General features: G+C 38.9%; 1 long non-coding RNA gene across 2 annotated transcripts; it reads left to right on the forward strand.

The window, feature by feature from the left end:
* Window positions 1-1466: 1466 nt before the first annotated feature.
* LOC105463231 (uncharacterized) lies at window positions 1467-56912 on the forward strand. Of its 2 annotated transcripts, XR_011608098.1 has the most exons (6): window positions 1467-1668; window positions 1822-2009; window positions 8107-8176; window positions 26101-26136; window positions 53216-53378; window positions 54903-56912. It is a non-coding gene; the product is annotated as an uncharacterized lncRNA (long non-coding RNA). The 2 variants fall into 2 exon arrangements; XR_976210.3 differs by having other exon boundaries at window positions 1470-2009.
* Window positions 56913-72089: the final 15177 nt, after the last annotated feature.

The raw sequence follows: 72089 nt of genomic DNA on the forward strand, positions 1-72089 counted from the left end.
TGGCCTGCCGCCATGTAAGAAGTGCCTGCTTCCTTTTCCACTATGATTGTAAGTTTCCTGAGGCCTCCCCAGTCATGTGGAATGTGAGTCAATTAAACCTCTTTCCTTTATAAATTACTCAACCTCAGGTATTTCTTTATAGCAGTGTGAAAAATGGACCAATACACTTTCTGATAATCATGCTTGAGAAATTGGGGAATTCATACTACGAGGGATCAAACTGTGGCCCAAGCCTGAGCAGTTGTGTGACCTTCGGAGGATAACTTATCTTCTCCATTTCAATGTCTTCTGTAAAACCTGTAAGATGAGATTGTTTCTGAGGGTTAATTGAACATAGCACAGTTATAAAACTGTCAGGGACGTACTGATTACCAGATGTTGAGTACTCATCTTTATTGAATTAGGACTGTGGTACCCCACTTTATGGTTCTCTATTCTGTATGACAAAATCATGCTTAGTGCTTTGTTAGTAAAAGAGAGAAAATCTGAAAGTTTTTGCCATAGAAGAAGAAACAGAGGGGAGAAAAGAGAGTTGGTAAGTTTCAGCATTTCAGTGCTTGGAGGGACAAGGTAGGTTTCTATTTTATGGAGAAAGAAGTGGAGGCAGAATGGGTCCTAAGGTGTCATTCAAGACACACAGCCATAACTCTTTTTTTTTTTTTTTTTTTTTTCTTTTGAGACGGAGTCTCGCTCCGTCGCCCGGGCTGGAGTGCAGTGGCCGGATCTCCACTCACTGCAAGCCCCGCCTCCTGGGTTCACGCCATTCTCCTGCCTCAGCCTCCCAAGTAGCTGGGAGTACAGGCGCCCGCCACCTCGCCCGGCTAATTTTTTTTGTATTTTAGAGACGGGGTTTCACTGTGTTAGCCAGGATGGTCTCGATCTCCTGACCTCATGATCCGCCAGTCTCGGCCTCCCAAAGTGCTAGGATTACAGGCTTGAGCCACCGCGCCCGGCCAGCCATAACTCTTATTGAAAGTATAGCTAGGGCCCCAGGGACTGCTATGGTCAAGTTGCAGACAAAAATGACCACTCATTGGAAGACAGAAGAGGAGTATTTAGTTACAAAAGCAGTCAACAATTCAGGTGTATCTACATTCAGTCAGCAAACAAAAGTTGCTCAACTTGGTTGCTAATGGGACCCGCTCTACTAACTGAGGCTTTGTATAGAACTCATAGAGGAAGATGGCTTCAAATAAGGAACCACCTTGTGCTTTTCTTAGGACTAAAAAGCTCAGGAAGCTGGTGATGTATGAAAACCTTAGTCCAACTGGCACTGCACAAGGGGCCAGGAGAGCAGCAGCATCAAAAGCCTCAGGGTGAGGCAGCCCAGGCAGGGGCATTCTGAGCTGTGGGGGAGGTGGGGCAGCCAGGGTGGGGCATTGTGAGCTGTCGGGGAGGGCATTGTGAAGTGTGGGGTGGGGCATTGTGAGCCACAAGCCTGGGCTCCCACCTGGGCCAATGGGCTTCTGTCTGTAGGTGACTGCAGAAGGAGGAGGAGCTCCATCTGTACTCTCTTCAGGCAGTTGTGTCTCTCAGTGCTTTTTGGGTTCACAACCTATAAAATAAACCAGCTGGTCTTCACCCTCCCAGACAAGTCAACTCATGGGAGGCGGCAGGGTATGGGCATTGGCCCAAGCCCTGGCTGGAGCCGAGCTGTAGTGTCAGCAGGTGAGCAGCAGACAAGACCATCTCTGCAAGTGCAGCATAGTCTTGGCCTAGGGCAATGGGAGTGTGTTGCCAAAGCTGTGAGCAGAAGCACAGGTGGTGACAGGAGTAGAGGCACCCCATGGGAAACATACCGACCTGTTGTTTGTGTCCCAGGACCAGCCCTGAGTTGGACCAGCACTAGGGCTCAGTGTGTCCCTGTGGGTCTGCGATCTATGAGGCAGCAGCTAGCGACATGACAGCAGGAGTGCCTGTGGCTGCTGCTGTAGAGCCTGGTGAGGTGACTTTTGAAGCTGGTGAGGGCCTCCAAGTGCACCACATCTGTGAACGGAAGATGCCTGAAGGTAAGGAGGTGATGGGTGCCATCTGCCCTTGGCACACTTCTGGCTGCTGCTGTCACCAGAGTCCTCTGGGAGGCATCTCCAACCTCAGGCTCCTTTCTGCCTGTAGCCAGCTTTCCCAGGGCTGGCCAGGAACAAAAGCTGGCTTTGCCTTGTGTTCCCACCCCTTAGTCTTTCCCCACAGAATCCAGTCAGTTTCTTTTCTCCTTCCCTCCCAAACTCCCAGTTCTTTCTCCCTCGTCTCATTCTCCCAGGCTGGCATGGGACCATTTATTTATGGCTGTTCTTGCCTGTAGCTCTATTTAGTACCTGTGGGACTTTGTTGAGGCTTCTTTGGAATATTCTCTTCCTTTTCTCAATAAAAACTCAAATATCCCAACTTTCCAGTACCCATCCCATTCTCTTTGTACCTATCCAAATGGTACCTAAGTGAAGGAACCAGGTAAGTGCCTAATTGTTTGCTTTGTTAAAGTAGCTAAATCTCAGGACAATTCATACTGAAATATTTGGGGATTTCTTATTTAAAATCAGAATGCAGGTTGCCATAGGAGAGACTGTATGGGTTGTTTTAAGTCACCTTGATAGAAGTTGCTTAGTTTCTTCTAACTAATTTGAACACGGAAGGAAAGAAAATGGAGGGTGCTTAAAATAATTGGGAAAGGTGTGAAATGTCATGGCCACGGCCACAGAAAAATGAGTGCGTGTGTGTGTGGGGGGGGTTCCCCCAAAAGAGTTTACCTCTGAGGCTCTGATTACTTTAAAATTCCTACTTTAACACAAAATGTGTCTGCAGATTTATTCTGGTGACTTAACAGACATTATTTACCTCCTTGTTCTAACGGGGGGGAGGGATGGTTTGTGGTCAAAACTTTCAAAAGACATAAAATGTAAATGTAGAGTTTGAATATATAATATAAAGATTGAAGGTTAAAATGTCAGAGCTTGCCTGTGTAAGAGTGTTTGTTGCCATATCTCCCCTTTTGTCCTTCCCCCTCCTGACAATAGCATCTTGTTCAAAGATAAGAAAGTTGGAGTTTTTCAGTCTCTACACTGCTGGGAGAGGCAGAGGGATGGGAGGGGGTAGAAAAGAGAAAAGAGTTGGTTTGCCTCTAAAATTTTGCAAAGATATGAATCTAAGTAAAAAGAATTCTGGGTAACAGTATGGTTCTTGAATAAAAACAAAATTTTTCAAAATAGAAAACATTGTATCATAAAGATATTAAATCCATTGGCTCTTTGATTTTCTTTAAATGCCAGAGATATTACTATAGAGGAAATGTCTTATAGCTCTTCTATTTAAACTTTGATTGGGCTCCTTGTAGCCAAGACAACCCTAAGCAAAAAGAACGAGAACACATGGACACAGGAAAAGAACATCACACACTGGGGCCCATTGTGGGGTGCAGGGAAAAGGGAGTGAGAGCATTAGGACAAATATCTGATGCATGTGAGGCTTAAAAACTCGATGATGGCTTGATCGGTGCATCAAACCACCATGGGACATGTATACTTATGTAACAAACCTGCACGTTCTGCACATGTATCCCAGAACTTAAAGTGAAAAACACACACACACACACAAAACTTTGGTTGGGCTATTTTTTTCAGAGGTAGGATGATTAAGACTTATGATGAATGTGACTTTGTAACTTGGAGTACTATACTCACTTTTCAAGATATTTAATAATCATAGAATAAACAAATATGTGAATTAATTCATTATACTTTTATACACAAAACATGTAAGTACTTGTGGAAACATACTCCACTTGGTGGTGTAAAGAAAGCCTCTGAGTGATTTTACACACCAGTTAATAGATGAGTAGTGTTGGATGAGAGCCCAAAAAAGGCTCTTTATTGTCATTCTTTAGGATTACAGCACAGTTTATGTATGTCTCATTTGGTCCTTTGCAACACAAATAAAGTCTATATACATATTCTCCATATGTTTTGCTAATGAAGAAATGAAGACTTAGAGATCTCACGTGACTATGGAAGAGAGCTACTCAACAGAACTAAGGTTCTAAGTCCTCACAATGACATGGAAGAGACAGATATGCTGAATTTACTTTTTAAAAAATTTAAAAACTCCAGAATACTTTTAAGTTATATTTTGCCTATAAAATAGACCTGTCTTTTAAAACATACTGCCATCTTGTTTTATTCTATGCAGTCGATTTTTACACAATGTAAAGGCAAATTTACGTGTTTTTTTTTTACAGTAAATTTTGTTAATTTATTTTTTTTTATTATTATACTTTAAGTTCTAGGGTACATGTGCATAACGTGCAGGTTTGTTACATATGTATACTTGTGCCATGTTGCTGTGCTGCACCCATCAACTTGTCAGCACCCATCAACTCGTCATTTACATCAGGTATAACTCCCAATGCAATCCCTCCCCCCTCCCCCATCCCCATGATAGGCCCCGGTGTATGATGTTCCCCTTCCCGAGTCCAAGTGATCTCATTGTTCAGTTCCCAACTATGAGTGAGAACATGCGGTGTTTGGTTTTCTGTTCTTGTGATAGTTTGCTGAGAATGATGGTTTCCAGCTGCATCCATGTCCCTACAAAGGACACAAACTCATCCTTTTTGATGGCTGCATAGTATTCCATGGTGTATATGTGCCACATTTTCTTAATCCAGTCTGTCACTGATGGACATTTGGGTTGATTCCAAGTCTTTGCCATTGTGAATAGTGCCGCAATAAACATACGTGTGCATGTGTCTTTATAGCAGCATGATTTAGAATCCTTTGGGTATATACCCAGTAATGGGGTGGCTGGGTCATATGGTACATCTAGTTCTAGATCCTTGAAGAATCGCCATACTGTTTTCCATAATGGTTGAACTAGTTTACAATCCCACCAACAGTGTAAAAGTGTTCCTATTTCTCCACATTCTCTCCAGCACCTGTTGTTTCCTGACTTTGTAATGATTGCCATTCTAACTGGTGTGAGATGGTATCTCATTGTGGGTTTGATTTGCATTTCTCTGATGGCCAGTGATGATGAACATTTTTTCATGTGTCTGTTAGCTGTATGAATGTCTTCTTTTGAGAACTGCCTGTTCATATTCTTTGCCCACTTTTTGATGGGGTTTTTTTTTTTTCTTGTAAATTTGTTTGAGTTCTTTGTAGGTTTTGGATATTAGCACTTTGTCAGATGAGTAGATTGCAAAAATTTTCTCCCATTCTGTAGGTTGTCTGTTCACTCTGATGGTAGTTTCTTTTGCTGTGCAGAAGCTCTTTAGTTTAATTAGATCCCATTTGTCAATTTTGGCTTTTGTTGCCATTGCTTTTGGTGGTTTAGACATGAAGTCCTTGCCCATGCTTATGTCCTGAATGGTATTACCTAGGTTTTTCCTCTAGGGTTTTTATGGTATTAGGTCTAACATTTAAGTCTCTAATCCATCTTGAATTAATTTTCATATAAGGAGTAAGGAAAGGATCCAGTTTGAGCTTTCTACTTATGGCTAGCCAATTTTCCCAGCACCATTTATTAAATAGGGAATCCTTTCCCCATTTCTTGTTTTTCTGAGGTTTGTCAAATATCAGATGGCTGTAGATGTGTAGTATTATTTCTGAGGACTCTGTTCTGTTCCATTGGTCTATATCTCTGTTTTGGTACCAGTACCATGCTGTTTTGGTTACTGTAGCCTTGTAGTATAGTTTGAAGTCAGGTAGCGTGATGCCTCCAGCTTTGTTCTTTTGACTTAGGATTATCTTGGGAATTCAGGCTCTTTTTTGGTTCCATATGAACTTTAAAGCAGTTTTTTCCAATTCTGTGAAGAAACTCATTGGTAGCTTGATGGGGATGGCATTAAATCTATAGATTACCTTGGGCAGTATGGCCATTTTCACGATATTGATTCTTCCTATCCATGAGCACGGTATGTTCTTCCATTTCTTTGTGTCCTTTTATTTCACTGAGCAGTGGTTTCTAGTTCTCCTTGAAGAGGTCCTTTACATCACTTGTAAGTTGGATTCCTAGGTATTTTATTCTCTTTGAAGCAATTGTGAATGGGAGTTCATTCATGATTTGGCTCTCTGTGTGTCTGTTACTGGTGTATAAGAATGCTTGTGATTTTTGCACATTAATTTTGTATCCTGAGACTTTGCTGAAGTTGCTTATCAGCTTAAGGAGATTTTGGGCTGAGACAACGGGGTTTTCTAAATATACAATCATGCCATCTGCAAACAGGGACAATTTGACTTCTTCTTTTCCTAACTGAATACCCTTTATTTCTTTCTCTTGCCTGATTGCCCTAACCAGAACTTCCAACACTATGTTGAATAGGAGTGGTGAGAGAGGGCATCCCTGTCTTGTGCCAGTTTTCAAAGGGAATTTTTGCAGTTTTTGCCCATTCGGTATGATATTGGCTGTGGGTTTGTCATAAATAGCTCTTATTATTTTGAGATATGTTCCATCAATACCAAATTTATTGAGAGTTTTTAGCATGAAAGGCTGTTGAATTTTGTCAAAGGCCTTTTCTGAATCTATGGAGATAATCATGTGGTTTTTGTCTTTGGTTCTGTTTATGCTGGGTTAAATTTATTGATTTGCATATGTTGAACCAGACTTGCATCTCAGGGATGAAGCCCACTTGATCATGGTGAATAAGCTTTCTGATGTGCTGCTGGATTCAGTTTGCCAGTATTTTACTGAGGATTTTTGCATCGATGTTCATCAAGGATATTGGTCTTATTTTTTGAATTTCCAGCTTTTCTGCCCTGCTTTTTCCCCATCTTTGTGGTTTTATCTGCCTCTGGTCTTTGATGATGGTGACGTAGTGATAGGGTTTTGGTGTGGGTGTTCTTCCTGTTTGTTAGTTTTCCTTCTAACAGTCAGGACCCTCAGCTGTAGTTCTGTTGGAGATCGCTTGAGGTCCACTCCAGACCCTGTTTGCCTGGGTATCAGCAGCAGAGGCTGCAGAAGATAGAATATTGCTGAACAGCGAGTGTACCTGTCTGATTCTTGCTTTGGAAGCTTCCTCTCAGGGGTATACTCCACCGTGTGAGGTGTGGGGTGTCGGTCTGCCCCTAGTGGGGTATGTCTCCCAGTTAGGCTACTCAGGGATCATGGACCCACTTGAGCAGGCAGTCTCTCCGTTCTCAGATCTCAACCTCCGTGTTGGGAGATCCATTGCTCTCTTCAAATCTGTCAGACAGAGTCATTTGCGTCTGCAGAGGTTTCAGCTGCTTTTTTTATTATTATTATTGTTGTTGTTTAGCTGTGCCCTGTCCCCAGAGGTGTAGTCTACAGAGACAGGCAGGACTCCTTGAGCTGCTGTGAGCTCCACCCAGTTGGAGCTTCCCAGCTGCTTTGTTTATCTACTTAAGCCTCAGCAATGGCGGGCGCCCCTCCCCTAGCCTTGCTGCTGCCTTGCTGCGAGATCGCAGACTGCTGTGCCAGCAATGAGGGAGGCTCCGTGGGCATGGGACCCTCCTGGCCAGGTGTGGGATATAATCTCCTAGTGTGCCCGTTTGCTAAGATCCTTGGTAGATCACAGTATTGGGGTGGGAGTTACCCGATTTTCCAGGTGTTGTGTGTCTCAGCTCCCCTGTCTAGGAAAAGGGATTCCCTTTCCCCTTGAGCTTCCCAGGTGAGGCAATGCCTCTCCCTGCTTCAGCTCTCGCTGGTCGGGCTGCAGCAGCTGACCAGCACCCACTGTCCTGCACTCCCTAGGGAGATGAACCCAGTACCTCAGTTGAAAATGCAGAAATCACCTGTCTTCTGTGTCACTCGCGCTGGGAGTTGGAGACTGGAACTTTTCCTATTCGGCCATCTTGATCCCCAAATTATTTGCTTTCTTTTTTTTTTTTTTTTTTTTTAAATAAAGACGGGTCTCACTATGTTACCCATGCTGGTCTCAAATTCCTGACCTGGGCTCAAGGGATTTTCCCATCTCAGCCTCCTGAGTAGCTGGGACCACAGGCATGTGCCATCTTGCCTGGCTTCATCTTATGTCTTTACATTCATTTCAATGGATGAGAATAAAAGTAGAGGTAGGTAAACAGCCTAAATGCAGCAGTCAAATAAATGAGTTGATATATTTTTATAAATGATCACATCTTTTTTTCTTCTCTCCCTCTATAGATATAGGAGTCCAACCCTTCTGACCATCCAGAGGCAAGCACAATATTCCTGAGAAAATCTCCAACAGATGGTGAGATAACATTGTCTTTTCTGCCAAGAAAAAGAGTGAAAACTCTTGTTGTTTGATCAGATGTATTATAGAAAGTATTTAGAAACTCGTATTGGTTTGATTTCTTCAACTTTTCACATATTTACTTGTCTTATTTTAATGTGTTATATACTTTTTCTTAATTGTTACTGTGTCAATGAAGTCATGTAAACTTTTTGTCTACACATTTTGCCATCTTTTTATCAACACAATTTGTCATGTGATGGAGGAGTCATAGATTTATCTTTATCCCTTGCTCCAAAGAGTACATTTTAAAGATAGAACTTAGGCTTCAGCTTGGTTTCCATTTAAACAAATAAAAAAACATAGTTACTCATCAACAGAGTTTGAATCTGTGATTTTGGCCTCCTCTTGCACAGTCTCCTGATCACATGAGTTTATCACATCCAAGTTTATGCTTCCCGAAACTTTTAAGTTATTAACCTTTTCATCTCATGTAATGTAATTTTAAACATGCCCTACTTCTGCTTATTTTCCTTAATGTTATGTTAAATCCTCATTTGTTTGCTAAAAAGCCATACACAGCCAAGTTTTCCATTTGATTTAAGCAGCAAGAATACAAGTGAGGATCTATAATAAAATGGGAAGTAATGCAGCACAGTAAAATAGAGGAATTTGTCATCTTTCTTTTTGTAGTTTGAGTAGACTTTGCCTGTCTGAGTCGGGTATTTCTGGTTAGAATTTGTGTTCATTTTTGCATTACTATAAAGAGGTACCTAAGGCTGGGTAATTTATAACAAAAATAGGTTTAATCGGCTCATAGATCTTCAGGCTGTACAAACATGGCTTCAACATCTGCTTCTGGTGAGGGCCTCAACAAGCTTACAATCATGATGGAAGGCAAAGGGGAAGGACGTGGTTCCACATGGTGAGAGAGGGAGGGAGAGGCTGGTAGAGGGAAGGTGTCACACTCTTTTTAACTACCAGAATGAGAATTTGCTTATTACCATGGGTATGGCACCAAGCCATTCATAAGGAATCCACCGCCATTACCCAAACACCTCCCATTAGGTCCTGTCTCCAATATTTAAGGGTCACATTTTAACATGAGATTTGGAGGGGGGGGGAATATCCAAACCATATCAGAGTTGTTTTTCCCAGTTCCTTCCAGAGCTGTAGGCTTCTCCCACATGGAGAGCATGGAAGAGGTAAAACAAAAGGTATTCCATGTCCCTCACTCTTCAGTGGTAGGAATGTTTGCCTGCAAGGCCTTTCCACCATCAAAGGTGGAGGCAGTGTAGGAAACAAACCATGACCCAATTCCTCTTAGAGCTTTTATTATGCTGGCCTGTTTTTTGTTTTTTGTTATTTTTTTAGAAAAAAAATGATTTTTTGTGCTGCAGACACCATGTCCAATTGGGGTTTGTATAGTCGTTTTAAAATTTAAATTTAAGATAGGTTACTTTCCAGTTGTTTTGTTTTTAGTGACATATTAGTAGATAACCACTAAGTGTGGTTCGAGATGCTTACAGGGATTTTGGTGCATCTAGAGATATGTGCCTGGCCAGAAAGTAGTTCTTAGAGCTGTTAACTCTTAGATTCTGGTAAATGAGAAAATACTCATGGCTCATATATGCAACAGTTAAACTGTTTTATTAGCTAACTTTTTTATCTGGCCTCATTTTCTTTGCCCTTTTCTTCTGTACACAAGGATTCTTTCATGTGTATGTAATAGAAACAAAAAGTAAACTAGGTCAAAAAGTAAAACTAAGTTTTTAGATTTTACTTTATGAGATTTATCGTGCCAGATAATTTAAATATAAATTGTTGAAAGTATTTTTAAATAGAATTTTTCCTCATTTAGGAGTATTTAGTAAGACATTACTACTCTTATTTTATGGTGTTTGTATCAGAAGTGACCATGTTTTTTCATTCTTAGTACAAGAGAAAAAAAGCAACTATACAAATCATGTACGTAAACAGTCAAAAAGTTAAGAAATTGATAGTTTGATATAAAAATATGTCTCTTGATTCCTTTAAATTATAATGGGGACTCAGTGGTAATAGCATGGACCTCTTTTTGTATTTTCCTAGGTATCAAATTTATTCAGAGAAAAATCTGCAGCTTAGTGTGTCCACCTTTTAAGAGTTTCTGACATTAAGTTAAATTTCAATAGTCTGGTTGTGGTATAAAGATCTGTCTTAAATATTTAATCATATTTTTAATCAAATAACAAAAATAGAATAGGTAAGAAATAACAAAGAACAAAATAACAAATACAGAATAATAAATAACAAAAATAGAATAGCTGTCAGCACTGTCTATTGACTTTGTCATTGCAGGTGAAAGCATACCTTCCTCACTACACCATGACCTTATTTTTCTCCCTCTGTTTCTTCCAACTGTAGCACACTTTTAAATTAAATCAGTAATATTTACATGATTATGACTATGCAAATTCTATTCACTGCTAAGTCATATGGTGTTTTCACTATGCCTCTGCATTATATGTCCTTCATTCTTTCTCTGAAAGAGTTCTGAAATCTGAGAATTTCTGCACTTTTTCTGGACCATCTCTTTCTTCCTAGCCTACGTTACTTTACTCAGCCAAATGCTGTAAGTAGCCCCTGGCTGGTCTGTTTGCTTTCACATCCATTATTTTTTAGCATGAAGCTAATTTTCTGACTATATTCTTTTGCCTGTTTTATGACAGCTGTTTTTCCCCCAGGTGTTGTAGCATTTATCCCATGCCTTTCAAAGATACTTTCCATCTGCTAAAACACATCTGTTCCATTTTTTTTTTTTTTTTTTTTTTTGCCGTGGGTGGGGGAGCAACTGTCTTTGACATTTTGTCATCCCAGTTCAATATGGAGTGGCTTTCCCTAGATATGCTCGATGTCTGCTTTTCTGTGCTAGTTCCTTAAAGTCTTTTGGGATCTCACATAGCTGCCATCTTGTGTGGGATCACCTGAGTCCTAGATTCTGTTTCCTGCTGTCCTGTTATCCTCTCTAGTTGTACTTAAGCACATTTTCCTGGCCAGAGATGTTTAGGGATCTGGCTAGTCTTAAAATCCCTCCTTTTTGATAGAGAGTAAACTTCTAGGTTGAATCTAAACTTTAGGATTCTGAAGATATTTCACAATTGTGCCCTCATTACAGTGTTGTTCTTGACTCTATTGCCATTGTGAGATATATTATTTATAACCAGGTTTTATGTACCTGTGGAAGCTTTTAGAAGCTTCTCGCTCACTGAGCTTCTGAAATTTCATAATAACAGCTTGGTGGGAATCTTTTCATTTTATTGAGGCTACTAAGTCTGAAGACTATCTCTTCTTGAGAATTTTTGTGTTTTCTCTATTCCTTTTTTTCTGACAGTCTTGTTATTCAGACACTCAGCTGCTTAGGTCAGTATACCTGCATTGGTTTTTAATTTTTCTCCTTCGATTTTTCAGTTTCCGTGACTTTGTACTCTAATATTGCTATTGAATTGTATATCTTTTTCAGTGTGTTTTTAGGTTTTCTTTTAAAGTTTTGCTCCTAATTTTGACTGGTCCATGAATTCCTTTTTTTCTGTTGTTTTGATCTCTCTTGTTGGAGGCTTCCCTCGAATGTGTGGTGTTCCCTGGTTTTATTTGGAAGCAGGACTTCTGTTAACTGGTGGCACTCAGTGTGTGGTTTTGGAAGCCAAACTAGCTTTTCATTTGCGGGACTTCAGTGTATTATCTGGGGATCTTTACTCGAGTCAGTTCAGTTTCTTCTGAGAAAGGATCTCCCAATTTTCCTGCCTGGGAAGTAAAAGAATGTCTACTTGCTTTCCAAAAGCAGAGTTAGGGAAGCAAGTTGGAGTTCTATTTTTGGTGCACAGTTTTCTTTATATCTCAGGTTTAAGTCTTGGTATTTCTGAACCTAGAAATTCTCAGGTTTGGTATATCCAGAAAACACACATCTAAGTTTCTTATCAGACGGGAGGACAGTTGGACTTGGGGCTCTAACCACAAATTTTCTGACATTGCTGGCTTTTGTTTTATATTTTACCCTACTTTCCAAAGTTCTATTTGACGGTAAGTTCACAGCCTGCCTTTAGTTCTACAAGACAAACTGGCTTGCTTCTCTTCCAGTCACTTTCTGTAGGGACCAAAGTTGTGCTTCTGTGTTATGTACCACTCCTTTATGTGCTTTTTATGTCCCAGCATTTATTAAAAATCATCTCTGTCAACCTTCTCTCCTGATCCTATTTGTAACCAGTATTTTACGTATGACTAACGAGACTTCCAGAGGCAGAGGAAATACATTTGTGGTCAATCTATCATATTTAATCCAAATTTAGGACCTATATTTACATGTGAATCAAAGTTTAATTTCAATATAATTAATGGTATTACCCCAGACATTTTTTTTTGTGATGTATCTATAATAAGCATATTATACTTTTCTCCTAAGGCCTTGTTTAATATGCTTATTCAAACTTACACTGCCATATTATAAAAATTACCTCACAACATAGATGGAGCTGTTTTCATGAATGCCCAATAGATGGAGCTGTATTCATGAATGCCCAAAATGTTAGAAATATTTAAATTAATTAAAATTTGTTTATTTTAAGCCTGGTCAACATAGCAAGAGCTCATCTCTACAGAAAGATTAAATAACAAATTAGCCAGGCATGGTGGCATGTGCCTTTAGTTTTACCTACTCATGGGGCTGAGACAGAGGATCACTTGAGCTCAGGAGTTTGAGGCTGTAGTTAACTGTAACTGCACCACTGCACTCCAGCTTGGGTAACAAAGGGAGATCGATCCTGTCTCAGAAAAAGAAAAAAGTTATTATTTTAAAACATATCTAAAATTTGTCCTGCCAAAAAGGAGAGAGGAAAATGTAAACTTGAGTTTTCATTTTATTTTATAGTTGCTGGGAAGAATGCCATAGTTTATTTATTTATTTACTTTTATTTCCATAGGTTTTGGGGAAAACAGGTTGTATTTGGTTACATGAGTAAATTTAGTGGTGATTTGTGAGATTTTAGTGTACCCGTCACTTGAGCAGTGTCCACTGAACCCAATTTGTAGTCTTTTATCCCTCACCCCCTTCCCACCCTTTTCCTTGTGTCCCCAAAGTCCATTGTATCATTCTTATGCCTTTGCATCCTCATAGCTTAGCTCCTACGTATGAATGAGAGCATATGATCTTTAGTTTTCCATTCCTGAGTTACTTCACTTAGAATAATAGTCTCTAATTCCATCTGGGTTGCTGGGAATGCCATTAATTTATTCCTTATTATGACTGAGTGGTATTTCTTAATTCACTTGTTGATTGATGGGCATTTGGGCTGGTTCCACATTTTTATAATTGCAAATTGTGCTGCTGCAAACATACATGTGCAAGTGTCTTTTTTGTATAATGTCTTCTTTTCTTCTGAGTAGATACCCAGTAGTGGGATTGCTGGATTGAGTGATGGTTCTACTTTTAGTTTTTTAAGGAATCTCCACACTGCTTTCCGTAGTGGTTGTACTAGTTTCCATTTTTACCAGCGTTGTAGAGAAGTGTTTTCACCCCATCCAAACCAACATCTATTATTTTTTGATTTTTTAATTATGGCCATTCTTGCAGGAGTAAGGTGGTATGGCATTGTGGTTTTGATTTTCATTTTCCTGATCATTAGTGATGTTGAGCATTTTTTCATATGTTTTTTGGCCAGTGGTATATCTTCTTTTAAGAATTGTGTATTTATATCCTTAGTCCACTTTTTTATGGGATTGTTTGTTTTTTCTCTTGCCCATCTGTTTGAATTCCTTGTAGATTCTATATATTAGTCCTTTGTCAGATGTATAGATTGTGAAGATTTTCTCCCATTCTGCAGGTTGTCTGTTTACTCTGATGATTGTTCCTTTTCCTGTGCAGAAGCTGTTTAGTTAAGTCTCACCTGTTTATCTTTGTTTTTGTTGCATTTGCTTTTGGGTTCTTGGTTATGAAGTCTTTGCCTAAGCCAATGTCTAGAAGGTTTTTCTCATATTATCTTCTACAATTTTTAAGGTTTCAGGTTGTAGTTTTATGTCCTTGATCCATCTTGAGTTGATTTTTGTGTAATGTGAGAGTTGAGGATCCAGTTTCATTCTCCTGCACGTGGCTTTGCCAATTATCCCAGCACCATTTGTTAAATAGGGTTTATGTTCTTCTCTTTTTGTTTTAGTTGGCATTGTTGAAGGTAAGTTGGCTGTAGGTATTTGGGTTTATTTCTGGGTTTGCTATTCAGTTCTATTGGTGTTCTATTCTGACTTTTTTTTTTTTTTTTGAGATGGAGTCTCACTGTGTCCCCCAGGCTGGAGTGCAGTGGCGCGATCTTGGCTCACTGCAAGCTCTGCCTCCGGGTTCACGCCATTCTTCTGCCTCAGCCTCCCGAGTAGCTGGGACTACAGGCGCCCGCAACAGCTCCCAGCTAATTTTTTGTATTTTTAGTAGAGACGTGGTTTCACCGTGGTCTCGATCTCCTGACCTTGTGATCCGCCCACCTTGGCCTCCCAAAGTGCTGGGATTACAGGCGTGAGCCACCACACCCGGCCTATTCTGACTATTTTTATACCAGTACCATGCTGTTTTGGTGACAATGGTCTTATTTTATAGTGTGAAGTCAGATAATGTGATGGCTCCAGATTTGTTGTTTTTGTTTAGTTTTGTTTCGGCTATGTGTCATCTTGTTTGGTACCGTATTTTAGGATTGCTTTTTCTAGTTCTGTGAAAAATGATGATGGTATTTTGATAGGAATTGCATTGAATTTGTAGGTTGCTTTTGGCAGTATGGTCATTTTCACAATAGTGATTCTACCCATTCATGAGCATGGGATGTCTTTCCATTTGTTTGTCATCCATGATTTCATGCAGCAATGTTTTGTAGTTCCCAATGGCATATCAAAAAGATAATGCACCATGACCAAGTGGGTTTCATACCAAGAATGCAGGGATGGTTTAACATATGCAAGTCAATAAATGTGATACACCACAGAAACAGAATTCAAAACAAAAATCACATGATCATCTCAATAGGTGCAGAAAAAGCATTTGACAAAATCCAGCATCCTTTTATGATTAAAACCCTCAGCAAAATTGTCATACATGGGACATACCTCAATGTAATAAAAGCCATTCATTACAAACCCACAGGCAACATAATATTGAGTGGCAAAAAGTTGAAAGCATTCCCCCTGAGAACTGGAACAAGACAAGGATACCCACTATCACCACTCCTATTCACTATAGTACTGTAAGACCTAGCCAGAGCAATCACACAAGAGAAAGAAATAAAGGCATGCAGATCAGTAAAGTCAAACTGTCACTGTTTGCTGATGATATGATCGTATACCTAGAAAACCCTAACGACTCTTCCAAAAAAAAAAAAAACTCCCAGAACTGACAAAATGAATTCAGAAAAGTTTCAGGATACAAAATTAATGTACACAAATCAGTAGTTCTGTTATTCCCCAACAGCGACCAAGCTGAGAATCAAACCAATAACTCAACCCCTTTACAATAGCTGCAAAACAACAACAGCGAAACCCTTAGAAATATATCTAAGCAAAGAGGTGAAAGACCTCTACAAGGAAAACAGCTTTAGTATTTTTAATGTGTTAAAATGAGAGGCAGCAGGTACAGTGGAATAAGTCAGTGGTTGGGCATTGGTGTCCAATGGGTACTGGACCTTTGATAGTAAGGCTTTGGTTTTGACTTACTAAAATAGGAGATATGATTGTTTTCTAGTTTTTGTCATTGAACTTTAAAAGAACTAAGTCATCCCTTCCATTTCTCATTAAAGACTATAAAATTTCATACTCAGATTTATGCTGACTGAAGTTAGATTTGTTTCTATTTTGTGGCTACCTTAAATAATACCTGTAAACAGTAACCTGTTAGTAGTGTTTTTGCTGTAATTAAATGTAATATAAGACTTACTTACCTTCCAAATTATAACTGAATTAATTTGTCAAATACTTGTTGAACTTTTTGATTTATTCAAAATTTTATGCTGAGCAGCTGGAGGTAGGAACAGTTAGGGCACTCCCTTACTCTTAGGGAGAGGCGTACTTTCTCATGAGGAGAATACTCTGCTAGAATTAGTATCTTGTAACTAGTTAGTGTAAAAAAAAAAATGTGTTTTGGTGAGGCTACTGGCAAAGAGATCCAAGAAGGTAGACACAGTCAAGCTCGCTGAAACAAGGAAGGAGAAAAGCATTATTCCAGTCAGAGAAAAGGGATAGAGCAGGAAAATGCCTAGGTGCAGGTCAAATGATTTATAGAATAAAATTAATCAAGTTTTGAAATGAATGGAAAGTATTCTCTGAGAGTCTCATTTGAGTCATGTCATGGCAGTCTTGTTTAAACATGAAGTGAAAGTTAAATTTTTTAAGTTGTCATCTGTTTTCAGGGTGTGAGAGAATATTTAAGTGTTACTCTTTTTATCCTCCACATAAGAAAACAGGACTAGAGAAACCTATGTCTTTCTCACTTTGAAATAATACATTTAGGATTAGTAACTTAGTAGATGCATTAGTCTTGTATTCATTGCAGTAAATGGTCTTGTACCAATATTATTTAATACATTACATTTTACTGTAGTAAATAAATAACAGAAATAGAAATTCTCAGCTGTTTTATGTCACTATAGAAAAAAACAATGAAATCTTATTTTAAACTTTTCTTATTATTTATAAAGGGAATTCATAAAATCCTTGTGAGGTCTGATGATAGGTACCATGTTAAAAGCAGCATTTTATAACCTGTATCTCAAACATCATCTGTGGAAGTTAAGAGCCTCCAATGAGTTTTTTATAGAGTGCATATGGTACCATACTCAGGCAGTTCATGGAGTGTAAGAAATATCATAGTGCTTTGAAAAATTTGACATTTTAACCAATGAAAAGGTACACTTTGATAAGTTTAACTTATACTTCCCTTCCCCGTCAGGTATCTACTGAGCATTTTACTCAACAATACAGTTCATATTTGACAATATTCCTTGATGACAACACAGCCAGTCAACCTCATCTTACAATGATACTAAAATCATGAGTACAACTATATTGCCAAGGGACAGACTCCTTTATTCAAAAATTATTTCAGCCATTTGGTTGTACTCTTCAGCAATCAGTTTAACAAATTGGAGTCAACTATATATTGATATCCAGATTCTAAATATTAAGTATCAATTTCTCTTTTAATCTTAGATGTTATGGTGGAAGGAAAAATCAGCAAGTAAGCAATCCCAGAAAAATGTAGCTATTTATTTGATGCCTTCATGCCTTAATACAATATTGAATGCAATGAGAAGGATAGATTCCTTTTATTGAATGATTTTTGTTAACTATTAGTTTTTCAGTGCATTGCAGGCCTAAATCAATGTGTACTACTTTGGACATTAGTCTTGGAAGAAGGCACAGCTTTTTCTCTTCTGGCACCACAGTGTATCTACATTTGATTTTTTCCCATTGTGCATGAGCACCTCATGGGCCACAAAAATGCATTTTGAGAGTATCCTGAGATGAACTTTATTTTAACAGGAACTACAACCAACACCACCACCAGCTCCATTGGGTTTGTCTAGTGTACATCATTATCACCTCCTTGGGTTATGAGTATTGATTTTTAGAACACAATTTGGAAAGTGCTAATTTAGAATATTAATGTCTTTAACTTTACTTTTCATTCTATAAACATAACTAGCTTATAAACAATTTTATTTCAAATGTTCTAGCATTTTTAGCTAATTCAATTGTCAGTAACTTTTACTTTAATTAAAAATGGCAGCTGGCTCCTGACTTGGAGACACCTCCCAGCAGGGTTAGATAGACACCTCATACAGGAGAGCTGGCATTTGGTGGGTGCCCCTCTGGGATGAAGCTTCCAGAGGAAAGAGCAGGCAGCAATCTTTGCTATTCTGGAGCCTCCGCTGGTGATACCCAGGCAGATGGTCTGGAGTGGACCTCCAGCAAACTCCAGCCAACCTACAGAAGAGGCCTCTGAGTGTTACAAGGAAAATTAGCAAACAGAAAGCGGTAACATCAACACCAACAAAAAGGACAACAATCCAAAAATCCCATCAACTTCAAAAGGTCATCAAAAACAAAGATCAAAGGTAGATAAATCCATGAAGATGAGAAAAAAAAACCAGCATAAGAATGCTGAAAATGCCCAAATCCGGAATGCCTCTTCTCCTCCAAAGGGTCACAACTCCTCACTAGCAAGGGAACAAAACTAGATGGAGAATGAGTTTGTCAAATTGACAGAAGTAGGCTTCAGAAGGTGGGTAATAACTAGCTCCTCCAAGCTAAAGGAGCATGTTCCTACCCAATGCAAGGATGCTAAGAATCTTGATAAAAGGTTACAGGAACTGCTAACTAGAATAAAGAGTTTAGAGAACATAAACGACCTGATGGAGCTGAAAAACACAGCATGAGAACTTCGTGAAGCATACACAAGTATCAATAGCCGAATTGATGAAGCAGAAGAAAGGATATCAGAGATTGAAAATCACCTTAATGGAATAAAGTGTGAAGACAAGATTAGAGAAAAAAAAGAATGAAAAGGAACAAAGCCTCCAAGAAATATGGGACTATGTGAAAAGATCAAACCTATGATTGATTGGTGTACCCGAAAGTGATGGGAAGAATGGAACCAAGTTGGAAAACACTCTTCAGGATATTATCCAGGAGAAGGTCCCCAACCTAGCAAGACAGGCCAACATTTAAATTCAAGAAATACAGAGAACATCACTAAGATACTCCTTGAGAAGAGCAATCCCAAGACACATAATCGTCAGATTCAGCAAGGTTGAAATGAAGGAAAAAATGTTAAGGACAGCCAGAGAGAAAGGTCAGGTTACCTACAAAGGGAAGCCCATCAGACCAACAGCAGATCTCTCTGCAGCAACCCTACAAGCCAGAAGAGAGTGGGGGCCAATATTCAACATTCTTAAAGAATTTTCCCAGAATTTCATATCCAGCCAAACTTAGCATCATAAGTGAAGGAGAAATAAAATCCTTTACAGACAAGCAAATGCTAAGGGATTTTATCACCACCAGACCTGCCTTACAAGAGTTCCTGAAGGAAGCACTAAATATTGAAAGGAAAAACTGGTACCAGCCACTGCAAAAACATGGCAAAATATAAAGATCAACCACGCTATGAAGAAACTGCATCAACTAATGTGCTAAATAACCAGGTAGCATCATGATGACAGGATCAAATCCACACATAATAATATTAACCTTAAATGTAAACAGGCTAAGTGCCCCAATTAAAAGACACAGACTGACAAATTGGAAAAAGAGTCAAGACCCATCGGTGTGCTATATTCAAGAGACCCATCTCATGTGCAGTGACACACATGGGCTCAAAATAAAGGGATAGAGGAATATTTACCAAACAAATGGAAATCAAAAGGAGGGGTTGCAATTTTACTCTCTGATAAAACAGACTTTACACCAACAAAGATCAAAAAAGACAAAGAAGGGTATTACATATGGCAAAGGGATCAATGCAATAAGAAGAGCTAACTACCCTAAATATATATGCACCCAATACAGGAGCACCCAGATTCATAAAACAAGTTCTTACAGACCTACAAAGAGACTTAGACTTCCACACAATAATAGTTGAAGACTTTAACACCCCTCTGTCAATATCAGACAGATCAGTGAGACAGAAAATTAACAAGGATATTCAGGACTTGAACTCAACTCTGGACCAAGCAGATCTAATAGACATCTACAGAACTCTCCACCCCAAATCAACAGAATATACATTCTTCTCAGCACTTATTCAAAAAAAATGGACCACTTAAATGGAAGTAAAACACTTCTCAGCAAATGCAAAAGAATGGAAATCATAACAGTTTCTCAGATTACAGTGCAATCAAATTAGAACTCAAGATTTAGAAACTCACTCAAAACCGCACAACTACATGGAATCTGAACAACCTGCTCCTGAATGACTATTAACAACAACCTGCTCCTGAATGACTACTGAGTAAATAATGAAATTAAGGTAGAAATAAAGAAGTTCTTTGAAACCAATGAGAACAAGGCACAACTTACCAGAATCTCTGGGACACACCTAAAGCAGTGTTTAGAGGGAAATTTGTAGCACTAAATGTCCAGATCAGAAAGTGGGAAAGATCTAAAATTGACACCCTAACATCACCGTTAAAAGAACTAGAGAAGCAAGAACAAACAAATTCAAAAGCTAGCAGAAGAAAAGAAATAACTAAGATCAGAGCAGAACTGAAGGACATAGATACCCAAAAATCCTCTCAAAAAAATCGATGAATCCAGGAGCTGATTTTCCAAAAAGATTAACAAAATAGACTGCTAACCAGATGAATAATGAAGAAAAGATAGAAGAATAAAATAGATGCAATAAAAAATGATAAAGGGGATATGACCACCAATTCCACAGAAATACAGACTACCATCAGAGAATACTATAAACACCTCTATGCAAATAAACTGGAAAATCTAGAAGAAATGGATAGATTCCTGGACACATACACCCTCCCAAGACTAAACCAGGAAGAAGTCGAATCCATGAATAGACCAATAACAAGTTCTGAAATTGAAGCAGTAATTAATACCCTAACAACTAAAAAAAGTCCAGGACCAGACAGATTCTCAGTTGATTTCTACCAGAGATACAAAGAGGAGCTAGTACCATTCTGAAACTATTCTAAACAATAGTAAAAGAGGGACTCCTCCCTAACTCATTTTATGAGGCCAGCATCATCCTGATACCAAAACCTGGCAGAGACACAGTAGGAAAAGAAAATCTCAGACCAATATCCCTGATGAACATCGACATGAAAATTCTCATTAAAATACTGGCAAACTGAATCCAGCAGCACATCACAAAGCTTACCCACCATGATCAAGATGGCTTCATCTTTGGGATGCAAGGCTGGTTCAACATATGCAAATCAATATATGTAATCCATCACATAAACAGAACCAATGATAAAAACCACATGATTATCTCAATAGATGCAGAAAAGGCCTTTGACAAAATTCAACAGCCCTTCATGCTAAAAACTCTCAATAAATTCGGTATTGGTGGAACGTATCTCAAGATAATAAGAGCTATTTATGGCAGACCCACAGTCAATATCATACTGAATGGGCAAAAGCTGGAAGCATTCCCTTTGAAAACCAGCACAAGGCAAGGATGCCCTCTCTCACCACTCCTTTTCAACATAGTATTGGAAATTCTGGCCAGGACAATCAGGCAAGAGAAAGAAATAAAGCGTATTTGAATAGGAAGAGAGGAAGTCAAATTGTCTCTATTTGCAGATGATATGATTATATATTTAGAAAACCCCAATGTCTCAGCTCAAAAACTTCTTAAGCTGATAAGAAACTTCAGTAAAGTCTCAGGATACAAAATTAATGTGCAAAAATCACAACAATTCCTATACACCAATAATAGACAGAGTCAATTCATGAGTGAACTCCCATTCACAGTTGTTACAAAGAGAATAAAATACCTAGGAATACAATTTAAAAGGGACACGAAGGACCTCTTCAAGGAGAACTACAAAACATGCTCAAGAAAATAAGAGAGGATATAAACAAATAGAAAAATATTCCATGCTTATGGATAGGAAGAATCACTATCATGAAAATGGCCACACTGGCAAAGTAATACATAGATTCAATGCTATTTCCATCAAGCTACCACTGACTTTCTTCACAGAATTAGAAATACTACTTTGAATTTCGTATGGGAGCTCGTATTAGCCAAGAAAATCCTAATCAAAAAAGAACAAAGCTGGAGGCATCACGCTACCTTACTTCAAACTATACCACAAGGCTACAGTAGCCAAACAGCATGGTACTGGTACCAAAACAGATGTATAGACCAATGGAACAGAACAGAGGCCTCAGAAATAATGACACACATCTACAACCATCTGATCTTTGACAAACCTGACAAAAACAAGCAATGAGGAAAGGACCCCCTATTTAATAAATGGTGTTAGGAAAACTCGCTAGCCATAAGCAGAAAACTGAAACTAGAGCCCTTCCTTACACCTTATACAAAAATTAACTCAAGATGGATTAAAAACTTAAACCTAAGACCTAGAACCATAAAATCCCTAGAAGAAAACCTAGGCAATACCATTCAGGACATAGGTGTGGGCAATGACTTCATGACTAAAACACCAAAAGCAATGGCAACAAAAGCCAAAATTGACAAGTGGGATCTAATTAAACTAAAGAGCTTCTGCACAGCAAAAGAAATTATCATCAGAGTGAACAGGCAACCCACAGAACGGGAGAAAATTTTTGCAATCTATCCATCTGACAAAGGCCTAGTATCCAGAGTCTACAAGGAACTTAAACAAATTTACAAGAAAAAAAACAACCCCATCAAAAAGTGAGTGAAGGATATGAACAGACACTTCTCAAAGGAAGACATTTATGCAGCCAACAAACTTATGAAGAAAAGCTCATCATCACTGGTCATTAGAGAAATGTAAATCAAAACCACAACGAGATACCATCTCTTGTCAGTTAGAATGGTGAGCGTTAAAAAGTCAGGAAACAACAGATGCTGGAGAGGAAGTGGAGAAATAGAAATGCTTTTACATTGCTGGTGGGAGTGAAAATTAGCTCAACCATTGTGGAGACAGTGTGGTGATTCCTCAAGAATCTAGAACCAGAAATACCATTTGACCCATCCATCCCATTATTGGGTTTATACCCAAAGGATTATAAATCATTCTACTATGAAGACACATGAACATGTATGTTTATTGTTGCACTATTTACAATAGCAAAGACTTGGAACCAACCTAAATGCTCATCAATGATAGACTGGATAAAGAAAATGTGCCACATATACACAGTGGAATACTATGCAGCTGTAAGAAAGAAAGTTCCTGTCCTTCGCAGGGACATGGATGAAGCTGGAAACCATCATTCTCAGCAAACTAACACAGGAACAGAAAACCAAACACCGCATGTTCTCACTCATGAGTGGATGTTGAACAATGAGAGCACGTGGACACAGGGAGGGGAATTTCAAACACCGGGGCCTGTCAGGGGGTCAGAGGCAAGGGGAGGAATAGCATTAGGAGAAATACCTAATGCACGTGGGGCTTAAAACCTAGATGATGGGTTGATGGGTGCAGCAAACCACCATGGCACGCATATACATATGTAACAAACCTGCACCTTCTGCACATGTATCCCAGAACTTAAAGTATAATTTAAAAAAATATCGTGGCCAGGCATGGTGGCTCACGCCTGTAATCCCAGCCGTTCAGGAGGCCAACGCAGGCCGATCACTTGAGTGCAGGAGTTCGAGACCAGCCTGGCTAACATGACAAAACTCCGTCTCTACTAAAAATACAAAAATTAGCTGCGCGTGATGGCGGCTGCCTATAATTCCACCTACTTGGGAGGCTGAGGCAGGAGGATCGCTTGAACCCAGGAGGCAGAGGTTGCAGTGAGCCGAGATCACACCATTGCACTCCATCCTGGGCAACAAGAGCGAAACTCTGTTTCTAAAATGAATGACAACAACAACAACATAGAGGCAAGTTTACACTCATAATAATGTCACTTTCCTCTCTCCCTTATCACAGTAGTAGTGATGAAATTGTGTTTCAGTAAAAATTGGTTTCAAATCCTATATCAAGTCCTAAGCTTTGGGACCTATTGAGTAATCACTAAATGTCTGTATTCAGCCAAGCCTCTAAATCCTTCAAAAAAAAAAAAAAAAAAAAAAGGCACTCTGGCTCATGTCCCTGGCTTCTTTTGAATTCAGAAGTTTTGATGTGTTAGCATACAATTTAAAAGGAGTTTTAAATATTAATCCATTAATCTTGCTCAAACAAATTTCATGCTTTTTTCCTCGTTATTCTAATATTTAGAAGTCTACTTCTGAAAGTAAAGTAAGTTTTAATTTCCCATCAAGTTTGAGAAATTATCATTTGATATATTCACTATCAGTGAAATAAAAGTTTATTGAGCAAATTAATAGGGCAAATTGGCTTCAAGAAAAGATTTTGAAAAAATGTTTATTATAGGTTAGTAGTGCACTGTTGTCAATGGGGTAGATGAAACTCATTGGGATCACTTTTGCAGGTTTATTTTTCAAAATACGTGTCTGCGAACATTTGTATCTTCCCACCTCAACACTCTATTTCTAGACACTATTTTTAGGAAAATAGGAATGGATGTGAGGCATCTTTATGTGAAGAAAAGCATCCCAGAAGATTCTGATTTTCACCCCAACTCAATCATTCCAAACTTTGCTGCACCTTGAAATCACCAGGGAAATTTTTAACAACAACCCTGATGGCCAAAGTCCTACTCAATGCTAATTAATTAAATCAAAAAGCCTCAAGTTGAAAATGAGGCAGTTATTAAAGCTCCTCAGTTGATTTTAAGGTGCAGTAAAGTTTGAGAGAAACTGCTCCTATTTGGTGGGACCTTGGGCAAGTCAGTTTTGGGGTTTGTTTTCCTGATCGGTAAAATGAATGTTGGATTAAATGTTGTGGTCCTTGGTCCTTTCCAACATGTAACTTCAAATTCTGTGATTTCAAAATGATTTTAGAGATGTAAACTACTTGAAGCACTATAGACATATCTACCTTAAATGCTAATGTTACAGGCTTTTTAAAAAGTGCTGATATTGTATAGACCTATTATTAAAATTCAGATTTGCCTTCCCTCAGTTATTCTGAGCCTCATTCTAGATGCCGAGGGCAAATGGAAGCACATAACTTAGGTAAGAGAACCTCTTGTTTTGTGATGCGCAGAATCTGTGAGTAACTTAGGAATACAGTTACATATATCTGAAGAGGTGTATCTGTTCATAAATATTTCAGTTAAAATAATTGAAGGTACCTACCATTCACATTAGACTGTGTCCTGTTACACTGCCTTGTCAGCATGGCTCATTTTAGGATCACTGCACCTATCATTGATTTCCTGTGTGCTTATGTTTACTAATATATTTTTAATAATTATGCAAAATTGATTTCAAATAATATTATAAAGCACTTTCATTATGTATTTTTAGGGAAATAATTAAAAATGGGTTATAGGAGATAGTGAACTAAACTAAAACGCAGGGCCTAACATCTTAAAAAAAGAAAACACTACTGTATGGCTTAAACATATGGACACGATTTATAGTCCTTTGGGGAGTTGATGGGTGCAGCACACCAACAAGGCACAAGTATACATATGTAACAAACCTGCACATTGTGCACATGTACCCTAGAACTTAAAGTATAATAAAAAAGAAAAGAAAACATATGGACACATAGATGTAAACTGCATGAGGCTGTGTGCGGTGGCTCATGCCTGTACTCCCAGCATTTTAGGAGTTCCGAGGCAGGCAGATCACTTGGGGCCAGGAGTTTGAGACCAACCTGGCCATCATGGTGAGACCCTGTCCCTACTAAAAATACAAAAATTAGCTGTGCATAGTGGCTCAAACCTGTAGTTCCAGCTACCTGGGGGGCTGAGGCATGAGAATTGCTTGTACTTGTGAGGTGGAAGTTTTGGTGAGCCAAGATCGCGCCACTGCACTCCAGTCTGGGTGACAGAGTGAGACTCTGGGTCAAAAAATTAATAAATGCATAAAATAAATTACAGGAGATGAAAGATTTTATGGGTAGAAGAGCACATAACAGGGAAATATGTTATTATTTATATATGATGATCATCAACAGAAACATGTCTTCTAAAACGTACTACCTTACATTTTGGTTCTCATATTTTTGCTAAAAGTCAAGAAATAAAAATAAGAAAGTGCCCTTATGGTACTGTTCTGAACTATAAGATTTGAATTTCAGAGCTGCTAGGAGTGTTTCCTCTATCCCTGTTTTAAAAAATGTCTTCAAACCTAACAAATAACATTTATTGTTATGAATTTTTTTTTCCTTCCACAGTGAGACCTTGGCGATATATTATCATATCAAGCAAAGGTGAGCATTTTTAAAATCTGTCTTGTTATTCTGGCTAATTACTTTGCATGATATCAAGCTCAGTGTTACGTCCTGGCTCTAGACATCATAAGCTGTACTGTGCCTACTAAAATATTGAAGCAAATTATTTGTGTTTTCTTTGGTCCTTGAGACTTTTTAAATTCTTAAATGATAGAGTATCCCAGTGAGTATGATTTTATATTGATTACATTGATATTTACTGTGATAGAAATATAAAATTGAGATTTTTGTCAAAATCTATTTTTAGTTTAGATTTCACAACCTTAACACTATTGGTATTATGAGCTAGATAACGCTTTGTGAGGACTGTCCTGTGCATTACAGGAAGTTTAGCAATATTGATGGCCTCCACCAACTAGATATCAGTAGTAACCCATGACCCATTTTGTGACAATAGAAAATATTCCTTGAGAACAATATTGTTAACATAAATTTTTAAATGAAAATATAACTTTTCTATGATAAAAGATGGAGTAAAAAAGTGTCATGTATTTATATTATTGAAAATCTGTAGTGTTGAACTTAATAGAAGGCAGCTGGATTCTCTATTTCTTTGCAATTTGCTTTAAGGAAGCAATAAGATGACCTAGCCTCATGCAAATATGTAGTTGGTAAAAGGTGTATTTTTAAAACTTTGAGACAATTGTGGGTATTCTTTAATACTAAATCAAAGCTTCATAAGTGCTAGTTTCTTAAATTAGTTACAGTGGCATTTTACATATTAGCAAATGTATTCCATCAGTACTCACCGATCTTTCTTGCACAATAAATGGTTTTTTCCCCACATACTTGCATTTATAATATGCATTAGTTATTTGGAAAATATTTATGTATGTTTTATTGTATCAAAAATCACTTGTTTAATTTAACCACCCATCTTATTTTACAACATCTTTAAGTACTGAGAAGCTGTCAAGCATACAGTAGCAGAAACAAGTTTTTCAAAGTTCTCAAGAAAGCTTAAATGCTATCTTTGGAAACAAATACTTATTTTCCTTGTGACATGAGTGACACATTTCCTTGTGAATGAGTGACAACTTCATTTATTTTTGAGAATGATAGTGGTACCTTTTTTTTAGACTGAGTTTCACTCTGTCACTTGGCTGGAGTTCATTGGTATGATCTCAGCTCAAGCAATTCTCTCACCTCAGGCTCTTGAGTAGCTGGGACCACAGATGTGTTTCAGCATGCCTGGATAATTTTTTTTTTTTTTTTTTTTTTTTTTTGTATTTTTGGTAGAGACAGGGTTTTGTCATGTTGCCCAGGCTGGTCTCGAACTCCTAAAGGAGCTCCAGTAATCTGCCTGTTTTGGCCTCCCAAAGTGCTGGGATTTTACAAGCATGAGCCACTGCACCAGGAGGTTGTATTTTTAAATGAAATTGATGTTTCTCTTTATTTCCCTGTAGTATATTCTCATGATGTATTTGTTATTTTCAGTAATTTAAATAAAGGAAGCTAGCAAATCTGAATCACATTTACATTCATTAAAGTTCTAAAGAGATTATTGCCCACCACTACTGCTTTGTAAAACGTTCTTGTGTTTCAGTGTGTGGTTAGAGGAGTGAAAATGTGTTTGGTTTATTGTCATTGCCTGTTAGGGAGGGTCAATACTTACAGGCAGTTCTGACTGGTTATGGTATAAAAGACTTCACAGTACAGGACAGGCTGCGCTGAGGAAGAGGAGGTCAGGAAACCCTCTGCAAGTCAGTATCAAGGAGAATTTGTAAAAACCGTTTGCTTGGGTGAAGTAAACACCAAAGCACATAGGCACATAGGAGGCATTATTTTACTAAACAGATATTATACTAAGATATTAACAGTTTTTGAAGTAATACACATTCTTATTTTATAGAGATGTAGATAGATCTTTGGACATTTTTTATGAACGGTTACACCCACTTACAATAAGTGTCACTTATTTATTTGTTTGTTTGTTTGTTTGTTTGTTTTTGAGATGGAGTTTCACTCTTGTTGCCCAGGATGGAGTGCAATAGTGCCATCTTGGCTCTCTGGAACCTCCACCTCCCAGGTTCAAGCGATTCTCCTGCCTCAGTCTCCCAAGTAGATGGGATTACAGGTGCCCACCACCACGCCTGGCTAATTTTGTATTTTTAGTAGAGATAGGGTTCCATCATGTTAGCCAAGCTGGTTTTCAGTGCCTGACCTCGTCCTCCCAAAGTGCTGGGATTACAGGCGTGAGCCACCGCACCTGGCCCAGGAAGTGTCACTTTTATTGAGTTCATATTTTCTTTCTTCTTCTTCTTCTTTTTTTTTTTTTTTTTGAGATGGAGTCTCGCTCTGTTTCCCAGACTGGAGTGCCATGGTGCGATCTCTGCTCACTGCAAGCTCCACCTCCTGGATTCATGCCATTCTCCTGCCTCAGCCTCCCAAGTAGCTGGGACTACAGGTGCCCACCACTACACCTGGCTAATATTTTGTGTTTTTAGTAGAGCTAATGGAGTTTCACCATGTTAACCAGGATGGTCTTGATCTCCTGACCTTGGGATCTGCCCGCCTCAGCCTCCCAAAATGCTAGGATTACAGGCATGAGCCACCATGCTCAGCCTGAGTTTGTATTTTCATCACAGATTTGTATCTGTTTCATGCCCGTAGTCAAAGGCATCTTTCTTTAAGTCTTGTTCCCCATTTCGTGTGGCATCTCGTCATCTTATTTTGAAAGTGTTGTAAAAAGAACATGCTGGAATAAGAACTGATCTGCAGGTATGTTTAATTAGTGAGCTAATATGAGTAAATATACTATCCAAATAACAGAAAATGTATCTTTTTAAAAGATGATTGTCAGTAGTATCAAGCAATATAAGTATATGTAAATACTTTTAACACAGAAGCATGATTTTTATGAAGAGGGATAAAAATAATTTAAGTTCACTGGGTGCAATGGCTCACACCTTTGTAATCACAGCACTTTGGGAGGCCAAGGTGGAGGGATCACTGGGGGTCAGGAGTTTGAGACCAGCCTGACCAATATGATGAAACCCTGTCTCTACTAAAAATACAAAAATTATCCGGGCATAGTGGCACGTGCCTGTAATCCCAGCTACTTGGAAGGCTGAGATAGAAGAATCGCTTGAACCCAGGAGGCAGAGCTTGCAGTGAGCCAAGATCACACCATTGCACTCCAGCCTGGGCAACAAGAGTGAAAATCCATCTCAAAAAAAAAAAAAAAAAAAAAAAAAGGAAAAAGAAAAATTTAAGTTTAAATCAACTTACATGGCATAAAAACGTAATATGCCAGGTACTATTCCTCAGGTACCTAATAGCCATATGTGGCTAGTGACTATTGTATTTATCAACACAGGCTTAGAGCCTCATGGTTACAGGAAACTATATTTTTTCAAAGTTTATTGCAGAGAAGAATGACATGCAGTCAGTAAGACATTAAACCCTACTAGTAGCTTACATTTGGATGGAATTATGTGGGGGAAAGGGTTAAAAAAGAACGTAAATATTTTCTGAGCTTAAGCTCATATTATTACCCTCTTTTTCTTATTCTTTTTTTTTAAATTATACTTTACGTTCCTGGGTACATGTGCACAACGTGCAGGTTTGTTACATATGTATACTTGTGCCATGTTGGTGTGCTGCACCCATCAACTAGTCAGCACCCATCAACTCGTCATTTACATCAGGTATAACTCACAATGCCATCCCTCTCCCTGCCCCATAATAGGCCTCGCATTTTTTCATGTGCCTGGTGGCTGTATGCATGTCTTCTTTTGAGAAATGTCTGTTCATATTCTTCGCCCAATTTTTGATGGGGTTGTTTGTTTTTTTCTTGTAAATTTGTTTGAGTACTTTGTAGGTTCTGGATATTAGCCCTTTGTCAGATGAATAGATTAAAAAAGTTTTCTCCCATTCTGTAGGTGACCTGTCCACTCTGATGGTAGTTTCCTTTGCTGTGCAGAAGCTCTTTAGTTTAATGAGATCCCATTTGTCAATTTTGGCTTTTGTTGCCATTGCTTTTGGTGTTTTAGACATGAAGTCCTTGCCCATGCCTATGTCCTGAATGGTATTACCTAGGTTTTCTTCTAGGGTTTTTATGATATTAGGTCTAACATTTAAGTCTCTAATCCATCTTGAATTAATTTTCATATAAGGAATAAGGAAAGGATTCAGTTTGAGCTTTCTACTTATGGCTAGCCAATTTTCCCAGGACCATTTATTAAATAGGAAATCCTTTACCCATTTCTTGTTTTTCTGAGGTTTGTCAAAGATCAGATGGTTGTAGATGTGTGGTATTATTTGAGGGCTCTGTTCTGTTCCATTGGCCTATATGTCTGTTTTGGTACCAGTACCATGCTGTTTTGGTTACTGTAGCCTTGTAGTATAGTTTGAGGTCAGGTAGCATGATGCCTCCAGCTTTGTTCTTTTGGCTTAGGATTGTCTTGGCAATTCGGGGTCTTTTTCAGTTACATATGAACTTTAAAGCAGTTTTTTCCAATTATGTGAAGAAAGTCATTGGTAGCTTGATGGGAATGGCATTGAATCTATAAATCACTTTGGGCAGTATGGCCATTTTCACGATATTGATTCTTCCTATATATGAGCATGGTATGTTCTTCCATTTGTTTGTGTCCTCTTTTATTTCACTGAGCAGTGGTTTGTACTTGTCCTTGAAGAGGTCCTTTACATCCCTTGTAAGTTGGATTCCTAGGTGTTTTATTCTCTTTGAAGCTATTGTGAATTGGAGTTCATTCATGATTTGGCTCTCTGTGTGTTACTGGTGTATAAGAATGCTTGTGATTTTTGCACATTGATTTTGCATCCTGAGACTTTGCTGAAGTTTCTTATCAGCTTAAGGAGATTTTGCGCTGAGACAATGGGGTTTTCAAAATATACAATCATATCATCTGCAAACAGAGACAATTTGACTTCTTCTTTTCCTAACTGAATGCCATTTATTTATTTCTCTTGCCTGATTGCCCTAACCAGAAATTCCCACACTATGTTGAATAGGAGTGGTGAGAGAGGGCATCCCTGTCTTGTGCCAGTTTTCAAAGGGAATGCCTCCAGTTTTTGCCCATTCAGTATGATATTGACTGTGGGTTTGTCATAAATAGCTCTTATTATTTTGAGATACGTTCCATCAATACCGAATTTATTGAGAGTTTTTAGCATGAAGGGCTGATGAATTTTGTCAAAGGCCTTTTCTGCATCTATTGAGATAGTCATGTTGTTTTTGTCTTTGGTTCTGTTTATATGCTGGATTACATTTATTGATTTGCGTATGTTGCATCGATGTTCATCAGGGATATTGGTCTAAAATTCTCTTTTTTTGTTGTGTCTCTGCCAGGCTTTGGTATCAGGATGATGTTGGCCTCATAAAATGAGTTAGGGAGGATTCTTTCTTTTTCTATTGATTGGAATAGTTTCAGAAGAAATGGTACCAGCTCCTCCTTGTACCTCTGCTAGAGATCAGCTGTGAATCTATCTGGTCTTGGACTTTTTTTGGTTGGTAGGCTATTAATGGTTGCCTCAATTTCAGAGACGGCTATTGGTCTACTCAGGGATTCAACTTCTTCCTGGTTTAGTCTTGGGAGAGTGTAAGTGTCCAGGAAATTATCCATTTCTTCTTGGTTTTCTAGTTTATTTGCATAGAGGTGTTTATAGTATTCTCTGATGGTAGTTTGTATTTCTGTGGGGTTGGTGGTGATATCCCCTTTATCATTTTTTATTGCATCTATTTGATTCTTCTCTCTTTTCTTCTTTATTAGTCTTGCTAGTGGTCTATCAATTTTGTCGATCTTTTCAAAAAACCAGCTCCTGGATTCATTGATTTTTTGGAGGGTTTTATGTGTCTCTATCTCCTTCAGTTCTGCTCTGATCTTAGTTATTTCTTGCCTTCTGCTAGCTTTTGAATGTGTTTGCTCTTGCTTCTCTAGTTCTTTTATTTGTGGTGTTAGGGTGTGAATTTTAGATCTTTCCAGCTTTCTCTTGTGGGCATTTAGTCCTATAAATTTCCCTCTACATAGTGCTCTAAATGTGTCCCAGAGATTCTGGTAAGTTATATCTTTGTTCTTGTTGGTTTCAAAGAACATTTTTATTTCTGCGTTCATTTCGTTATGTACCCAGTACTCATTCAGGAACAGGTTGTTCAGTTTCCATGTAGTTGAGCAGTTTTGATTGATTTTCTTACTCGTGAGTCCTACTTTGATTGCACTGTGGTCTGAGAGACAGTTTGTTATAATTTCTCTTCTTTTACATTTGCTGAGGAGTGCTTTCCTTCCAACTATGTAACCAATTTTGTAATAAGTGTGATGTGGTGCTGAGAAGAATGTATATTCTATTGATTTGGGGTGGAGAGTTCTTGTAGATGTCTATTAGGTCTGTTTGGTACAGAGTTGAGTTCAATTCCTGATATCCTTGTTAATATTCTGTCTCGATCTGTCTAATGTTGACAGTGGGGTGGTGAAATCTCCCATTATTAATGAATGGGTGTCTAAGTCTCTTTGTAAGTCTCTAAGGACTTGCTTTATGAATCTGGGTGCTCCTGTATTGGGTGCATATATATTTAGGATAGTTATCTCTTCCTGTTGAATTGATCCCTTTACCATTATGTAATGGCCTTCCTTGTCTCTTTTGATCTTCGATGGTTTAAGGTCTGTTTTATCAGAGACTAGGATTGCAACCCTGCCTTTTTTTTGTTCTCCATTTGCTTGGTAGATCTTCCTCCATCCCTTTATTTTGAGCCTATGTGTGTCTCTGCATGTTAGGTGGGTCTCCTGAATACAGCAAACAGATGGGTCTTGACTCTTTATCCAATTTGCCAGTCTGTGTCTTTTAATTGGACCATTTAGTCCATTTACATTTAAGGTTAATATTGTTATGTGTGGACTTGATCCTGTCATTGTGATATCAGCTGGTTATTTTGCTCATTAATTGATGCGATTTATTTCCTAGCATTGACGATCTTTACAGTTTGGCATGTTTTTGCAATGACTGGTACTGGTTGTTCCTTTCCATGTTTAGTGCTTCCTTCAGGATCTCTCGTAGGGCAGGCCTGGTGATGACAAAATCTCTAAGCATTTGCTTGACTGTAAAAGATTTTATTTCTCCTTCACTTATGAAACTTAGTTTGGCTGGATATGAAATTCTGGGTTGAAAATTCTTTTCTTTAAGAATGTTGAATATTAGCCCCCACTCTCTTCTGGCTTGTAGTGTTTCTGCCGAGAGGTCTGCTGTTAGTCTGATGGGCTTCCCTTTGTTTGTAACCTGACCTTTCTCTCTGGCTGCCCTTAACATTTTTTCCTTCATTTCATCTTTCATGAATCTGACAATTATGTGTCTTGGAGTTGCTCTTCTCGAGGAGTATCTTTGTGGTGTTCTCTGTATTTCCTGAATTTGAATGTTTGCCTGCCTTCCTAGGTTGGGGACGTTCTCCTGGATGATATCCTGAAGAGTGTTTTCCAACTTGGTTCCATTTTCCCCTCACTTTCAGGCACACCAGTCAGATGTAGATTTGGTCTTTTGACATAACCCCATATTTCTTGGAGGCTTTGTTCATTTCTTTTTCCTTTTCTTCTCTAGACTTCTCTTCTTGCTTCATTTCATTCATTTGATCTTTAATCATTGATACTCTCTCTTCCAGTTGATAGAGTCAGTTACTGAAGCTGGTGCATTTGTCACGTATTTCTCATGTCATGGTTTTTATCTCTGTCAGTTTGTTTATGGCCTTCTCTGCATTGATTATTCTAGTTATCCATTCTTCCACTCTTTTTTCAAGATTTTTAGTTTCTTTGTGCTGGCTACGTAGTTACTCCATTAGTTCTGAGAAGTTTGATCGACTGAAACTTTCTTCTCTCAACTTGTCACAGTCATTCTCCATCCAGCTTTGATCTGTTGCTGGCGATGAGTTGCGTTCCTTTGGAGGGGGAGATGTGCTCTGATTTTTTGAATTTCCAGCTTATCTGCCCTGCTTTTTCCCCATCTTTGTGGTTTTATCTGCCTTTGGTCTTTGATGCTGGTGATGTACTGATGGGGTTTTGGTGTGGGTGTCCGTTCTGTTTGTTAGTTTTCCTTCTAACATTCAAGACCCTCAGCTGTAGGTCTGTTGGAGATTGCTCGAGGTCCACTCCAGACCCTGTTTGCCTGGGTATCAGCAGCAGAAGATAGAATATTGTTGAATAGTGAGTGTTGCTGTCTGATTCTTGCTCTAGAGGCTTCATCTCAGGGGTGTACCCCACCATGTGAGGTTTGAGGTGTCAGTCTGCACCTAGTGGGTGATGTCTCTCAGTTAGGCTACTCAGGGTTCAGGGACCCACTTGAGCAGCCAGTCTGTCTGTTCTCAGATCTCAACCTCCGTGCTGGGATATCCACTGCTCTCTTCAAAGCTGTCAGACAGGGTCATTATCATCTGCAGAGGTTTCTGCTGCTTTTTGTTTTTCTTTGCCCTGTCCTCAGAGGTAAGCTCATATTATTTTTAAGTAAATGTTGATGAGTATTAAATCATGGTGGTATTTTAAGATCCTACTGTTCGTATTGTAAACACTAAAAGACGTCTCACCAATCAAAATTGACACATGGGCACAAATGTGAACACTGCTGTCTTAAGAGCACCTCAGGTTTTTTCTTCAATGGATATTTACTTTGCATCCTTTCTTCTTTCAGTGAGAAGAGGTTTTGGAGGAATATTTTAAGTATGATCCTGAACACAAATTGATTTTCAGATTTGTTCGTACTCTGTTTAAAGCCATAAGGCTTTTTTTTTTCTTTATTATACTTTAAGTTCTAGGGTACATTTGCACAACGTGCAGGTTTGTTACATATGTATACTCGTGCCATGTTGCTGTGCTGCACCCATCAACTCGTCAGCACCCATCAACTCATCATTTACATCAGGTATAACTCACAATGCCATCCCTTCCCTCTCCTACCTCCCCATAATAGGCCCCGGTGTGTGATGTTACCCTTCCCGAGTCCAAGTGATCTCATTGTTCAATTCCCACCTATGAGTGAGAACATGTGGTGTTTGGTTTTCTGTTCTTGCGATAGTTTGCTGAGAATGATGGTTTCCAGCTGCATCCATGTCCCTACAAAGGACACAAACTCATCCTTTTTGATGGCTGCATAGTATTCCATGGTGTATATGTGCCACATTTTCTTAATCTAGTCTGTCACTGATAGACATTTGGGTTGATTCCAAGTCTTTGGTATTGTGAATAGTGCTGCAATAAACATATGTTTGCATATGTCTTTATAGCAGCATGATTTATAATCCTTTGGGTATATACCCAGTAATGGGATGGCTGGGTCATATGGTACATCTAGTTCTAGATCCTTGAGGAATCGCCATACTGTTTTCCATAATGATTGAACCAGTTTACAATCCCACCAACAGTGTAAAAGTGTTCCTATTTCTCCACATCCTCTCCAGCACCTGTTGTTTCCTGACTTTTTAATGACTGCCATTCTAACTGGTGTAAGATGGTATCTCATTGTGGTTTTGATTTGCATTTCTCTGATGACCAGTGATGACAAGCATTTTTTCATGTGTCTGTTGGCTGTATGCATGTCTTCTTTTGAGAAATGTCTGTTCATATCCTTTGCCCACTTTTTGATGGGGTTGTTTATTTTTTTTCTCATAAATTTGTTTGAGTTCTTTGTAGGTTCTGGATATTAGCCCTTTGTCAGATGAGTAGATTGAAAAAATTTTCTCCCATTCTGTAGGTTGCCTGTTCACTCTGATGGTAGTTTATTTTGCTGTGCAGAAGCTCTTCAGTTTAATTAGATCCCAGTAGTCAATTTTGGCTTTTGTTGCCATTGCTTTCGGTGACATGAAGTCCTTGCGCATGCCTTTGTCCTGAATGGTATTACCTAGGTTTTCTTCTAGGGTTTTTATGGTTTTAGGTCTAACATTTAAGTCTCTAATCCATCTTGAATTAATTTTCGTATAAGGAGTAAGAAATGGATCCAGTTTGAGCTTTCTATTATGGCTAGCCAATTTTCCCAGCACCATTTATTAAATAGGGAATCCTTTCCCCATTTCTTGTTTTTGTCAGGTTTGTCAAAGATCAGATGGTTGTAGATGTGTGGTATTATTTCTGAGGACTCTGTTCTCTTCCATTGGTCTATATCTCTGTTTTGGTACCAGTACCATGGCAATCGTTAAGTTTGGTAAGATTTTTTCTGTTTATAAAGCAGCTTTAGAAATTCTTCTTGTAAACAGGGTGATGTGGTTGTATTTTTAAATAACAGTTTCTGAAATTATCTGAGAATTTTAAGAGAAACTTATGAAAGCAAATACATTTTAGTTGAATCATCATTATGACTTAAAATGTCACAGTTGATTTTCTCGTCACAGAACAATTGCTATTAAAGGCAGTAGGAGGGATTTCTGATTTCTCACCCAACACTTCAGTAAATGCAGTGCACACACATCCAGGGCATATGGAGGGCTTGGAATGGGGAGCAGTAATGAAACCATCTGGCCAATGGGCAAGAAGAGATGCTGGTGTAGATCTAAGCTGAGTCCCAGGCTGTATCCCCAGGCAATTCTGATACATATTGTCATTGACAGCTGCTGCCCTGAATTCTTTGTTCCTTGGATGATGTGTGTTAATCTGTCCCTGCTGATGACCTGTGCATGCTCATGAAGTTGCCCAGGAATGTGATTCCAGTTGGTCTACCAAACTATAGCTGTGTCATTACATTTACATTATCCCTACAGAATTCCTTTTGTAAAACTATCATTTTTAAATAAAAATTCTGTTCAAGTTGTTAAAAATAGTCTTACTCCTCCCCACAACAAACCCATATAGGAAAGTCAACTGCATGGCCAGGAATGAAAAAATACTTATGTCAATACTTCTTTAGCAACCAGTTAGACTCTAACAGAGAAGACTCCTGCTGTGCACTTGAATCAAAGCCCTGAAAGGGCATGGGACCAGATACAGGCCTTCTCAAGGAGCTGCAGGTCATTTGGAACTCTTAGCACGTGCTAGAGGGAAGCAGGATGGTGCTTCCAGATGTAGAGAGATAGATGATGCAGGAGGGAAAGCTGGATTGGAAAAGGGAGAGTTTTGTACATGGGCTAAGCTTGATGTGTCTTTGAGAGAGCGGAGTAGCAAAGTCTAGTCATCATTTGGATATACAGGACTAGAGCATGTATCTGATGTGGAGCTACAGAATGAAGAGCAACAGAGGCTGTTTAAATACCAAGGAAGTGTGTAGAATGAAATGGGACAAGCCAGGCATTGTGGTTTCATGCCTTAGTCCTAGCTACTTGGGAGGCTGAGGTGGGGGAATTACTTGAGCCCAGCAGTTTAAGTCCAGCCTGGGCCAGATGAGGAGACCCTGTATCTTTTTTTAAATTAATTAATTACTTAATTAATTAATTTGAGGTGGAGTCTTGCTCTGTCGCCCAGACTGGAGTGCAGTGGCTTGATCTTGGCTCACTGCAAGCTCCGCCTCACAGGTTCATGGCATACTTCTGCTTCCGCCTCCTGAGTAGCTGGGACTACAGGCGCCCACCACAACACCTGGCTAATTTTCTTATATTTTTAGTAGAGATGGGGTTTCACCATGTTAGCCAGGATGGTCTCAGTCTCCTAACCTCTTGATCTGCCTGCCCCAGCCTCCCAAATTGCTGAGACTACAGGTGTGAGCCACCACACCTGGCCAAGACCCTGTATCTTAAGAAAACAAAAAGTAAGGCCTGGTACAATATCTCATGCCTGTAATGCCAGTATTTTGGGAGGCCAAGTTGAGAGGATTGCTCAAGTGTAGGAATTCATGAGCAGACTGGGCAATAAAGTGAGACTCATTTCTGTAAAAAAAAAAATTTAAGAAATTAGCTAGATATGATGGCACATGCCTGTGGCACCAGGAACATGGTAGGCTGAAGCAGGAATATCACTTGAGCCCAGGAGGTGGAGGCTGCACTCCAGCCTGGGCAAGTGAGTGAGACCCTGTGTCAAAATAGATAAAGTGAACAGAAAATATGTCTGTAAGGACTATTATCATTTGAGGGACAAGCCCCCAGTGAAGTAGCCACAAGAGTGGGAAGAGGAAAAGCAGAAGAGGATAATAAAAGGAGAAAGAGTTCAAGATAGGAGAAGCTGTGGTCACAGTGCTGAATCCTGCCAAGCAGTGACTTGATTCGTGAACTCTCATTGGAAGCTGACTCTGTGCCACTCTTCTTAGTGCTGGGGTAGAGGAAAGGACAGGTGGAACACAGTTCTTGCTTTTATAAGCTTATGTTCTAGGAAGATTGAACTTAAGTATTTTCTCAGGTAGTATGAAACAGCAGGAAGAGGAAGCAGGATAAAGGGTTACAGAGTGATTGGGGGCTATTTTAGATAGAGTGATAAGGAAGAGCCTGACATTTGAAGAGTGACCTGACTGAAGGGATGACGGGCAAGAGTGCTGACATTGCAGGCAGCAGGATGACTGCCAAGACAGACAGAAGTGTGTTTCTTATGTGTTTGAGGAACAAACGGCAAGGTGACCAGCACAGTCAGAGTGAAGAATGAGGGAAATAGTGGATATGAGGCCCCACAGGCAGTACCATAGCTCACAGGGCCTTTGGCTTGTAGGCCATGGGAAGAAGTTAATGTTTTACTCCAGTTTGATGGGAAGCTCGTGGTAGATCTTGAACAGAGGAGTGCCATGCTCTAAATGAAGAGGTTACACTGGCTGCTTTGGGGACTGTAAGTCATAGTTAGCACGCGCTACAGGGAAGCAGGATGGTGACTGTAAGTCACACTGGGAGGCAGAGTGGAAGCAGCGGAGAGGGTTAAGAAGCAACTAGGGTAATAAAGGTGAGCAGTGACAGACTGTGGGTCACCATCAAACCATGCAGACTACCAATGAAGGTAGACATAAGAAGCATTGCACACAGATTGGAGTAGGGGAACTGAAATGCAGGTATTTGGCCCCAACACCTAGGCAAATGCAATGTATGCAGAGCTTTAGTTTGTCAGCATGAAGGCACAAGAGACAAAAGCCTGTTGGGAAGAGGAGCCTTGGGAGAGCCATATCAGCAGGGGCAGGCAGTGTAGATGAAGGAGAGATGGAAGACGAGGTGCTGGCATGAGGGGATGGTGCTGTGAGCACCAGTGAGAGGACACAGTTGGAGAGGAGTGGGGAGTGGGATGGGGACAAAGGAAACACAATTTGGAGGAAATCTGTGGTAGAGAGAAAGAAAATCTTCAGAAAGAGGTGATTGTGGGAACAGTGTGCTGCAAAAGTGAGATGGGATCAACTGCACTGAGGGAAGAGTTGGCATCAGTGGGAATAAAGAATTCTCAAACTCACCCAGAAGGGCATGTGACATGGATGAGTGTCAACAGGTCAGCAGCTTAGCAGGAAAGGGGACAGGAAGTAGAGGACTTGCCATGTTGTTTCAGAGGTCTCTGATTCCTACACAGTTGAACCCTGGCAGGGAGGTTCATTCTTGAAATACTTGAGAGCGCAGAGTTTGGGAGAAAGGGAGCAGAATCTGTAAAATATGTTCAATAGCCATTTGTTTTTGAAAACATATTTGAGTTCAGCAGTGTTCAGATCAGTGTCAGGTCTGGCAGTGTTCTGCAATCTGATACCCTTCAGACAAGATATAAACTCAAGGTGAAATGGGGTGGAGGGTGCACCCAAGAAAGCCAAACAGCAACAGCTCCAGCCTTCAGCTCCCAGTGTGAGCAACACAGAAGAAAGGTGATTTCTGCATTGTCAACTGAGGTACCGGGTTCATCTCAATGGGGTGTGTCAGACAGTTGGTACTGGTCTGTGGGTGCAGCCCGACCAGCGAGAGCTGAAGCAGGGCCAGGCATTGCCTCGCCTGGAAAGTACAAAGGGGAAGGGAATTCCTTTTCCTAGCCAAAGGAAATTGAGACACACAACACCTGGAAAATTGGATCACTCCCACCCTAATACTGCGCTTTACCAAGGGTCTTAGCAAAAGGCACACCAGGTGATTATATCCCACACCTGGCCTGGAGGGTCCCACGCCAACAGAGCCTCCCTCATTGCTAGAATAGCAGTCTGAGATCTAACTGCAAGGCGGCAGCAAGGATGGGGGAGGGGCGCCTGCCATTGCTGACGCTTAAGTAGGTAAACAAAGCCACTGGGAAGCTCAAATTGGGTGGAGCCCACCACAGCTCAAGGATGCCTACCTCCCTCTGTAAACTGCACCTCTGGGGACAGGGCATAGCTAAACAAAAAGCAGCAGAAACCTCGGCAGAGGTAAATGTCCCTGTCTGACAGCTCTGAAAAGAGCAGTGGATCTCCCAGCACGGAGGTTGAGATCGGAGAATGGACAGACTGCCTGCTCAAGTGGGTCCCTGACCCCTGAGTAGCCTAACTGGGAGACATCACCCACTAGGTGCAGACTGACACCTCACACCTCACATGGCGGGGTACACCCCTGGACGAAGCTTCCGGAGTGAGAATCAGACAGCAACACTCACTGTTCAACAATATTCTATCTTCTGCTGCTGATACCCAGGCAAACAGGGTCTGGAGTGGACCTCGAGCAATCTCCAACAGACCTACAGCTGAGGGTCTTGAATGTTAGAAGGAAAACTAACAAACAGAACGGACACCCACACCAAAACCCCATCAGTACATCACCAGCATCAAAGACCAAAGGCAGATAAAACCACAAAGATGGGGAAAAAGCAGGGCAGAAAAGCTGGAAATTCAAAAAATAAGAGCGCATCTACCCCTCCAAAGGAACGCAACTCATCGCCAGCAACGGAACAAAGCTGGATAAAGAATGACTTTGATGAGTCCAGAGAAGAAGGCTTCAGCTGATCAAACTTCTCAGAGCTAATGGAGGAACTATGTTACCATTGCAAAGAAACTAAAAACCTTGAAAAAAGATTTGACGAGTGACTAATTAGAATAACCAATGTAGAGAAGTCCTTGAAAGAACTGATAGAGATGAAAACCATAACACGGGAACTAAATGACAAAAGCACAAGTTTCAGTAACCAACTCGATCAACTGGAAGAAAGAGTATCAATGATTGAAGATCAAATGAATGAAATGAAGTGAGAAGAGAAGTCTAGAGAAAAAAGAAGAAAAAGAAATGAACAAAGTCTCCAAGAAATATGGGATTATGTGAAAAGACAAAATCTACATCTGATTGGGGTGCCTGACAGTGAGGGGGAAAATGGAACCAAGTTGGAAAACACTCTTCAGGTTATCATCCAGGAGAACTTCCCCAACCTAGTAAAGCAGGCAAACATTCAAATTCAGGAAATACAGAGAACACCACAAAGATACTCCTCGAGAAGAGCAACTCCAAGACACATAATTGTCAGATTCATGAAAGATGAAATGAAGGAAAAAATGTTAAGGGCAGCCAGAGAGAAAGGTCAGGTTACAAACAAAGGGAAGCCCATCAGACTAACAGCAGACCTCTCGGCAGAAACACTACAAGCCAGAAGAGAGTGGGGGCTAATATTCAACATTCTTAAAGAAAAGAATTTTCAACCCAGAATTTCATATCCAGCCAAACTAAGTTTCATAAGTGAAGGAGAAATAAAATCCTTGACAGACAAAAAAAAAAAAAAAGAAAAAAAAATCCTTTACAGACAAGCAAATGCTTAGAGATTTTGTCACCACTAGGCCTGCCCTACGAGAGATCCTGAAGGAAGCACTAAACATGGAAAGGAACAACAGGTACAAGCCATTGCAAAAACATGCCAAAATGTAAAGTGCGTTGATGCTAAGAAGAAACTGCATTAGCTAACGAGCAAAATATCCAGTTAATATCACATTGACAGGATCAAGTTCACACATAACAATATTAACCTTAAATGTAAATGCACTAAATGGCCCAATTAAAAGACACAGACTGGCAAATTGGATAAAGAGACCCATCAGTTTGCTGTATTCCAGAGACCCATCTAACATGCAGAGACACACATAGGCTCAAAATAAAGGGATGGAGGAAGATCTACCAAGCAAATGGAGAACAAAAAAAAGCAGGGGTTGCAATACTAGTCTCTGATAAAACAGACTTTAAACCATCAAATATCAAAAGAGACAAAGAAGGTCATTATGTAATGGTAAAGGGATCAATTCAACAGGAAGAACTAACTATCCTAAATATATATGCACCCAATACAGGAGCCCCCAGATTCATAAAGCATGTCCTTAGAGATTTACAAAGAGACTTAGACTCTCATACAATAATAATGGGAGACTTTAACACCTCACTGTCAACATTAGACTGATCAACGAGACAGAATGTTAACAAGGATATCAGGAATTGAACTCAACTCTGTACCAAACAGACCTAATAGGCATCTACAGAACTCTCCACCCCAAATCAACAGAATATACATTTTTCTCAGCACCACATCACACTTATTCCAAAACTGACCACATAGTTGGAAGTAAAGCACTCCTCAGCAATGCAAAAGAACAGAAATTATAACAAACTGTCTCTCAGACCACAGTGCAATCAAAGTAGGACTCACGACTAAGAAAATCAATCAAAACTGCTCAACTACATGGAAACTGAACAACCTGCTCCTGAATGAATACTGAGTACATAACAAAATGAAGGCAGAAATGAAAATGTTCTTTGAAACCAATGAGAACACAGATACAACATAGCAGAATCTCTGGGACACATTTAAAGCAGTGTGTAGAGGGAAATTTATAGCACTAAATGCCCACAAGAGAAAGCAGGAAAGATTGAAAATTGACACCCTAACATCACAATTAAACGAACTAGAGAAGCAAGAGCAAACACATTCAAAAGCTAGCAGAAGGCAAGAAATAACTAAGATCAGAGCAGAACTGAAGGAGATAGAGACACATAAAACCCTCCAAAAAATCAATGAATCCAGGAGCTGGTTTTTTGAAAAGATCAACAAAATTGATAGACGGCTAGCAAGACTAATAGAGAAGAAAAGAGAAGAATCAAATAGATGCAATAAAAAATGATAAAGGGGATATCATCACCAACCCCACAGAAATACAAACTACCATCAGAGAATACTATAAACACGTCTACGCAAATAAACTAGAAAACCTAGAAGAAATGGATAATTTCCTGGACACTTACACTCTCCCAAGACTAAACAAGGAAGAAATTGAATCCCTGAATAGACCAATAGCAGGCTCTGAAATTGAGGCAATCATTAATAACCTACCAACCAAAAGAGTCTAGGACCAGACAGATTCACAGCCAAATGATACCAAAGGTACAAGGAAGAGCTGGTACCATTCCTTCTGAAACTATTCCAATCAATAAAAAAAGTGGGAATCCTCCCTAACTCATTTTATGAGGCCAACATCATCCTGATGCCAAAGCCTGGCAGAAACACAACAAAAAAAGAGAATTTTAGACCAATATCCCTGATGAACATCGATGCAAAAATCCTCAATAAAATACTGCAAACCAAATCCAGCAGCACATCAAAAAGCTTATCCACCATGATCAAGTGGGCTTCATTCCTGGGATGCAAGGCTGGTTCAACATACGCAAATCAATAAATGTAATCCAGCATATAAACAGAACCAAAGACAAAAACAACATGACTATCTCAATAGATGCAGAAAAGGCCTTTGACAAAATTCATCAGCCCTTCATGCTAAAAATTCTCAATAAATTCGGTATTGATGGAACGTATCTCAAAATAATAAGAGCTATTTATGACAAACCCACAGTCAATATCATACTGAATGGGCAAAAACTGGAGGCATTCCCTTTGAAAACTGGCACAAGACAGGGATGCCCTCTCTCACCACTCCTATTCAACATAGTGTGGGAATTTCTGGTTAGGGCAATCAGGCAAGAGAAATAAATAAATGGCATTCAGTTAGGAAAAGAAGAAGTCAAATTGTCTCTGTTTGCAGATGACATGATTGTATATTTTGAAAACCCCATTGTCTCAGCGCAAAATCTCCTTAAGCTGATAAGCAACTGCAGCAAAGTCTCAGGATGCAAAATCAATGTGCAAAAATCACAAGCATTCTCATACACCAGTAACACACAAACAGAGAGCCAAATCATGAATGAACTCCAATTCACAATAGCTTCAAAGAGAATAAAACACCTAGGAATCCAACTTACAAGGGATGTAAAGGACGTCTTCAAGGAGAACTAAAACCGCTGCTCAGTGAAATAAAAGAGGACACAAACAAATGGAAGAACATACCATGCTCATGGATAGGCAGAATAAACATTTTGAAAATGGCCATACTGCCCAAGGTAATTTATAGATTCAATGCCATCCCCATTAAGCTACCAATGACTTTCTTCACATATTTGGAAAAAACTGCTTTAAAGTTCATATGGAACCAAAAAAGGGCCTGCATTGCCAAGACAATCCTAAGCCAAAAGAACAAAGCTGGAGGCATCACGCTACCTGACTTCAAACTATACCACAAGGCTACAGTAACCAAAGCAGGATGGTACTGGTACCAAAACAGAGATATAGACCAATGGAACAGAACAGAGCCCTCAGAAATAATACCACACATCTACAGCCATCTGATATTTGACAAACCTGACAAAAACAAGAAATGGGGAAAGGATTCCCTATTTAATAAATGGTGCTGGGAAAATTGGCTAGCCAGTTTCATCATAGAAAGCTGAAACTGGATCCTTTCCTTACTCCTTATACGAAAATTAATTCAAGATGGATTAGAGACTTAAATGTTAGACCTAATACCGTAAAAACCCTAGAAGAAAACCCAGGTAATACCATTCAGGACATAGGCATGGGCAAAGAATTCATGTCTAAAACAACAAAAGCAAAGGCAACAAAAGCCAAAATTGACAAATGGGATCTAATTAAACTAAAGACCTTCTGCACAGCCAAAGAAACTACCATCAGAGTGAACAGGCAACCTACAGAATGGGAGAAAATTTTTGCAATCTACTCATCTGACAAAGGACTAATATCCAGAACCTACAAAGAACTCAAACAAATTTACAAGAAAAAAAACAACCCCATCAAAAAGTAGGCAAAGGATATGAACACACATTTCTCAAAAGAAGACATTCATACAGCCAACAGACACATGAAAAAATGCTCATCATCACTGGCCATCAGAGAAATGCAAATCAAAACCACAATGAGATACCATCTCACACCGGTTAGAATGGCAGTCATTAAAAAGTCAGGAAACAACAGGTGCTGGAGACGATGTGGAGCAATAGGAACACTTTTACACTGTTGGTGGGATTGTAAACTAGTTCAACCATTATGGAAAACAGTATGGCGATTCCTCAAGGATCTAGAACTAGAAGTACCATATGACCCAGCCATCCCATTACTGGGTATATACCCAAAGGATTATAAATCATGCTGCTATAAAGACACATGCACACGTATGTTTATTGCGGCACTATTCACAATAGCAAAGACTTGGAATCAACCCAAATGTCCATCAGTGACAGACTGGATTAAGAAAATGTGGCACATATACACCATGGAATACTATGCAGCCATTAAAAGGGATGAGTTTGTGTCCTTTGTAGGGACATGGATGCAGCTGGAAACCATCATTCTCAGCAAACTATCGCAAGAACAGAAAATCAAACACCGCATGTTCTCACTCATAGGTGGGAACTGAACAATGAGATCACTTGGACTGGGGAAGGGGAACATCACACACCGGGGCCTTTCATGGGGAGGAGGAAGGGGGAGGGATTGCACTGAGAGTTATACCTGATGTAAATGATGAGTTGATGGGTGCTGACGAATTGATGGGTGCAGCACAGCAACATGGCACAAGTATACATATGTAACAAACCTGCACGTTATGCACATGTACCCTAGAACTTAAAGTATAATAAAAAAATTAAACCTAAGACCTGAAATATGAAACAATAAAACATTGGGAAAACTCTCTGGGATACTGGACTCAGCAAATATTTCTTGAATATTTCATAAGCACAGGCAGCCAAAGCAAAAATGGGCAAATTAGGTCACATCAAGTTAAAAAGCTTCTTCACAGAAAAGGAAACAATCAACTAAGTGAAGATACAACCCACAGAATGGGGTAAGATATTTGAAAACTATCTGACAAGGGATTAATTACCAAAATATTTTAGAAGCTCAAATAAGTCCATAGAAAAAAAAATCTAATAATCTTATTTTTAAAATGTGCAAAATATCTGAATAGGCATTTCTCAAAAGAGGATACATTAGCCAGCATGATGACACGTGCCTGTGGTTTCAGCTGTTTGGGAGGCTTATTATTACCTGAGCCTGAGAGGTTGAGGCTGCAGTGAGCTTTGATTGTGCCACTGCACTCCAACCTGAGTGACAAAGTGAGACTCTGTTTCAAAACTAAGAAAGGCATACAAATAGCAGGTAGGTATATGAAAAGATACTCAACATCAATATCATTGATCTTCAGAGAACTGCAAATCAAAATTACAATGAGAGATCATCTCACCCCACTTAAAATGGCTTTTATTCTAAAGATAGCCAATAACAAATGCTGATGAGGATACAGAGAAAATGTGACCCTCATACACTGTTCGTGGGAATGTCATTTAAGTACAACCACTATGGAGAAACGTTTGGAGTTTCTGAAAACTAAAAATAGAGCTACCATATGATCCAGCAATCCTACTGCTGGGTATATATGCAAAAGAAAGGAAGTCAGAATATCAGAGATACCTGCACTCTCATGTATATTGCAGCACTATTCACAACACCCAAGATTTGGAAGCATTCCAAGTTTCCATCAACAGATAAGTGGCTAAAGAAAATGTGGTACATATACACAATGGAGTACTATTCAACCACGAAAGAGAATGAGATCCTGTTATTTGCAAGAACATGGACGGAAATGTTCAGTGAAATAAGCCAGGCACCGAAAAACAAACTTCACATGTTCTTACTTATTTGTGGGAGCTAAAAATTAATTCATTTTTTTGTTTGTTTGTTTTTTGAGATGTAGTCTTACTCTGTCACCCAGGCTGGAGTGCAGTGGTGCTGTCGGCTCACTGCAACCTCCGCCTCCTGGGGTCAAGTGATTCTCCTACCTTCACCTCACAAGTAGCTGAGATTACAGGCGTGTGCCACCATGCCTGGCTAATTTTTGTATTTTTAGTAGTGATGAGGTTTCGCCATGCTGGCCAGGCTGATCTTGAACTCCTGACCTCGTGATCTACCCGCCTTGGCCTCCCAAAGTGCTGGGATTATAGGCGTGAGCCAGTGCGCCTGGCCTCAAACAATTTAACTCATGAAGACGTAGAGTAGGAGAATCGTTAGCAGAGGCTGGTAAAAGTAGTATGGGGGATGAGGAGTAAGGGGTAATGGTTAATAGATACACACATATAGTTAGAAAAAATAAATAAGATCTAATATTTGATAGCACAACAGGGTGACAACAGTCAATAATTATTTAATTGTACATTTTACAGTAACTAAAAGGGTGCAATTGAATTATTTGTAAAACAAAGGTATGCTTGAAGCATGATGGATACTTCATTTACCCCGATGTGATTATTACACATTGTAGTCATCAAAATATTTTATATACCACACAAATATATACACCTATAATATACCCCAAAAACATTTTTAAAGACTTTCATTCAGAATTACTACACTGTATATTTACAAGTGAATTGAGGATTCTTGTGACTAAGAAGAGACTCACTAGTGATGGTCAGTTGGTTTTGAAATGGCTGCTAAATTACTGCTTTGCTAATTGTAGAAACTGAGTTGTCATGGTGATATTGCTAGTAACCATTTTAGCAAAGGATGTAACAAAATGAATTTGAAACAAATAGAAGTACTTTGAAAGTTGCAGAAGGTAAAATGCTCTTAATCACTACTGTCATCAGTCTGTAAATTGGTTTCTTGAAGGGAGCAAAATTTGTAATTATGAACACTTAGCTCTGCTATAATGGCAGCTAAATTGTTCTCAAAACCTGCAGTGAATCCAGTAGGGCTCTAGTTCTAGTTACAAGGTCAGAGAATATGCAGAGAAATGTGCGGGTTTCCACAGATGTGAGCTCCAGAAGCAGTGGTGGCAGAAGCCAGCTCCAGTTCTACACAATGCTGTTTGTGAGCACAGAAGCACTCAGATCTATGCTCTGAGCAGGAGCTATGTTCACGATTTTTAGAAAATGTAAAACATTGCAACAAAGTGTGTAATGTACACTTATCTTGTCCCTCTGCTGTTGATTGTAATGATCTCTTTTGGACTGTAAATTGAACCATTTAAAAATTAGTGTTTATCAGATTTTTCTTAAAACTTTTCAACATCTGTTTGTCTTGTTAGAATATATTTTCCTTCAGAAACATCACTAATTATCAGGGAAATGCAAATGAAAACCACAGTGTGATACCACCTTACTCCTGCAAGAATGGCCATAATTTAAAAATTGAAAAATCGTACATGTTGGTATGGATTTGGTGAGAAGGGAACACTTAAACTGCTGATAGGAATGTAAACTAGTAAAACCACTGTGGAAAACAGTACTGCCATTCAATCCAGCAATCTCACACTGGGTATCTACCCAAAACAAAAGAAGTCATATGAAAAAGACATATGCGTTTTAGACATGAAGTCTTTGCCCATGCCTATGTCCTGAATGGTACTACCTAGGTTTTCCTCTAGGGTTTTTATGGTATTAGGTCTAACATTTAAGTCTCTAATCCATCTTGAATTATTTTTTGTATAAGGAGTAAGGAAAGGATCCAGTTTGAGCTTTCTACTTATGGCTAGCCAATTTTCCCAGCACCATTTATTAAATAGGGAATCCTTTCCCCATATCTTGTCATGTCTAAAACACCAAAAGCAACGGCAGCAAAAGCCAAAATTGACAAATGGGATCTAATTAAACTAAAGAGCTTCTGCACAGCAAAAGAAACGACCATCAGAGTGAACAGACAACCTACAGAATGGGAGAAAATTTTTGCAATCTACTCATCTGACAAATGGCTAATATCCAGAACCTACAAAGAACTCAAACAAATTTACAAGAAAAAAACAAACAACCCCATCAAAAAGTGGGCAAAGGATATGAACAGACATTTCTCAAAAGAAGACATGCATACAGCCAACAGACACATGAAAAAATGCTCATCATCACTGGCCATCAGAGAAATGCAAATCAAAACCACAATGAGATACCATCTCACACCAGTTAGAATGGCAATCATTACAAAGTCAGGAAACAACAGGTGCTGGAGACGATGTGGAGAAATAGGAACACTTTTACACTGTTGGTGGGATTGTAAACTAGTTCAACCATTATGGAAAACAGTATGGCGATTCCTCAAGGATCTAGAACTAGATGTACCATATGACCCAGCCATCCCATTACTGGGTATATACCCAAAGGATTATAAATCATGCTGCTATAAAGACACATGCACACGTATGTTTATTGCAGCGCTATTCACAATAGCAAAGACTTGGAATCAACCCAAATGTCCATCAGTGACAGACTGGATTAAGAAAATGTGGCACATATACACCATGGAATACTATGCAGCCATCAAAAAGGATGAGTTTGTGTCCTTTGTAGGGACATGGATGCAGCTGGAAGCCATCATTCTTAGCAAACTATCACAGGAACAGAAAACCAAACACCGCATGTTCTCACTCATAGGTGGGAACTGAACAATGAGATCACTTGGACTTGGGAAGGGGAACATCACACACCGGGACCTATCATGGGGATGGGGGAGGGGGAGGGATTGCATTGGGAGTTATACCTGATGTAAATGACGAGTTGATGGGTGCTGACGAGTTGATGGGTGCAGCACAGCAACATGGCACAAGTATACATATGTAACAAACCTGCACGTTATGCACATGTACCCTAGAACTTAAAGTATAATAATAAAAAATAAATAAATAAATAAATAAATAAATAAATAAATAAATAAAAAGCAAAAGACACATGCACATGCATTTTGATAGCAGCACAATTTGCAACTGCAAAAATATGGACTGCCCATCAGTGAATGCCTAGATAAAGAAAGCTTGGAATATATACACCATGGAATACTGCTGAGCCATAAAACAGAATGAAATAATGGCCTTTGCAGCAATTTGGATGGAGCTGGATGCCATTATTCTAAGTGAAGTAACCCAGGAATGGAAAACCAAATATCATATGTTCTCACTTATAGGTGGGAGCTAAGCTATGAGGATTTTATATGTATTTATACACATACACACACACACACATACACATACATACACACATACATATAAGTTAACCTGAGAAAATTTGCTGTGCCTGTAAAGGGTATGCTATTCAGCCATTTAAAAAACAACAAAAAACTAAGAAGATACATATCCTGTAGACATAATGGGTTTCTTCAGTAACTAAGCCTCTATTAATAAACATGTTATATAAAATATTGTATTTTATACATTTAAAATACGTTTGTGGAAAAACATAAGAGATTATGAAGTGCATATATTCCTATAGTAAATTAAGTCCTCATTAGCTGATTATTAAAGCATTATCTGATTTACATTCCCACAGTCTTATGGTTATATGAATAGAAAATTAATGTTAGAAGTAGTTTCAGTGGGGTTTTCAGTTAAACAAATGAGAAAACCACATATCTGCTTATATCCTAACTGCTTTCCATACCAGAGAACATCAAGCATTTGTTGACTTATCCAATGGATAAAACATTAAAACTTTAAAACCAAGAAACCTAATATGTTGTTGAGGTATTAATTGTTTTTATACAATTAAGTCTTCACAAGGATTACTATGAAAGTGGTAAGATTACTCTAGTTTTATATTTATTTAAACATTTGACAAAGTGCTGCATACACTGGCTCATGTCTGTAATACCAGCACTTTGGGAGGCCAAGGTGGGAGTATCACTTAATCACAGGAGTTTAACACCAGCCTGGGCAACAAGTGAGACCCTGTCTCTACAAAAAGAATTTTTAAAAAGTGGCATGAACATGTAGTCCCAGCTACTTGAAAGGCTAGGATCATGCCACTGCACTTTAGCCTGAGTGACAGAGCAAGACCCTGTCTCAAAACAAACAAATAAACAAAAATTTTTGGCCAGGACAGCTGAATAATCATGTGGCAGAGGGCTGCTCCCAGCCTGTTCCCCTCACTGCATTCAACTCATCCCCACATTCTGTTCTGGCCAGGGGTGACAGATGCGGAGCACATTGGGGTTTCATTTCCAACTTAGAGGAAACACTGTGTAAGGCCAGCATCCTACAAAAAGGTATGTCATAAAATGGGTTTAGTCTAGCCAAGGTGTTTCTCTTTGATCTTTCTACCATCTGAAGTGTAAAGAGTATTCCTGCCCCATAATAGTGACAGCTAATAAATGGCATCCATCATTTCTGTCATCTGATCACTATTGCGGCGCCTTGGGAGTGAGCATGGAGTTTGAGTTGTGCAATGGAACCCTCAGAAATGGGCCCTAAGTCAGCTGCACAAGTGCAGAGAAGCCTGTCGCCTTTCTCCTCATCCCAAACTTGGGGTGCTGGATGCAGAATGGACTGCAAGCAGCTGTGCCCTGTTTGGACATTAGTGTAGGAATCCACCTGCATAGCCTGTATTTGTTTCAAAAAAGAATTTGGAGCTATTCTAGTAGCTCAGTGTGATATTTTTAAATAAACAGAGAAAAATTTTATTAACTGACTTAACCAAAAAATACTGCCTATTAAATTCATTTAATATTGCTTAAGGAGTATCTACAAAATCCTGACCTCAAGTGTTTTCTTGCAAAAGAAGTGAAAGTAAGGACAGAGACCCTTTCAAATGAAGAATCACTAAGAAACAAAATATTTATAAGCAGTATAACATCTACTTATGCACATTTTTTAAGGTTATACCATAGTCAATTTGCATCAGGTCTGATATTTTTAAATAAACGGAGAAAAATTTTATTAACTGACTTAACAAAAAAAAACTGCCTATTCAATTCATTTAATATTGTTTAAGGAGTATCTACAAAATTCTGACCTCAGTGTTGTCTTGCAAAACAAGTGGAAGTAAGGACAGAGACCCTTTCAAATGAAGAATCACTGAGAAACAAAATATTTATAAGTAGTATAACATTTACTTATGCACAGTTTTAAAGATTGTATCATAATCAATTTGCATCAGGCTCTCCAATTTAGGAACACTGAGAGGATTTCCCTGTAGGGGAAGTTTTCACATAAATGTTGAAGAAATTGTTAAAACTGAAAACTTTTCCGTATTTGATAATCTACTGGGGTGCCAATCCAGTGTGCTGTCTTATATTTCTAAGGTCTATCTCCAGTATGTGTTATCATGGGTCTTGGAGCAAGTATCATGTAAATGAAGGCATTTCCACATTCTTTACATTCATAGGGTTTTTTTTTGTTTGTTTGTTTTTTGAGACGGAGTCTCGCTCTGTCGCCCAGGCTGGAGTGCAGTGGCCGGATCTCAGCTCACTGCAAGCTCCGCCTCCTGGGTTCACGCCATTCTCCCGCCTCAGCCTCCCGAGTAGCTGGGACCACAGGCGCCCGCCACCTTGCCCGGCTAATTTTTTGTATTTTTTAGTAGAGACGGCATTTCACCGTGTTAGCCAGCATGGTCTCGATCTCCTGACCTCGTGATCCGCCCATCTCGGCCTCCCAAAGTGCTGGGATTACAGGCTTGAGCCACCGCGCCCGGCCACATTCATAGGTTTTATTTCAAAAATGAGTTCTTATCTTCATGTGGAACTGGGACGATTGAAGACCTTACCATGGATGTTTGTATTTATAAGGGTTTTCTACATTGAATCCTTTCATGTTTTTAAAGAAATGAAAAAGCTGAAGGATTTACCATGTTTCTTAAGATTATGTCATTTTTCTCCATATTAAATTTGAATATGTCTTTGAAAGCACATGGGAAAATCAAGTTTATTAACACAGTTTTTACATTCATGTTATTTTTGTTTTTCTAAGTTTTCAGAGAGAACTGGGAAAGTTGCATGCTTTCTTGTATTTCTTAGATAGTAGGGTTCTGTACAGTGTGAGTTCTTTCATGTGTTCTAATAAACTAGAGCACATGGTGATTTTACCACATTTCTTAACATGAAATAATGTTTTTGAATTAACATTGTCCTGAGTTGGTTTTTTTGTGTTTCTCCTTCCCCAGGAATGAGTTGGAAAGGCAATTCTTGAAGCTAATTAATTATAATATCAGCATTACTGGCAGTCTTATAGCAGATTCTACTTCAATAATTCGCACCTTGGCACACGACAACAGCCTGTATTCTCCAGTTTATCTTCTTGACAGAGAAAGAGCATGAAAGCTGGAGGTAAGGCTACGAAGTTACTAAGTGGGTTTTCAGTCAAACACCAATGCCAACATCTGTGACTAGGTCATATTAAGTAGTGATTAGAAAAATGGAAAGCTTCAAAATTAACTAACATACTGAAGAGCTTATTACCTTTTTGGCATTATATTTCCTGTATCTTTTATGGTTTTTACAAGGATCCACATTATTAGAAAATTATAGATATTATCTTCTCTTTTGTGACCATAATTCAGAATATTTTAATCAAATTTAGTTCATGTGTAATCTTTCCCTTGTGAACCTTTACCTTTTCAAATAATCATACATAAATGATTTCTTGTTACTGTATTCTGAGCAATGTCTACATACATAATGCACTTACCACTCGACTATTTTTTATTATTCAGTTTGCAAATTTATGTCATTTTCTACTGTACATACCACAGTGCAGTCAGTCCCATGGGTTTGTTAGACAAAGCATTAGTGCCTAAGCCGAGAGACCTGCACTTAGACTGTATAAGGTGTGTGTGTCTCAAGTACTGGATGCAGAAAGTTCATGGGATTTTACTGGAAATGATAAAATTTATGGGACAAAGTAATATTTGTGGTTTGTGACTTTTGGTAAGTACACATCAAAGTTACAGCTGACAAGGATGAACATTTAAAATAGGCATATTCTGTGGTGCCTTGGAATTATTTTAAAATAATACATTTTCTATCATAATGTGCAAGTGAAGTAGTGCCTTTTGATGCTTTAGTCATTAGACTTCTTTGATATTCCAATACAATCCAGCAAATGCCTGCATCGTTAAAATTTGCTTTGAATTATATAATAACTGCTATAGATTGGGTAGAGTTTGAATAGATTAATAAACTAGCTTTTTGCAAAAGTGTACATTCATCATGTTTAAGGAACAAGTACACAGGTAACAGATGATACTGCTGTTAGAAGCCTGTCACAATACTGTGACGTCTTTGGGAGCCCAATTTTTAAGTAACTTAATAAAACAAGTTCCCCTTTGCTCCAGCAATCTAATTCTAGTCCTGAAAGGAGATTACGGTAGTGAGTTGACAGAACTTGGCAGTGTAAACATCAGCCAAGTAGCTATAACTGGGCCGGGCGCTGTGGCTCATGCCTCTAATTCCATCACTTTGGGAGGCCGAGGTGGGTGGATCACGAGGTCAGGAATTCAAGACCAACCTGGCCAAGATGGTGAAACCCCGTTGCTACTAAAAATATGAAAATTAGCTTGGCATGGTGGTGGGTGCCTGTAATGCCAGCTACTCGGGAGACTGAGGCAGAGAATTGCTTGAACTTGGGAGGCGGAGGTTGCAGTGGGCCAAGATTGTGCCATTGCACTCCAGCCTGGGCGACAGAGCAAGACTCCTTCTCAAATAAATAAATAAATAGTAAAAAATAAAAAAAAAAGCAGCTGTAACTGAACTATTTAAAGAAGTTGCATGTGTGGCTTATCATCAGTGGTGACTGTTAAAAAGTTGGAACCCTTTTTAAAATTGTACCTCTTTTCTGTTTGACATTCTTAGGCTTTTTCAAGGATGGAACAATACAAAGTTTTCTATAGTGCTGCCAAGAACGGGTCTGTGAGTGCTGGTGATTTATTTCATCTTCAGCGTGCTAAGGCCATCCTCTTCTGAAGGAAGAAATGAGGGGTAATGTAACATCTGAACCCCTCATCCAAAAAGATGGGAAAATATCACTTCTCCTGGCTAAAGAACTAAAAAAGTTGGTATTTTCAAAAGAAGAAACACCTCAATTCAAGTAAACTCAAGGACAACTAAGATTGTACTTCATAGTAAAGGATGAGACCTTGTCAGGGTAACAACATACTCTTACACTATTCTGTCCTGTTTAATGTAAAAGGAGTTATAAAAACCACTCCAAAGTGAAGACTCCTGCCCACACACAGATATTTGCTTAGTATGTGGGCTGATAGCTGTGATCTATGTGAGACTTTTAAAACAATAGCTTAACTTTTTAGATTTTAAAGATAACTTTTCTGTTTATGTTTTCTCTTTTCCCCAATATTGCTGCATTTGGAATCAGTGCAGTATCACTGTTAAAACATGGGAGTCTAACAACTCCTAAAGCCACTAAGAGCAGACCCAGAATTGTCAGGTATGGAAGGGCTCTTCCTTCCTACTTTTACCAGTAACTACTAGTTACTGGTGATTATCAAGCAAAAGCTGCCAGATAACATTTGCCATTCACATCCTTTGTAAGCCCTTCTTACTAGCATTTTAGCATGTTTGGGGTCATAAAAAGAGAAAATATTGGTTATTGATTATCTACTTTTATGAAGGTCTGTGGTGTATTTCTTGTGAACTATAATGGTTCTCATTTGCTGATAAATTTCCTTATTGTCAAGTAAATGTATTCAAAGATGATTTCATAGTGCCAAGCAACATGGTGTTCCAGTGGTTATGTAAAAATAATAAAATATGAGGTGTCCTGAAAGTTTTGGGGCAGTTTTTAGCTTTAATATAGTGTGCCTGGGCCCTCCAGAGGACTGCAGCATATATGTACATGCTGTAAATCTTTATAAAATATCATTTGGAAGTGTAATTGTATTTCTTCTTTTTATTTTTAATAGATGGTGTCTCACTATATTGCCCAAGCTACAGTGCAATCAGAGACACAATCATAGCGCACCACAGCCTGAAAACCCTGGCCTCAAGCAATCTTCCCATGTCAGTCTACCAAGTAGCTGGGACCATAGGTGTGTACCACCGCCTCTAGGTTTATTTTGCAGAATTTGAATGTTAAGCTTTTAACTTTTTGTTTCAGTCAATATCTGCTATCTTCAAGAAGGGCTGAAATGAAAAATCAAAAGCTTAATATTCAGGAGCTAGGCATGCTTTTAGTCCCAGCTACTCACAAGTCTTAAATGGGAGAATCACTTGAGGCTCAGCCTTGGAGGCTGCAGTGCGCTGTGATTGTGCCTGTAAGTAGCCATTGCACTCCAGCCTTGACAACATAATGAGACCCTGTCACTTTAAAAAATGGCAAAACTAAATAAACATAAAAGAAATACAAGTTTTTCAATGATGTTTTGTAAATGTTTGTAGCATTGTTACTTCTACAAGTGTCAAAGCTTAAAATTACACTAAGAATTTTGGAATTCTTGTGTTTTACTTTTCTCTTGTACAGTAGCTCTTTGCAGGGCTTTTACCTACATTGATCACCTCAAATTATTTTCCCTAGATATGATAAAGAGGAGGATATGTGTTAATTCACATGTAACTAATTAGAAAGAATTGGACCCTAACAGCAGTAGGTGATGTAATACATTTTATTATACCACGTGTTAACCTGGGTGCAGGTATCATATTTCATGTCCTGCTATTTAAAAAGAACGTCCATAAGCCTTAGGAACCCCACCTCCTGAAAAAGTATCATTTATGGAATGCAGACCTTAGAGATTGAAGTATTGATTGCAGTTTTATTTTCAAAAGATAAATGCTACAATTGATGTGGTTTTCATTTCTCATGTTTATATTAAAAGAAAACCTAGTAAACTATTTAATTAAAATGTGGCAAGTGTGTTTAGAACACTTTTATTCACATAGTGTTCTCTCTGCCTAACTTAAATGGTTTAAATCAGTCTTGATATGTCTTAAAGCATTTTTGTAAGTTGCCTTGACCATACACAAGTTGAAGATGTAATATTTGTTTTCTCTTTTTTTTTTTTTCTTTTTTTTTGAGACAGAGCCTAGCTCTGTTGCCCAGGCTGGAGTGCAGTGGCATGATCTCGGCTCACTGCAACCTCTGCCTGCTGGGTTTAAGCAATTCTCCTGCCTCAGCCTCCTGAGTGGCTGGGACTACAGGCGCATGCCGCCACACCCGGCTGATTTTTTGTGTTTTAGTAGAGACCGGGTTTCACTGTGTTGCCCAGGCTAGTCTCAAACTCCTGACCTCAGGCAGTCCACCCGCCAGGGCCTCCCAAAGTTCTAGGATTACAGGCGTGAGCCACCATGCCCGGCCTTCAATTTTAAGATAATTTATTACACTTAAAATAACACTTTGGCCACAATACTTAGTGGCATAATGCATTAGATGGCATCTTTGAATAGTTGATTATTGTGTCTGAGAGGAAAAACACATTAGAATATGAAATTAGGTAAATACACCGAAGAGAAAGGATTTCCAGGAATAGTGTAGAATTAGAATGAGGGTGTTTGAAGTTTTCAGTTACACAGAAAAAAAAAAAATGGAAGTACAGAAAGTAGAATTAAAGTTGCTGTGCAGAGGGTGACTTAAACCACATAATTTGACTTTAGTTTTCAAGCTTACATTTTAGTTAAAAATAAATGACTGGTTTTTTGGTTTTTTTTAGAATTAAAATTCTAGCCACACAGCTTCAGTGATTCTCACTAAATCCTGATAATATTGGTATATTTTTATTCATTTTAATTATTTAGTACCTAAGGTAAAATCTTCAACTCATCACCATATCTTGATAAATTGCAAACTAGAATCAATGATCTGTATTAAACTTAGAAGAAAAAGTATATGATGAATCCTTGTTAATAAGATGGTTTGCACCTTATAATATGCCATTAACTAAGTAGAAGTACTGACATCTATAAGTGGTCAAAGATTTAAAAATCAGTTTGGCAGAGGGACACTGGACATAAATTCATGACTTCAAGAGTAAGTCAGGGTTGCGCGCAGTGGCTCAGGCCTGTGATCCCAGCAGTTTGGGAGGCTGAGGTGGGCAGATCACTTGAACCCAGCAGTTCAAGACCAGCCTGGCCAACATGGCAAAACCCCTTCTCTACTAAAAATACAAAAATTAGCCAAGCATGGTGGCAACTGCTTATGGTCCTAGCTCCTCGGGAGACTGAAGCACGAGAATTGCTTGAGCCTGGGAGGCAGAGGTTGCAGTGAGCCATGATCATGCTTGCACTCCAGCCTGGGCGACTTTGTCTCAAAAAAAAAAAAAAAAAAAAAAAAAAAAAAAGAATAAATCAATAGAATAAGGAACACTAACATTATTCTCTCCTTTGGCTTGAATTCTAGAAGGGAATATAGTCATTTAGATAAATGAAAAATTGGGTCAGCTTAGAATAAGAATATAAATGTCACTGAGTGGGCAGGTTCTCCAACAAATGTCATGGGGCATGGAAACTAAGTTGCTAGTAGGTGGTAATTATGGCAGTTTTCTTAGAGTTTGATACCTGGGAAAGATTAGTTCTTTAACATATGACTATGAAAAGGATTATCTGAGTACCAAAGCTCTAATTTACTTTCACTCTTTGGGTTATTTTAACATTCGTAATACAGACATGAGTGAAATTTTACTCTGGTAGAGCGTGAACTAACACTTCACATCTTCATTACAAGGAAAAGACAAAGATCTGAAATATGTATTTGTAGCACAAAAGCAGTTGCCTATTGGCAGTTTTATATAGTTCATTCTGAGACGAACTATCTAATCTTAGGGCTCAGTGTTTCTAGAGAAATTTTATTCTGGTCTTTTATTCACATTTTCTTTTTATGTAACCTAGATGCCCATACATTACTGAAATCAAACAACACTAAATCCTGATTTTACTACAACTCAAGGTTCAGTTTTTTGATGTAGTTTTCCCACATTTCCAAATACACTATTCCTTGGTTTTAAAAAAACATGCCAAAGCCAATCTTAACCAAAAACCAAATTACTCTTGATTCTGTATTCAGGTTATGCAGTGTTTCCAGAAACTAATTTTGCTGCAGTGTGCTGGTTAGCTAGAATCTTTCATCACCCCAGTCCTTTCCCTAACCACATTTAAGATTTCTGTGGCTTCATTTTTTCCTCACACAGCATCCTTGAATATGGAACTATATCTTTGACAGCTGGCAGAGAAATTTCCCAGGTAAGTGCTAGTTTCTATGCAAATTTGTAGAGAACACCCAGAATCTATCAAGTTAAGGATTAGATGACCTTAAGTCTAACTGCCACTTATTTACCCATTTGGGCCCAACATTGTGCCAGCAAGCAATGCAAAAGATCTAGGAGCCCTTCACTGAAGCCTGCCCCCTACAACACAGGTTTCTAAGGCAATTCCTACTGAACTCCTTTTTTTTTTTTTTTTTTTGAGATGGAGTCTAGCTCTGTTGCCAAGGCTGGAGTGCAGTGGCTCAATCTCAGCTCACTGCAACCTCCACCTCCCAGGTTCAAGCGCTTCTCCTGCCTCAGCTTCCCGAGTAGCTGGGATTACAGGTGCCTGCCGCCATGCCCAGCTAATTTTTGTATTTTTGGTAGAGACAGAGTTTCACCATATTGGCCAGGCTGGTCTTGAACTCCTGATCTTGTGATCCGTCCACCTCGGCCTCCCAAAGTGCTGGAATTACAGGTATGAGCCACTGCGCCTTGTGACTATTGAACTCTTTTAAATACATTTGGCAAGTGACAGAACATGTACGTAATGTGAAATTTAAGGAATATCAGCTTGTGGTTTAGGATTTCTAGGGTACAGAAAGAACAACTAACTGGGAAAGAAAAATGGTATTATAAGAATCTTGAGTCCAGTGAAAAATGGTTAACATTCTTTGAAAAGGAACAGGTTAGATGACTCTTATAATTGGTGTAAGGAAGCTGAGCAATTGGACTGTGATTAGGAAAACTCAGTGATAGTCCCAGAACCTAAGGTCTTTAATAAAATATGAGTGGTATCTCCTTCAAAAGACCTCCATGGATTCCCAAAATAAGCTGCTTGCTTCTTTAAAAAAATATTGCTTCATCTTCACCGTCTCAATTCTACAAAACTTTACCTGTCACCTCAAGCTGGTGACTCCTATGTCTCTTCAGTGTGAAAACCAACTCACAAGCAGAGCTTCAAGTGTGTTATCCACCTCTTCTTCCAGCCCATTTCACCCAAGACCCTTAGAACCCTCCTCAAACAAAATCGATTATCCCAGCCTCACCCTTGCCTTTTCTGCTACTTTCCATGTGGCAGTGCTTGATGTCTGTCATCATGACCCAGTGCCAAAGCGTTAGCACCAGGTTCTGGAACATGCAGGTTGTATGTAGCTTGCAAGCTAACTGACCCCTTGTGATTCCCTTTATGTGAGCCCTCTGTGTGCGTTCTCTGAAACACCTGATTTGCAACCAATTTGCTGCACTTGCTGATTCTGACCTACTCACAACCTTAATCATATATTCTCAATCTAGCCTGAGGATGAGGTTGTACCCCTTCCTTCCAAAACCTGTTTTCTTTCGCATTAATGCCTTGTTCTGAAGGTAACCCCCTCTCATCTAATGGAGAGGATTCCATCTCTACCTCTAAAATCAGCCTTCTATAGTCATCTCCTCCACCAATTCTCCTCTTCAAAATTGTATTTCACCTCCCCAAACTGGGGATGCAGCAATTTTGGTTCATTCCTCTAAAGGTCCCAGTGTTTTTCAAGACGTGATCCCCACCCACCTCCCTCTCATCAGCTGAAAGAGCTTGTGAAAAATGCAGCTTCTCTAAATGCAGCATGGTATCCTCGATTTGATCCTGTGACAGATAAAGAACATGAGTGGAAAACCTGATGAAGTCTGGAGTTAGTAGTAGTGTGCCAACATTGATTTTTTAGTTTTAACAAATGTACCATGTCAATACGAGATGTTCACATTAGTGGGGAACTGGTAAGGGCATACAGAAACTGAGTTATTTTGGTGACTTTTTAAAGTTTCTTTTTATAAAATAGCCTTTTGGGCCCCAGAACTAATGAATCTTAATTCCTGGGACTGAGGCCTGGGAATCTAAAGTTGTAACACATATCCTAAATGATTCTTAGATTCCAATTGAAATCCTTGTCTTGTCAATTTCCTTTTATTTCTTGTCTGAACAGTTGCCTCTCCCTTGTTTCACTTATCTTAACCTGCGTTAATCTTTGAACTCTTCTGAATCCTAGGATTTAAGTACTGTTATCTGTTTTTCCCAGATGAGAAAACTGAATACTAAGAGGTGGCGTGTCCAGGATCATAGAGCTCATAAAAGGTGAAGCTGGGACTTATATTCCCAATCAGCCTGGCTCCCAAGTCTATGCTTACAGCCGCTCTGCATCAACCCTATTTCTTCTATTCATGATGAGCTCAAGAACTCTGTAACTAAATCAACAAAAAACACCATTCTCACCAATATTATCCTGGGCCCACCTATTTCTCCACCTTTTTAAGTCCAGCAGTCCCTCTTGCTTCATTCGGCATGTGGACTTTGCCCTTTCCCTTCTTTTTTTTTGTTTGTATTTGTTTTTGTTTTGAGACGGAATCTCGCTCTGTCACCCAGGCTGGAGTGAAGTGGCCTGATCTCTGGTCACTGCAAGCTCCGCCTCCTGGGTTCACGCCATTCTCCCGCCTCAGCCTCCCAAGTAGCTGGGACTACAGGCGCCCGCCACCACGCCCGGCTAATTTGTTTTGTATTTTTAGTAGAGACCAGATTTCACTGTATTAGCCAGGATGGTCTCGATCTCCTGACCTCGTGATCTGCCCGCCTCGGCCTCCCAAAGTGCTGGGATTACAGGCGTGAGTCACCGCGCCCGGCCCCCTTCTTTTCCACTGGGGGAAAATGAGCAATGGGAAAGCATGGGGAAGATGTGTTGATGAGAGCCCTGCACGCAGAAGGTGGAAGGTGCAGTTGCCCTTCTCTCAGGACTCAGCTCAACAACTATATTTTCTAGTCTGCCTCTCCCAGCTGCTTTAACTTAGATACTAATGAAATGAAGTTCACAGCCCCTGCCTTGACATGAAATTACATGCTCTCATATATTACTAATTCACTTCTCACTAGATTTATGTGGTCTCCCTGAAACACTTTAAGCTCCTAATTACAGAGTCATGTCTCCCACATACTTGTCTCAGAGTATGACGGAGAATGCTGACATACCAGGCCTTAAAGTGAGGTAGTGTTGGTAGATTGGTGGCCAATCCTTATTTTGCCAAAGCAGCAGTCGGCAGAAGGTGATGTGAAAATAGCACCTCAGGCTCAGTAAGCATCTGGTTAGATTACCAGGGAGAAGCCAACCCTCAGTTTGTACCTGGGCTTCCTGATGTGGACTTACAGCTCAGCAGCAAATTGTGGATCCAACAGCTGAATAGAAAAGTTTTGGGAGTTTCTGTCTTCCAACCAGATGCACAAAAAAGCATCGTGTCTATTCAGATTGTTTCAGCATAAATGGAGCATTTATAAAATGGAAGGGAATCTCGGGCAATGACTGTTTTTCCACGTATCTCAATTTCTTCAAGTGGATCATGAAACAATAACAGGATTGCTAGGAGAAACCTAGGAAGTATATTCAATTAAAGCATATTTTAAATAGTTCTGCTCCTGTGATTGAAATTTGCTTGAGTAATACAATTTTTGCTGCTTATATTTTAAGTACATCTGAAAAATCTGATTCTAAAATTAAAATCCACATCTCTCGTCACATATCCTTAGGAAGCAGTGTATCTGCATGCAAACATGAAGAGAAAGAGACTTCTATGGCATCTCTTTATTTTCTTTGCTATCACTTTAATACATTTTAAAATTAATGTACATTAATTGGGAACAAAGAAACAAAAGCACATTTCTTTTTGTCATAAATAACTAATCTCCATATTTAACAAAAATCTTAAATCATTATTTTACCTTCCTACAAATACAATACATGCAAAAATTTTTTTGCAAATAATAAAGTTAACAGAAATACATGGGACTAACATAACATACAGCTGCCATTCTACTGACTCTCAGGAACAAAATAAAAACAAGACTTACCAAGATGCTCTGGGTTTTCTTTTGTTAGTGTTAAAACTTCAGATTTATAATCTCATCTATATTATATAGATTTTAGCCACGATAATGTCCACCTGTGGTACATTGTCAAAAACAATGGGACTTCATGTTGGTTCAAACTGTATGTATAGTATGTACATTTTGTGAGTGTGTATCTACAGAATATATATAATGTAGATGAGAGATTTAGTGACTTTTGATATGAGTTTGTTTCAGGTAGATTACTGAGGCCAAGTGAGGTACATACTAATTCAGTAGTTTAAATGCAGGCATTCAGTACTCTTTATGATGTCCAGATATGTATAGTACCTGTCCCATGCAGTGTACGCACTGTCATGTTAAATCCAGAACTTACACATCAGAACCAGTGATATTTTATTTGTAGACAATCAACTTGAATCTTTAAATTATTACTGGCAGGTGATTATAAATCTGCTTTACCCTTTATCTAAAAAGCTAAATCCTTGTGGCATTAAGATTTTCTTTCTACAATTCCAGTTTCTATTTCTTGGAGACACATTGCTGATCAGCCAATTGAATGGTGATATTTAGGGAAAAGACAGAAATAATTCCTACCATCTGGATTTTTTCAGAATTGGGAAAGGAGAAAAACTATTCCCAAAGACAATGAAAATCCATTCTAGCAAGATGGTGCAATGACCTGCAAAGAAAAATGCACTCCAGGCACACCCGGGGGCACAGTGCAGAAGTTCTTCAGAGGGTGGTCACTGAGTACTTCAATGAGTAGAATAGGGGTGGGAGGATCCATATGATAGGATATCAGACTTGACACTAGAGTCAGGTGTATTAACATTCCAGCCAGTACTGCCATACCCTGAGTGTGTCATCTTGAAAAGATTTGTTTTCTTATTTCAACTTGCATTTTTATGAAGTATACGATGCATTTTATTGACAGAGCTTGAAAGATAGGAAAATATTCTCAAAAAAAAAGACAAGAATGTGACTATCAGAAAAATCTAATGATATATTTAATTTGTTAAAAATTCTAATTTTTATTTGTTATTCTCCTGAGAATGTGTAGTAAGTATCTGAGGTTTGTACCTTCCGGGGGTGGTTTCAAGCAGAATCTCAGGGCTTAGTTTTAGGGATATTACTGGTAAGAAGGAAAAATTCTTTTCCTTTACCTGCAGAGGAATTAATACAGTTCCACAAGAAATTGTGATAGATCAATTGGTGATTAAAAAAAAATCAGTTTCTTTTTTCTGTAGGGCAGAGTATTTGTGATAGTGGATAAATCTATTCTGTAGGTGGGTGCGGTGGCTCAAGCCTGTAATCCCAGCAATTTGGGAGGCTGAGGTGGGTGGATCACCTGAGGTTAAGAGTTCAAGATCCGCCTGACCAACATGGAGAAACCCCATCTCTACTAAAAATGCAATATTAGCCGGGGGTGATGGCACACATCTGTAATCCCAACTACTCAGGAGGGTGAGGCAGGAGAATAGCTTGAACCCAGGAGGCGGAGGGTGTGCTGAGCCAAGATCACGCCATTGCACTGCAGCCTTGCAACAAGAGTGAAACTCCATCTCAAAAAAAAACAAACAAAAACCAAATGAATAACCTTGACTGAAAATCAGAGACCTGAGCCCGCTGACTGCAGGCTAAGGCCAATCTTGACCTGTCAAAGGAGTTCATGAATAGTATAGTCATTTCTTCTTGGGGAGCTTTCACTACAGCTGTCCCAGCCTGCTCAGAGCAGCCATTGAAGGAGCTTTATATTGAGTGAAGCTACAGAGCCTGGAAAGCTGGGAATGCACAGGCAGACATGGTGAGAGTTGAGATGGGAGGCGGGTTGTGATGTCCTCTGTGAGGGTGTAATTGTTATTCTCCTGAGGCTGTTTCTCGATACTGTCAAATAAATTCAGATGTAGGTAAGAAGTGACTTTATTCTAAAGGAGTATTGCAATGGGGAAAGCATCAAGCATCAAATCTACAAGCATCTCAAAAGGGGCAGAAAAAGGCTGTGTTTCATATGGAGGAGCAAACAAGATTAGAAGGAAGGTGGTAGGAAGAGAGGAGAATGGAGAATGGCAAAATCAGATTCAAGGGTAGAGAATGTTTTGCCCTAAAGTCAGCCTTTTCTTAGGAGGGGCATAAAGGTGGGGTGTGTGTTAGCTCAGACTGAAGGTGGAGCAGAGTCCAGGAGCCTGAGGAAAGGAGAGAAACTTAAAGTTTGTTTAACAAGTATTTTGTTCTGAACACCGAAGATAAAATTATTTGTTTATGAGAGAAAAATGAGAATTTAGAGTTTGTGCATCTGTGATATCTAAAAGAGGAAGCATCATCTAAAGTCATAATAAAAAGGGTATTTATTTGCAGTAAGCTGTTCCTGCAAAACACAAAGGATGGAGAGTTCTTAATCGTGGCCGTTTACCAATATTCACTACCCACCACATCTTTCCTTTTCACAAAGTAAAGTGATGTCCTATCATTTTTTTTCCTGTACAGTTTTTTTCCATTTGGTTTTTCTGAGTTGTATCCTATATAATAACCTGGTAAACACAGGTAAAATTTCTCTGCTAAGTTCTGTGAGTAGTTTTATCAGATTATTAAACTTGAGCCAAGGGGGTTATGGAAGCTTATGATTTATGGACAGTAGCTCAGAAGTATAGATGGAATCACTGGAACCCAGGAAGCAAAGGTTGCAGTGAGCCAAGATCGCGCCATTGCACTCCAGGGTGACAGAGTGAGACTCTGTCTCAAAAATAAATAAATATATTAAATAAAACATTTTACATATTTTAAAATCTTGTTTTAATCAATTATTTGTAATTTTGTTAATATCAAAGACCCACCTCTAGAAAAAGTTTTGTAATTTTCTTCTTAATCATGCCCAACTAAATTATACAACTCTGTTTTCTAAAAAAAAAACAAAGTTCCTATTAACTAATCTGATTACAGTTTACATAGTTGATTCAAAATATGCTTAGACTTTGTGTTTCACCTAAATATTTCTCTTTCTTGGACAACCCAGTCATTTTATTTTAGGACAAAAAATTTACCATACAAAATTCCTTCTTACATAAAATTGCTTTTTTTACCTTCTTTATCAAAAATACCTGTTTATATCTTAAACTTTCTTTACATCTCTTATTTTTTGGTTCCTTTTACCTCATTTTATACATAATTTTATAGAAGCTTTGAATTAGACAAAAATATTTACCTTTTAATAACATTTAAAAATGTTTTCCTATATTTTTTAAGTTGGAAATTACTCAGCTACTTAATATCTATTAATAAGCTTAGATTCCCAATCATATGACAAGTCTGTTTACAAGTATTTATTCCATTACATTTACAAAATTATTTAATATTTTACCTAGATTATTTATGAAAACTGTGATAGTCATTATTTAAGGTAAATTCCCTGTTAACTATTTTTATAGCTGTGAATTTCAGGTGTTTATTTAAGTAATTTTCTTAAGGCTAAATATAAGAGTATTTTTACTAATAACTCACAATTTAGCTGTTTTCATTAAACCAACATATTCCATGTCTTATCAAAAATTACACAAGCAAAGATCATTCTGTCTTGGGCTGGGTTTTATAGTTTTATAACCCTTATGACAAATCTTATAGTATTCTGCAGGAATAAGCATGAAATCACTTGATCAACACATACAAACAGACCGGGCACAGTGACTCACAGCTGTAATCCCAGCACTTTGGGAGGCCAAGGCGGGCAGATCACCTGAGGTCGGGAGTTCGAGACCAGACTGACCAACAAGGAGAAACCCCGTCTCTGCTAAAAATACAAAATTAGCTGGGCGTGGTGGCACATGCCTGTAATCCCAGCTACTTGGGAGGCTGAGGCAGGAGAATCACTTGAACTCGGGAAGCGGAGGTTGTGGTGAGCTGAGATTGCACCATTGCACACCAGTCTGGGCAACAAGAGTGAAACTCCATCTTAAAAAAATGCTAATAATTCTTACATTTCTAATATTATTTTGTCAATAATTTGAAAGCCACCTTATTTATAAAAGATTTTACTTAAGTCACATGAACTTGAAAAAGCATTTGACTAGTCTTTTTTATGATATAATGGTTGATTTATGTACTTTTATTTTTCTTTAAACAAATTGATTAGAGCTATCTATTTATAGTAGGGAAACATTGTGTACACAACACATAAATACATAAACCTATTAGCTACGCTGACAGAAGTATGTCTTATAGATTCATAAGACCTTTTTTTTTTTCCTATTTGAGACTTTTAAATTTTTTTCTCTTTTTATTTTTGTTTTTTATTTAAATAGATTTTCAGTGAACAGGTGGTATTTGGTTACATGGATATGTTCTTTAGTGGTGATTTCTGAGATTTTGGTGCACCCATCACCTGAGCAGTGTGCACTACCCAATATGTAGTCTTTTATCCCTCACCCACCTCCTACCCTTTCCCCCAAGTCCCCAAAGTCTATTGTATCATTCTTATGCCTTTGCATCCTCATAGCTTAGCTCCCACTTATGAATGAGAGCACATGATGTTTGGTTTTCTATTCCTCAGTTACTTCACTTAGGATAATGGTCTCCAGTTTCATCCATGTTGCTATGAATGCCATTATTTTGTTCTTTTTTATGGGTGAGTAGTATCCTTGGCATAAATGCAGTCTAGGGAACTCCAAGGCTACTGAGAGTAAGTGGGATAGAGACATGCATGAGAGTGGATAATTCTTATTCTCTAGGCCCTCCCTGCTTCATGAGTGTAAGCTGCTTTGGCACTTACGAGTGGCACTGCCAAGGTTGCAAGGACTCAGGGATGCAAGGATGGAAGAGGGAAAGAGGACATTCTTCCTTCTCTCCCTCATGTACCCTGGGCATATCTACTAGGAAAAGAAGGGAACCAGGTGTGCCTGCTCCCCTCTTTCTAGATGGGTAGCCATTAATCTTCAGTCTATACCCCTTTCAAATGTATCCTGAACCCCTGGGACTCCTTTGAAAAAACATCTTTTCCTTTCTCCTCCTCTGTCCTCTTCACAGATAGGTAATTGTGTCTCCATACTGTGGGACATTTTCCTCAGTTGCATCCTCCAAACTGAGAAAAGTTAATTTCCCAAACCTTAAACTGGTTGGCTTAGGACTGGGCTTAGGTGAAGGGAACCAGAAGCCCAACATGCTGGCCAAAGGGTCAAGTTCTTTACCAGTTGAGCTTTTGGCCTCCCTCCCCCTGTGTAAACTGGTAAAAGGGACTTTTGAACTGTCCTTACCCCTCCTCTTGTTTTGTTTTGTTTGTTTTCACCATGTTGGCCAGGATGGTCTCAATCTCTTGACCTCATGATCCACCTGCTGCAGCCTCCCAAAGTGCTGGGATTACAGGTGTGAGTCACTGTGCTTGGCTCATTTTGTTTTGATACATGTTTTCTAATAACGTGCTGTGTCTTTTCTCACCTTCAGCCATCAAACTTTGGATGTACATGCAGCTGGAGCCTTGGACAATGGCCCCTTCTCCCAGGGACCCTTAGATAGGCCTCTGAGGGGACTCTGAGTGCTGTTTTCCCAAAACTGCCCCTGACAGATGGAAGCAGTATCCTTATTCTAATGGCAGTTAGATGTGCTTCTTTAGAGGGAGGAATGAGGTAGCTGAGTATAAAGGGGTCATCAGAGAACCTCCAAGTGGCCTGCACAATGGGAGAAGTGTGCACTGGGGTGGAGCCCCAGGAAGTTCGCTGTGTTTATAGTGGGGAGCCTGGCCCCTTTCCTTCCTGGGTGGAACCTGGAATTCAATCTGTGAGGCAGGAAGCCGATGCTAGCATGACTCTCACACTGCTGAGGGTCCCTGGTTCCCCTTTATCCTTTTTGCTTAATAAATTCCACTTTTCTCATCCTTCGAAGTGTCTGTGAGCCTAATATTTCATGACCGTGTGATAAGGACCCCGTCTTTAGTCTGGAATGTTTTACGTTGGACATTTATGCCTTATCATCCATGCATACCTGATGAAGAATCACCACAACAAAAAAGATAGCTCTTTAAATTTTATTTCAAGATGAATAATTGGAATAATTTTAATGTTTTTATTTCCAACACTTGATACTAGTGCTGGCTTGTTATTGAAGAAATAGTGATTGAGCATTTAATATCACTTATTTGGAACATATATAGAAAATGGTTCCCAGTGGCCGGGCGCGGTGGCTCACGCCTGTATCAATCCCAACACTTTGGAAGGCCAAGTCAGGTGGATCACGAGGTCAGGAGTTCAAGACCAGCCTAGCCAACATGGTGAAACCCTGTCTCTACTAAAAATACAAAAATTAGCCGGGTGTGGTGGTGGACACCTGTAATCCCAGCTACTCAGGAGGCTGAGGCAGGAGAATGGCTTGAAACCAGAAGGCGGAGGTTGCAATGAGCCTAGATCCTGCCACTGCTGCACTCCAGCCTGGCAACAAGAGCAAAACTCCATCTAAAAAAGACGAAGAAAAAAAAAAGGAAATTGGTTCCTGGTCTAAAGAAAACCTTTGTAACCCCCTTTACAAAAACAAAGATTTTATTTGTTTATATCTACCTTATAAAAATTTCAAGCAGATCTGACATTCTTGAATAATTTCTAACTTTATTATTGGCCTGATTCTCTGTGAGAGAATAAAAATGAAAAAATATATATATATTCTTGTATATATTCTTGTCTGAAAAAGTTGTCTCTACAATTTTTTTAACTTAGAAGTTTCAAGCTTCATGTCTTCATTGTATTTTTAAAGATTTTTTTTTGAACTTAAAATTTTTACTGAAATTGCCCCTTTTGAAGACACTAGTTAGGGATAAAATTTTTGTAATTTAATCATTCATTGTTAGGTTCACTACAGAGTCAACCATTCATTACTTTGTGCTGGCATATTTTGGGAAACATATTATTTAGATTTTAAATAATTTTGATGTATTTCTAAAGTAAGGATTTTGAAACATGAGATACATTTAATAAATTGCTATGGTGTTGAGATATTTTATAAACCAATTTAATAACTTAATAGTTTTAAAAGTTTTAAATAAAATTAAAAAAATGAGTATGACACAGAGTATCAAACATTGTCCAATGTTCGAATATAATGGAGCAAATAGGAAAATTATGAGAATTAGTTTTCCTTTTATATTTGTGTTGACAAAGCTAAATAATCTAAATAATATCCTGCCATCTATTTTATCTTGATTAAAACTATGGGTGACTATAATTAAAATCAAATATATCAGAATTTCTACAAATATATTTTATTCTATGTCTTGTATTTCTTACAAGAATACATCTCCACTGACAATGCTGCATTCCCATATCTATAATGAAAGAGTAAAATCTTGATCTCATAAATGGTTACTTAGTGAACGCAACATTGCTGCATTATTATGATTATTTCATGGATTTGTTAGCCTATTTGTATTTTGTTATAATTTAGACCCTACAGTATTGACTGTACTCACCACAATGCATTAGGAATAAAACATAAACATTTATTCTCAAATAATGTAACAAAAAGAAATAAGCAAAGCACAATTTTCAAATTATCTTTCTTTAGGCTAGAAACTACAATTTCCTAAAATCCTTCTCTGGTCTCATGTAATGCATCATCAGCTTGTGGGGCAAAAATGTAATGTTATTTGTTCTTTCCAAATAATATTTCCTAACCAAATATTTTTACTTTTGTTTTTTATTTTTCATTATCTCAGCTTTGGCAATAAAACAGCTCTATGAGGACCTGGGAAACAGGAAAACCAGACTTATGAGATCTGTGGAATCTGATACTGTTTGACTGCAGGGGATTTCAATGTGCAAATCCTAAGTGCCACAAAGAGGTGGCAGGGCCTTAAAGGGCAACATTTACATAATTTTTTAATTTAAAAAATGCCACTTTTGAGTCAGGCATGGTGGCTCATGCCTGTAATCCCAGCACTTTGAGAGGCCGAGGTGGGCGGAGCATGAGGTCAGGAGATCAAGACCATCCTGGCTAACATGGCGAAACCCCGTCTCTACTAAAAATACAAAAAATAGCTGGGGGTGGTGGCACATGCCTCGTTATACATCAGCCTCAGCCTCCCAAAGTGCTGGGATTACAGTGAGCCACCGCGCCTGGCCTGCCACATCATTTTCTAAAGTGGTTAGGTCATTTTACCTTCCAACTAGAAACGTGTTGAAATTCCAGTTATCTCATATGGTCATTAACATGTAGTTTTGCCAATCTTTACAGTCTTAGCCATTTTTGTAGATAGGGCATCAAGTGGTAAATTATGATGGCTTTAATTCTATATGTTAAAGTATATTATTCATAAATATAATATACTCGTATTCCTCACAAATAATGAGTTTCAACAGCTTTTCAAATATTTATTGTATATTTGTATATCTTCTCTGGTGAAGTGTCTAATAATTTGCTCATTGTTTTAAAGGTTATTGTCTTTATAGATGTACAGATGCATTGTATAACTTTCTGGTATAAACCTTGTGTCACATGTCTGTGCTATAAGGAATATATCCCAGTTAATGACTTCCCTTTTTATTTCCTTAGCAGTAACTTTGATGAGCATTTTATAATTTTGATGGTTAATTAAATTTAACTTTTTGAAACAGAAGTTTAATTTCTGTGGTTATGGTTATTGCTTTCTGAGCCTTGCCTAAAAGTCTTTGACTCTCCAGAATTGATGAAGATGTTCTCCTATATTTTCTTCTAGAAATAACATATACTTCTTTCTTTTGAGACAGAGTCTCACTCTGTAGCCCAGGCTGGAGTGCAGTGGCACGATCTCAGCTCACTGCAACCTGTTTCCCGGGTCCAAGCAATTCTCCTGTCTCAGCCTCCCAAGTAGCTGGGAATACAGGCACGTGCCACCATGCCCAGCTAATTTTTCTATTTTCAGTAGAGACAGGGTTTTGCCATGTTGCCCAGGCTGGTCTTGAACTCCTGACCTTAAGTGATCCTCCCACCTTAGCCTCTCAAAGTTCGGGGATTACACGCATAAGTCACCACGCC

This window comes from Macaca nemestrina, chromosome 9, assembly GCF_043159975.1.
Source record: "Macaca nemestrina isolate mMacNem1 chromosome 9, mMacNem.hap1, whole genome shotgun sequence".
In the NCBI taxonomy this organism is placed as follows: domain Eukaryota; kingdom Metazoa; phylum Chordata; class Mammalia; order Primates; family Cercopithecidae; genus Macaca; species Macaca nemestrina.